This window comes from Centruroides sculpturatus, unplaced genomic scaffold, assembly GCF_000671375.1.
Source record: "Centruroides sculpturatus isolate CEXI.00-Female unplaced genomic scaffold, Cexi_2.0 scaffold398, whole genome shotgun sequence".
Classification (NCBI taxonomy): Eukaryota; Metazoa; Arthropoda; class Arachnida; order Scorpiones; family Buthidae; genus Centruroides; species Centruroides sculpturatus.
The window spans coordinates 575,953-640,546 of NW_019384660.1; the positions used below are offsets into that span (position 1 = coordinate 575,953).

At 30.3% G+C, this 64,594-nt stretch overlaps 3 protein-coding genes across 4 annotated transcripts in view; 1 reads left to right on the forward strand and 2 right to left on the reverse strand.

Annotated features, from left to right (window-relative positions):
* The window catches only part of LOC111626542 (rho guanine nucleotide exchange factor 17-like), a 122,119-nt gene extending 115,786 nt beyond the window's left edge, over positions 1 to 6,333 (reverse strand). Inside the window, exon 1 of the mRNA XM_023369951.1 lies at positions 4,093 to 6,333. Coding sequence (XP_023225719.1) covers positions 4,093 to 6,294 — 2,202 coding nt within the window. The 5' untranslated portion in view covers positions 6,295 to 6,333. The remainder of the gene's footprint in view (positions 1 to 4,092) is intronic.
* Positions 6,334 to 12,489: 6,156 nt separating this feature from the next.
* On the forward strand, positions 12,490 to 14,679 carry LOC111626543 (ankyrin repeat and SOCS box protein 3-like). The gene is made up of 2 exons (XM_023369952.1): positions 12,490 to 12,729; positions 13,245 to 14,679. Coding segments are annotated over exons 1-2 (1,398 nt in total). The 5' UTR covers positions 12,490 to 12,727; the 3' UTR covers positions 14,641 to 14,679.
* Positions 14,680 to 18,219: 3,540 nt separating this feature from the next.
* On the reverse strand, positions 18,220 to 59,595 carry LOC111626544 (uncharacterized protein DDB_G0283357-like). Of its 2 annotated transcripts, XM_023369953.1 has the most exons (7): positions 59,397 to 59,595; positions 52,193 to 52,342; positions 47,124 to 47,268; positions 40,180 to 40,286; positions 36,483 to 36,633; positions 33,689 to 34,695; positions 18,220 to 19,618 (listed from the first exon to the last, which is right to left on the reverse strand). In XM_023369953.1, the coding sequence occupies exons 1-7, from the start codon at positions 59,494 to 59,496 to the stop codon at positions 19,599 to 19,601; spliced, it is 1,680 nt and encodes a 559-aa protein (XP_023225721.1). In that variant the 5' UTR covers positions 59,497 to 59,595; the 3' UTR covers positions 18,220 to 19,598. The 2 variants fall into 2 exon arrangements, with proteins under 2 accessions (XP_023225721.1, XP_023225722.1); XM_023369954.1 differs by lacking the exons at positions 52,193 to 52,342; positions 59,397 to 59,595 and adding an exon at positions 52,104 to 52,156.
* Between the last annotated feature and the right edge of the window lie 4,999 nt (positions 59,596 to 64,594).

Here is a 64,594-nt window from a genome sequence, read left to right on the forward strand (position 1 = left end):
AGACTTCAAATAGCCAATAAAATAGACGAAAAACCTTTATCTAAAAATAATATTGTAGGAGCATTATGTATACAATATCAAATGAAATAAATTTTCCGGAGTAATTTAAATAAAATTTCATTTTAAATTTAATTATATAACAACTTTTTCTTTTGAATAATATCATTTAAAATATTAAATTAATTATTGTTTCCTTTTTTTTTTTTAACGTAGCGATGTAGTAAATTGAAGTAGAACGATTTTATGAATGCATGTACAGTGTACAGGAATTTACGAATGAAATTATTTTAGGTAAAATTATAATGTCGTAACAAATCCAATCCAAAGAGGCTACTATAATTCATCCGTTCGTTCTTCGTGCATTATCAATAATTCAAACGAGCACGAAACTAATTGGTTTGAATGCGGCTGATTTAAGAATCAGCGTGTTATTTAATGTATTTATGAAACAAAAAAAAATTAGTTTTAATATAATGTAATTTCCATTCTATGTTAGTCTCGTATTTCTTTAAGATAACGTGCAGACATCATAAAGCTAAAAGCATTCGAATTGAAAGTGTTCAAAACAGAAAAATTATTAAATTTTGATTACTGTACTTTATTACTCCAATATTACGTGATTTTTGTGAAAATTAATTTGAAAAAATTTAAATATTTAAATCGCTAATAAATCTTTTAATAAATAATTAATATTTCTATGTTAAAATATAAGTTCAATCTAAAATTTTCCATTGATTAATTTCATTTTTTCACTTCATTTCTGCTTAATATTTTTACTATTGTTATATTCTATTTACTTTTTACTCTGAAAAAAGTAGTAGTTGAAAATATTTATAATAGTTATTTAGCTTATAAAAGCTTAATATTTGAATGAAATAATAAATACGGTTTCTTAATACATTAATTTGAGATCTTGTAACAATTACAAATTATTATTATTTTAAATAAAATATTATATACGAAGCAGCTATTAGGCTATAGTTTACTCATTTTAAGATATATCAGGTAGCATTTCGTTAACTCTTACACATTATAATTTTGGATTAGTATTTTTATATTTCGAAAAAAAAAAATTTTGGCACAGTTCATTTTTTTCTATTTAAATTCCATTAATTTATTATCTTTCCAAGCTTTATAATTAAATATAATCGAAAGAAAAATGTAAAAATTTATTTCTAAAAAAAAAAATCAATATTTGTAATGAAAAAGAGAATATCAGTTAGAAAAAAAAACTATTACACGATCAGTGTTTAATCACACACCGTAACTGGATACTACAAGAAAAGATATGTGATATTCACAAGAAAGATATAGGTATAATAATTAAAGCATTAGTCGATATACGAAAAATTTAAAACCAGATCGATTATATATATATAAATGTTATGATTAATTTGAATAATAAGTAAAGATAGAAAATTAAAGGCGTTGAAGTGACCGGTTTGGTCAGAATATGAGCGGGCCAACAACCCCATCTCATTTACTAAGAAGACGGAAGTAAGAAAGCTAAGTCGATTAAGGAACGAGACTGTCAGCTTTTAGAAAAAAAAGAGGAAAATATTGTACAACCAATAAGTCAAATAAAGTTCAACAATGAACCAGTTTAAAAAATATTTAGAAAAGGAGACTGCAAACGTAAATAAACGTTATGATCTGAACTTCCTGATGTGAATTGAAGAACAAAGCAAAAGAACTTCGTCTACGGTTTTTCTTACTTATTACACTCCAACACACTTACCCTGGCACTAAACCAACTTAACAACCCACGTCTCGTTGTTCGTTTCCCAAAAATAGGTGTCAGCATGCGCAAATCATTTGCTCTGGCAGAGATGTACTTTAAATGTCACAAATGATATCAAGAACAGAAATGAAACGATGCTAAAGGACAAATATTGTTTATCAACTATACAATTAAGAACAAAGAAGAAGATTTATACAAAAGATTACCTTACCAAAATAATAGTGAAAATATTTATTTATAAACGCTTCTAATAGAATCATTCCAACGAAACCACTCATAATCATAAACAAACAAAAATACTTTCAGGAAGTAAACTTCATTGTTCTTCTAAAAGTTACCATTCCTTTCTAAGAAAATACGATTAAGCTAAATGAAACTTCGGGAAAGGACTAAATAAAGAAAATAGTTTTAAAAAAAGTTTCATATTTTAAGACTTTTGTTCGCAAACCAATACAGAATTACCCTCTTCCCTCTTATCTCTCGAATGAGGTTAATTTAACAATGAAAAAAAATCCACTTTAGTTAATTCTTTAAGCATCACAATGATATATTCATAAAAGGAAATCAATCCATACTAGAAAGTAGCTCACAATTTTAAACAGTCACGCAATGCAATATATGATGTAATACTCAGAGATAAAAAAGGAATATAAATTTAGTGTAGGCCTATATGTGTACAAGCTAAAACTTTTTATGGATCATTTATATAACATCAAATAGTGATGCAAAAGAAGAAAAAAAAAAACGTCTATTTTTGAAATGAAATAAATTTATTCCCCACGTATTTGTGCTATATTCATATTTAATTTAATAAATGAATAAATAATATTTCGCATAAAAGAAATAAATTTTTATCTACTTCCTGTTATTAAAATTAAACATTCAGGGTCTAATAAAGTACCATTTATCCATTCTAAATAATAAAAATTCGCCAGATTTATTGATATTTGTATAGAAAGATGTTTTTTCTCACAAAGCATGAAGCGTTACGTTTTTTTTTTTATTCTTTTTGTTTGCTATCACTAAAAACGATCATCGTAATTTTACTGACCTTATAGTCATTCCATCAAATTTCTGCTACGATAAAGTGTGTAAAAGCACGTTCTACGGGTAACTGGTTCTTATTGTGCACTGTCAATGTCCCTTTACACAGCAATTAGTTGAAACCGTGAAGGAATCCTACGTAACGTTTGCGGGACACATTTATATCCACGTAATGGACATATCTTTGTTTTCATTGGTCAAATTTCGGTATAAAAAAAATTTCATTTTGTTATAAAATAAAATAATCGATTATAAATCAAAACAAACCTCCCCTTAATATAGACGAATGGAATTTATTGGTTAATTTTCAATTAGGATTAAACGATTTCCGATAAATATCAATCAATGAATCCTTTGATACTTCTTGATAATTATATTAAAACAGGTTTATTAATACTGATAAATAATTTATCTTTCCTGAAGGGTTATTGGATTTTTTAATCGATCTAATATCGTGTTAATTGAGATGGCGACAATTAGAAAGTACAGTGCTATGACGTTTTTTAAAAAATGCCTACGTCACAAAGCTGATAGTGTTATAGGTAAGTAAAATTTGCATTATTGATATTTCAATTACACAAATAACATAAATATATACTTATATAATATAAATGTTAGCTTATAAATTAACTTATAGTACCTTTGGGATATACTTTACATAATCAGCAACTTAAAATATCACGTAAGAAACTTCAATACATTTACAAGTCATTATAAATGAACAGAAATATTGTTTAAACTTAAAAAAAATAATGAAATTATCGTCATTAACCCAGGAACAGAAAGTCCTGATTTTTTTGAAAATTTCGTAAATAATTTCATAGATCAGATAAATTTATTAATTTAAGAATTTACACTAAAATTTATATAGAAGGAAACAATTGTTACTTTACATGATGAGAGGAGAGATGAGGAAGAAGAGTCATTAGTATGAAAGCAAGAGTTATTAAAGAATAGTAACAGATTGTCGGGAAGATCATAATTGCCTTCGTTTTTTTTTTTTGACAATTGTTTCTTATCGGCCTGATTACGTAGTTATTTTGCAATCAAAACAATTGTTAGAGTTCCGACATTATGAAACTTATATTGAGGTCAAAGCTACTTATAACCATATGCGGGTATCAGAAGCTGAATCTCTGCTTCTTTGCAATAACAATGCGGTCATTTTTTAATTTTCATCCATTAACTTCACGATAAAGCGTGGAAATTATGCAATTATGGTTCATCTGGAGATTTAGATAGGCTTACTTAATGCATTCTTTATTCAAAAATAAGATTTCATAACTATTTTTAAATAGAAAACGTACCTGATGTCTCTTAAATGACTCGTTTCTGTTATGGTTATCTGCATTTTCTGCACAAGAATCATTCCATTTATTTGTGTTTTTGTTATTGTTGTTATCCGAATAATCTAATTCCGGACTGGACGGAGTGTCGTAATGCTGAACAGTATCACCTTCCAAAGGAAGATTAGCACTAATTTTTCTTTTAGGCACTTTGCTTTCATTTTTTAGATGAGAATCGTCAAGTGATTGACTGCTAGAAAAAAGATTTGGTTTGGTATTTGATGTCGGAGTTTGAATACAGAGTTCCTGCAAAAAACTGAGATCGTCACAAAACGACGATTTCTGTTTTTCGCCGGATTTCCTCATTTCTTCTTCCAGCATTTCTCCGTAAGGTCCTCTCAGTCGCTTTTTAGAATACCTACGCTGTTGCTGCGGGCTCTTAGTAGAGTATTTTTCTGGGTTTTCGTTGGCAGTTAAACGTTCCGGATCTATTCCAAATATCCTTGGATGAAGTGAGGGAGAAGGAGTCAAAGAACCAGTCCTTGTTTGGTAACTTGATCTATGACGTGCAATATTCTGAGGACACTGGACATCGGGTGCAGATTCGTGAATGTCGAGTCTCATGCCATCGCGCCCTTTTTCTTCTATAGAATTGGGTTGTGGTGATTCTCCGAGTTCTGGTTCGCTTTTACTGGAAGCCATCAACTCGGGAAAATCGACATTTTCACCAGTCATTTTATCACTCCCTGGGTCACTATGATGTTTCTTTTTCGATATTTTCGCATCAGTGACGGTGAGTTTATTAAGGTCAGCAGAAGTCACACTATCTATCACATCACTATATGTCTCCTCTGCTACACCTTCGCTAGGACAATAATGACTGTCGGCGAGAGATACATTGCTTCTATGCCTTGATCCCTCAGCTATTATTCCTGGCACACACAACGATTTTAATCCTTCGCTATCAACAGAACTGTATTGAATATCCTCTTCTGTACCGGATCCTTTTCTCTGTGGAGGATATGTTAAAGAACGACCATTTCCCGATTTCGGTGGATGTTCTTGGGATCTGAAACCTACCGACTGTCCCTTTTTTCTTCTCCTTTTATCAGGAGCAAGAAGAGGCAGTGGTTCCATCGTCCTACCGGGATCGGTCTCTGAATCTAATCCTTCATCCACGGCGGAATCTAACGATATGCTACTTCCATCTGATCTCAATTGCACTCCAGTTGTTGTGGGACAATTGCCCGTTCTCCTTCGTGGTAACGTCGCAGGTCCCGAATGAACTTCTAACACTTCGTTAGTTAAATCTACGTGAGACATCGAGGAACTTCTTACAACAGGATAAGGTTTATCTTTGCTATTTCTCAGTTTATCCGTTAATTCTTTCAACCTGCTTTGACCGGCACTTGGAGATCTAGGAGGACGCGGAGATTTTTCCATTCTTGTTAAATTATCCTTTTCCCACTTTTTGATCAAACAGGAGGGCAGGTCTGGCTTAACTCTCACTCGTCTCCCCGCTCCTAGGAGACGCGGTGGTGTGACCTTTGTTAGCCTTGTTAAGGATATATTGGGTAAGTGAGATTGTCCCCTTACCCCATCCTGCCTGCCCCCCTCTCTTTCGGGCGTAAAAACTCCCGAACGCTGCAATGATCCTCTTACAGTAGGGAGGGTACTTAATTTCTTTCTCTCATTTCTTGCATCTGGAGTAGTAGTCGCTAAATCCTCAGAGAGATCAAATTCGCTGCACAACCTCTCGAAAGTTAAGAGAATATCGTCGAGAGTTAAACTGTCCTCAGACGCTGAATGGGACGAGAGACGGTCGTCCCGAGAACAGCAGCACAGTTGGTTGCTATCTTTAGCACAACTATTCCTGCTGCTTGTAGTGTGTCGTTTAAATATAGCTGTTGATGGTTTGTCCTCACATCTACTTTCGACTCTCTCCCTCGGCCCAGATGTGGGATGGTCCAACTGAAGAGTACACGTCACTCTATATGTGGGGTGGGTCTTTTCCCGGATGTATGTCTGATATACAGAAACTTGTACTGGCTGATTATCTCCGTCCGAAATACTTGGACAATCGAACGAATCTGGCACTCGATATTGCGGTACACCGTGTATAATTCGGCCGACACAATCGTACGACCCAGTCTGTACGGCGTCATAAGTGTGTCTGTCCCGAATCCAATCTCGCATTCCTGGAGAAGTGGTGTGGTCAGTCATCTCTCTTCATCGCATTTCATCACAAATCCTACAGAAAAAAAGAAAATGACGAAATATAATATTTAAAAAATATAGAAACAAGCGTCTGTTAATTAATACCAATTAAATCAACAATATTTACTGCTAATAAATTTTATGCATAGTTTACAAATCTATATAAAGTCAGAAACAATAAAATTTGCCAACTTTAAATTCAATATAAAGAGTTATCTCCATTCATTAATCATAAATAATTTTATAAACACGAAGATAAATATTTTTATTAACTGTTTCAGTTCTACTTCTCTACTTCCCACCTCACGTCAATTGGAGACTAGAGACGTATCGTTTAATCGACCGGTTCCGGATAAGAAAAAAAAAGCTACGCATATGCATACAGTATGTATATATATATATAGGCCTATACATAACCAGGCAATAACATCTGATTTTTTTTTGCCTATTTACCGACTATTTCGACGACATATTGTCTACATGTTGTTACAGTTGACATGCATGCAATTGAAATGGATTGTCTCCTTCCGCAAAATGAAATTTAAAATTCAAAACAATTTTATCAAACTTTTCGAATTTTTAATAATGAAATCTTTAGTTTTTATATTTTAGTATATTTTATTTNGTGCCGGGGTTAATATATTTTAACGTCAACAGATGGAGCCACTTCTATTTCCTTCTCTTTTATTATTTCCTGTCTAATTTCATCCTTCAATTTTCATCAAAACTTTTACCGCTACTCGTAATTTTCCATTTACCGAAAACACTTACTATTTACGGGTTACCATCTAAAAATACATTTTATCAAATTTTTTTGAATATCTTTTATTAAAATCTACTAAAAAACCGTTTCTAATTTTGGCACGTGGTTTATTTATAGAATGATCCGAACTTGCAAAACTGAAAAGCATCTCTGAATATTAAAAAAGTCAATATGAGGAAAAGAACAACAACTTCCTACTTCTATTGCATAGGAAATAGCCTACTAAACATTTTGTTTGAAAATTTTTATATATTTTATTGTTAGATTTATAAATTTTTTTTTCAATTTCTCTCATAAAATACTCTTATATTCTTAAATATCTGAATAATATTGAAAATATAACGTTTTTAAATTTAAAATTTTTTTAACTTTGTGTGTTGCATATAAAAATAAACTGGATATTGTTCCGGATAAATTTTGATGATAAAGTTTTGAGTGTAATTTAAGACGTAAACAATATCAAATCAAACAATTTATTCTAATTAAAAATTATTTTAGATTAATACAATAGCAGAAACTTTTATTAAAATTCATATCGTAACAGAGAAGCAAATGCGCAAAGTATTACCCCTATGGGATACTTAATATGCAGATCTTCAGTGTCTGTATGGAAAGTAGCCTCACAGGCTAATAAATATACACCCAATTCTGTTTTCACATGATTTTGAGTTAACACGGTCTGTAAAAAATAAAGTCTGTGCAAATAATATAAATTTGTTAAATTTTGCTGTTATGTAATTTGCAATTATTCCTCCTCTTATTTATTATTAATAAATAAAACCGAATTATTTTCTTTAAACACATCATTTTGTATTAATTGTTTTATCGCATTATTTTTACTGGTTTTTAATTTCTATTCTTCCACACGGAAAGTAGAGAAAAATGGAAGATCGTATGAATTTATTTCTACATACAATATACAATTGTTTACAAGGCGTTTGAGGATGACTGGGTTAATCCAGTCATCCTCAAACGCTCTTTAATTAAGTTATTAATAAAAGAGAGTTAAATTATTAACTAATTATAGATTTAATGTCAGTCAAAGTGTGATAGTAATGTTTCGTTTCAAATTAATACCATAAACTCTAGTAAAGTTAGTTTCATTACGTTACAACTAAAACTTACCTGTGATTAATTGCTATTTTGATGCTTCATGCTGCGCTTGAAGGACATTTCGACATGCTGAGACGTTTGAAGCCGTTTTTAATAGGAAACGATTTGTGGCATACATTAAAGAATTTTTCCATCTGTTTTAAATGTCTTGGATTAAAATTCCTGTGCATACTTTTTTAGAAATTAAGCATTAGTTTTTGCTGTTTTATCTAAATTGTTGGTTGACCGAACTCGATACAAAGATGTTTTTTTCTCATGATCCATACACAGATGTTTTACTACTTTGTTTAAAAAAAATTATCTCCCTTACATTTAATTAAACATTATATTTACACAATTTTAAGAAATATTTAAATTTAACATTATTAAATTGGTAAATATAATATTTATAATAATTTTAATCCAATTAATTCAAAGAATTTTGAGAATTCCATAAATTCAGAAAAAACAATTCCTCCGAATTTTTTTGCATTTCTCTACGTTTCAAGGTCCTCTGAGTCCAAAAATATAAAAATCTTGGAGAGGGGTCATTTTTTTGCCCGATCGCCATACATTTCCTCTGTTATATATAACAGACAGAATAATAAAAATGTAAAAATAGCACTTTTTTAGTCCCGAAAATAGTCAAATCTACAAAATATTCGGTAAAAATAATAAACGAATATTTTATATGAATTTTTAAAAACTCATAAAAAATTATTGGACAATCTTAATTGATCCACTTGGACCTAAATCGTATTTACTGTGTATCGGAGTTTTAACATTATAACATTTAAGGAAAAATAACACGCACATGCATACAAATCTGGCCTTTATTTATTATCTTTAAACTGAATACAGCATTGTGTATATGATAATTCTAACATTAAAATGCATATTGTTATTATTACAGTATAAAACGTTTTAATACGTCTGTAGTCCTTTCTGACTTTTTTTTTTCTCTATATATAACTTTGCTAATCTGAATAACTCCGTGCAATAATTAGTTCGGATTAGCGAGAATGCATTGTAATTTGTTACGTTTTTAGATTTATAACTCCATACGATTACACTTTTTAACGATCAGAATTGAGTTACATGGATTACGTTAAAATTAAACCATCCAGTGGCTACTGACTGTCCTTCTTAACTGGATACGATACCTGTTGATGCATGACATCTTCCATTAGTTCTTAATCATACGTTTTCAGTTCTCCGAATTAAATTTATATCCAATAGCATAAACATTTCTTTTTCTTTACACAAGAAAACGTTTAAAAAATGAATGTTATTGATTAGAAATTCGATGAATCAATAATCTTTATTTATATATTTGTTTAAATACTTTTTAAAAGAACCTCTATTTTAACAAATGATTATTTTGAAATAAATTTCAAATATAGTATTTCTAATTAATTGAAATGTTTTTTTTATGTCTTTATAATATATTACTACTGTAAATAATGTATAGATTTCTAGAAAAAAACTGAAATTTATACAAATTATCAGTATTATTATAACGAAGGCTATGAATTATCACACTATAATTTATTTAAAAAGAATATAAATGAAGTTGCTCAAATTAACATAACTGCAATTATACGATTCTTCGAGACCTGGTTTAAGACTCCTTAGAAACAAAACGAATACAGTATTTCTTTCCTTTTTCTATTTATTTGTTATACGGTTCAGACTGAATTCTTCGAATCTTCAGACCTCAGCTCAATTGTGACACTGGGTTTAAAGTTCAAAGTTAACTCAGTTAATAATATACTTCTTATTTTTTCGTAAAATAATTTATAGATTAAGTTATTTTAACTACATTTTAACATATAAAATATGCTCTTATCGTGACTCAATGAGTTTTTATAATCATACTGGACTATAAAGGAAAATGACTACATAATCCATCTTAATAACATTTTATTTATTTTTTAACTATTTCATTCTAATTTTTTACAATGACATTGCGAATAAATCAAAAATCATATTTCAATATTTTATATTCAATGTTGCCAACTCTTCTTAATAAGAATTCTCACTTATTTTATTAAAATTTCCCATTTTTTCCCATATTATTCTATGAAATTTCTCGTATTTTTCCACTTCAAAATTTATTCACTAGCCTCTTTATTACGACCACACAAAATATACAAATGAAATTAGATATTAAAGCTGTTTTTTTGGATTTAAATTTTATTATTGTAACTTAAAAGGTGTACATAACTGTCTATTTATATTTAGTATTAAAAAAAGCTAACTAAAAATGAAAATTAAAAAATATATATATATGTTTTGCTAAGCATCTTTGCATTGATTTACAGTTTACCAATAATTCAACACCTAGCCGATTACATTTCTTTTTTTTCCATCGGTTACGATAGAAAATACCGTAAATATCATAGTGTTTCGTGTGTCATATCTCGACTCACGTCAGACTTAATGAAGATTATAATCTTTATTAGCATATACAATTTCTTTATTTTTTTAAAATAAAGTATTATTATAACAGATGGAGCTATACAAAATTTTATAGTTTGACCTGGAAAGTTATGCAATTCGTTGATGGATTTTTTTCGTGATAAATTTAAACTAAGTATCTTATGTAGAGAGAGTAGATATAGAATAAGAAGGCGGAAGTAAAGAATTATTGATTTATATTGTTTCAAATACCTGTAGATCTGAAATTCCTGTTTCAAACAGTAGAAGTTTGAGAAGTTTTGAGTGTTTTAGGAATTAAAGGTTTATATAATAATTTTTTAAAAACGAATTCAACCAGAACAGTGGTGTGTTGTGCCAACTTCTAGTCAGTGTGTTGAAAAATACATTGACTAAAAGAATTGTAGTAAAAACTATTTAAAAATTTAGTGGGAAAATTTAAATGCTTTAAGATAAAATCTAAAATTATTCTAAAAAACATAATTAAGATTTTAGTGTGCACGAAAAACATCTCCGCTCTTCCTTTCTTTTTTCCTTCCGTCAGATGATTTAGCAGCGTAAAATGTTTTCTACAGGAGGCTAACAGCTGACAAGGATTAGTTTTATGCTCACTAAATTACGCGATAGATCAGTTTTTACAGAAGAATGACAATTACTAATACAAAAATGAATATTAAGCTATGTAATTAGGGATTCACTTATACAGTACAGTATATATTAAAATTTGAATTAAAGGTTCTGCGAATCCCCTAGAACCTACTATAGCACATACATGAATCAGGAACAAATACTGAAAAATTAGAACATTCAAACCAAAGAAAGACTTTCATAGTTATATCTTATATATATATAATTTTATTTTTCTATTGAAATAATTCTTAATTTTTTTTTACAAAGATTTTAAATTAAATATTTCACTTATAAATATTTCGTTAATTCAATTTTTTAGAGTAGGAATTTTGAGAATTAGAGCTTAACACTCATCCTAATTGAAAGCAACGATACAATATTTTAATACAATACAATTATCAATCAATTAATATTATAATATTATATACTATTTATTCAATTTTATTGTGTATTAATTATCAATACAATACAATTTTTCGAAACTTTATATCTGGAAATTTTGCGAATATTTTTTGTATTGTTATCCATTTAAATTACTTTAATTAATACTTCTCTCAAAAGATGGCAGCAAATTATAGTCTGTGAATTGATATCGTTCCAATACAATTAGTAAAGTTTAATTTAATGCATTCTTAAATTGGACTCGTTGATATCATTCACGTTTTTATTATGTATAAATCTATCCAGGCTATGAATATGTTAAATTATAATACAATTAATAAATAATATTTTTTGGAATATCTTTAAAACGGTAATTTAAATTAATTTTACATTCAGAAAACATTTAAAGAGTATCTCTACAGAGGTAATCCAAAGATTCCAAATAATCTATACAATAAAACAATATATATATAAAATTAACCAAGTTAGAAAAGTTTCTAAATTTCCGAACGAATTTATTGCTTGTTTTTAGATAAAACATTTCACGTGATTATTTTTAAATACGTCCACATAAATAATTGATGCAGAAAATTTTCATTTAGAATAAATCCTGAATTAATTGCAGAATAAAATCCATATAATTATACTATTTTATTTGTTTAAATAACGCAATTCTATCTCTAACAAGCGTAGTGAGTCAGCTAATTAAAACCTTTCATCAAGAGAATAAATTAAAATTTCGTTTAATATTTAATGCGACAAATGTTTAAGCTTAATTAAATATGTTTAATATTTATCCAGAAATATAAAAGTTTTATAAATGATGTTTTAATCTAATTTCCCCGCTGAAAAATATATAAAAATTGAAACCCGTCTTAAAAATTTGAATAAAAATTTAATTTTGAAGTATAATTATCGATTACGCATTGTAAGAATTTCAAATTAAAAACTTACAATAAATTACTACTTAAAATAACAAGTGCAGATGTTTATTTTTCAGTTCACGTGACACACACTTTCAAGGCGCAGAATCTAAACTAAGGTGCAACAAACAAAGAGACGAACGCATATTCCTTCAAAACATTTTGGAATATATTGGCTGTGATCATTCAACATTCCTTTACATATATATAAATGTAAGTACAAACTATACGGCGTTAATTACGGCGGTATCGATTAAATTAAACACTTTAAACGTTTAATATAATTTAAAATAATTATCTATTCTGTTTACTGCGAAGTTTGAAGTATTTTGTTTTAACACGTATAAATGAAAAAAAAAACAATGCTTTAACTTTGAATTAAAAGTATACTCCCGATACACACACACACGCGTATATTTATGCTAAATTTCTACTTTTTTTAAGGCTAAATATTAACCTTCTGTCGATACAAACTGAATTGATTAATGATAAATATGTTATTAATTAGAAAATTATATATTTTTTAAAGTTTGTAAAGAAGTTTTAGCATTTGCAATTGAGTAATTTGGCTTTGTTCCAATTTCAAAAATAGTAATGTTTTCCTGTACTCGACAAAACTTAAACTTTGCATCATCAGTTTCATTAACAGTTAGTCAAATATTGATATGTTGCGTATCAAATATAAAAATAAGAAAAGATGGATTAAATATATAATTGCATTTATATAGGTCTACTCCTCAAAGATCTCAGAGAGAACTTGCTGACTGTATTAACCGTGCTGCGCCTTTAGATGATATCAGGATTCTAGTGGCTTGTGGAGCAAAAGTAAACGAACCCGTGACCCAAGGCCTTCGTCCGTTGCACTATGCAGCATATCAACGTTATACGGAAGCGATGAAGTTACTTTTAGTAAGAGGAGCCGATCCTAACGTAATGGATGACGCCGGTTATACACCTCTTCATCTTTGTGCAGAGAGAGGTTATTTGGATCTGATGAAACTTTTAGTAAAGCACGGTGCTAGAGTATGCTTTACCAAAGTCGAAAGTAATGATAAACCTTATGGCAATCCTCCAAGAGCCTCGCCAGCTGACGAACCTTTGAGATTAGCTATTAAAAATGGTCATTATCTAAGTGCTTATTACCTTCTACAAAATGGTTCCGATCCCAATGCTCGTTATTTTCTGGGTTCCGAGATCAATCTGATTAGTCCACTTAATCTGAGATTTCTGGAGTTACTACTCAGTCACGGATCGAATCCTGATGCCATGGATCGCACTGGATTAACTCCATTAATGAAAGCTTGCAGACACCCCGAAGGGCTCGATGCTGCTTATTTATTACTAAGTTACGGAGCGGATGTTAATGCCATGTCACCTCCTCACAACGATTCTCGAACTGTCCTTCATTACGCTGTATTGAGCGGAAATGTGAATATAGTCAAAATGGTTTTGGCACACGGTTCGGCTGTTAGATATGCACCCGATTATCACAAATCTACTCCTTTGGATTTTGCTGTTTTGACTGGAAATATAGATATTTTAAAATTGCTCATTGAAGCAGGTGCCGATGTGAATTCTGGTTCCGAAGTGATTGGATCGTCTTTACATATTGCTGTAGCCGAAAAAATAGAAAACAAACTGGAAATTATTCAATTGCTTTTGGAAAATGGCGCTAATCCTAACTCTGTGTCAGTATTCAGCGAAGGACCGCTGTTAAGACCGCCTTTAGCTGAATATTTTAATGCATCCGAACAACCCAGTATAGAGTTAGTTAGAATATTGCTCAGATATGGTGCTCGAGTCATTTTAAAGCACCAATTTCATCATCCTTTAGGAATTTTAAAAACTATTCATCGTCTCCATTTAGGATTAACACCAGAAGTACTCACATTAATACTAGAAGCTGCAGAGGAATTCAGTATTGGATCTATCCGTCGTTCTCTTATGTTATCTGACGATCACAAAGAACTGCTATTGCAACGCGCTCTTACACCTTCCAGCATGAAGCATTTAGCTCGTTTGGCAGTCAGACATCTACTTATAAGTGGAAGAAACTTGCCACAAACAGTGTTACAATTACCTATACCAGAAACCTTAAAAACGTATTTGTTGTTTGATCCTTAAATTGTAGCAAATCGCGAATGTTTTTTTCCTGTATATGAACTGCTATAAAGAATTTTCTTAAAAAATAAAATTCGTTTCATAATACAAACTATTTTTCTATCTTGCACCGAATTAAATATAAATTTAGGGTTATCATAAGTTCAAAACCAGAAATCGGGACATTGTGGTAAAATTTGATGGATATCCAGCATTAGATAGGCAGTTACTACTATGGAAAATAAGTGAATAATTCTAATTAAACTAATTTTATTGAACCTTCGTACTTATTTGACTAGCATATTTCAAGTAAGTTTTTATTAGAAAACCAGGCTGCTTCCATTGTGGACATGACTATGATTAAACAAAGATTTTTTAGTGCCCCAAGGCAGAAAGAGTAGGAAAAAAGTAGACTAGGCCAGACAAAACCATTGATTCATCGTTAATGATTACATGAAACCATCGCACAGCATTACACAAGGCCAACAGAATACGTTAGATTACCAAGTATACACCTGCAATCATGAGGACAGGTGAAATATGCATGCAACGACACCTGCCGCATACGATTAAAGGCTGAGCGCAACATTGATCTAACTGCATTTGTTTAAAACTTGATATATTATTCTGTAAAAATGTGCACTAATTTTTCAAATTTCGCTGTTATATATTTTTCTAATCTTCTGTATTAAATACACGAAAGTATGGCATTGTTAACTCAATTTCAATATAGAAGAGGAATTACATCCCTTGTGCTCAGCCTTTCAATTCTTATTTGACTTTTTTAAAATACAAATCGGAATATATTCGGATAAAAATGGACATTTCGAGACATACGGCAACCTTATATTAATTATCATATTAAAGTAATGCACGTTACTAATAAGACGGATTTAAAAGGTGTGGCTTTTATCAAACGATAATTAACGTCATCTTTCCTGTGTCGTGCACTCTAAAGCGGGTTGACTGATTCCGTAAGCAAATGACCTAGGCTAGAATTATCATTTATGGAAGTCACGTAGAAAAGAGCACATTCGGAATGGTGATTAATTCCGCTTAAATATTCGTGACTTAAATATGTTAATAACTTCTCTGTTAAAAATGTGTACAATAATTACAGCTTATCGTAACTACAAACTTTAAAATAAACGTTTATATACATATAAAACACACAAACTTGGATTTTCTATCTCAAACCAATATTATAAACATTGTTTTCTTTTTTATTAAAATGTTATGAAAGAACCTCTTTTTATGATTCAAAAATTTTTTAATTACAGGACTTGAAGAATAAACTATAATATTTTAATTATATAACACCGAAAACTATTATTACTAAGGTACAAAAAAGGTAATTAATTTCATATAACTAAAATGCCAACATTTTATTTTTATTAAAAACCAGTTGCTGTAGTGTTATCTATTAACTGTAAATGGCACATTCATTAACTTGTTGAAATGGAAAACAAAACGAGAACAATAATTGAAGAATAGTATTTTTAATGTACCACATTAACATTGATACATGTCAGATTAGCAACAATTTACAATTTGGAGAGGGAGTCTAACACTTTCAAACTTTCTGAAAATACAATCCATACCAATGGTATTTATATGGAAAAAATATATGTAAATTTAATAAAATGATATATTACATTCTAAATTTACTTCCTAAGTGGAAACAATAACAACAAATGTATATCCACGAATTATTCCATGAAAATCACACATCATAAGAAATATCACCCACACTTGCCCTATACCACTTTTGATTAACAAAATTTTTTTTTACTCAATCCACTTACTATTTGTAACCCCTTCATCCAATAAACTATACACAATTATTATGGATGAAAAATAAACTGATTATTAAAAAAATAAACATTCCTGAGTCATATGAGCTTGTTTATTTTAACTATAGGATGACACCTACATATTTTTTTTCATTTTATAATGCTTCTTTGTTTGACAATTTCAAATGCAAGTAATGTCAAACAAAATTAAAAAGTACTTCTATTAGAAGCTTAATAAATAAATTACATTTGTTGTTATTCTTCCAACAAAATATATGTTTAATCTTTTTTTAAATACATTAACATATTTTTTAAATTTTTATATTACATTTCTTTCAAAAATTACAGAATCAGAAAATTATATATATAATTTGTTTCCTTTCAGAAGAACAGATTCGGGTGAATTTACAAATTCTCATTTTTAACAGATACATTATTTACAAACATATAGTACAAAATATATCTTAAATTCTATTTCTCACATTTTATTTTTCTATCTATTCAATATCATAAATATATATTTTTAATTTTCACCAGATAATACACAAAAGGTTTTAAAGTAAAACAAATAACAATTGACTTTAAATACACTTTTGGACTTTTTCTTATAGAATAAAAATAATTTGTACAGTTTCCAATGAATTTTAATTAAACTCAGGTACAACATAATTAAAGACTAAATTACTTTATTACAATATAGAAGTGTGAGTTATAAAATTCCACAGGCATCTTTTTTTTTTGTGTAAATATGATAATTTATTAATGGCTAACTCTAACCTTTTTATGATGAATGTGTGTGTTGATTCATGCAAAATATAAAATAAATTTTCAATTTTATTCTCAAAGCAAAGCATATGGAAATTGTATGTTTTTATTCTATGGAAGTGAAGTTTAAATCTAAAACAGAATAAACATGTAACGAGTGAAAAAAATTTTCATTTTGAACAAAAAACTGAAGTTGTTGAATATAAAACAAATCAGAATAATCGTGTAAAGAAATTTTACAAGACTGGAACATTCAAAACACTATATGCAAAAAAAGGAAGGCTTTCAATGGGAATTATGGAAATTGACAATATCAAATTTCATGGCAAAGATGTGAAGTAGATGTGATGATATTATTCAAATGTAAAAAAATATCTTATATATAGAAATATATTATATAATTTTGAATGTTAACTTAAGCACCAAATCATATTTTTTAAATATTTTTAAGGCAAAAATGACGGGAATTCTACAACCCCTTTGAAGCACCATTTATTTATTTATTTTTCTTTAAAGAAAATTATTTGAGTGTATTTCATTTTATTTATTTTATAATATATTTATATTAAAATTAATTATCATCAATAAGCAAATTTGGTTATTTTCTTAGAAATGTTTATTATTATTTAAAATTTTTAAGTAAGGTAGAATATTTTTTTTTTATTTCTTTATAGCAATAGAAAATCTGTAAAAAATCTCTCTCTACAGTTAATTAGTTAAATATTGTTTAAATTTCAAATAATTGCTTTGATATATTATTATGAAAATATATTTTTATGTAGTTTTTTTGATCTAACATTAAAAAATTATTTTCTGATGGCTAAAATAAGATTAAATATTAGTGAATTAAAGCACTAATTTGATAAAGAAAATTGCAATAACAATTGTGCAACAATGTATAAAATATATAAAATCAATAAATGTAATTTTAAATTGTGCAAGAAATATAAAATCTAAACTGTACTAAACAATATTTTAATATTATTTCATATATATAAGAATTTATTTCCAAAAGTTTTAATATTTGTTTATCACAAAATTAGAATTTTTCTTTAAAAAAACTTTCCAATCTATTTTGTAAAAAATTTGGCAAAAATAACTTTTTGTAAATTTGTACCTAATATAATCATCTAATATACATAATGGATATACGTAATTGAATCTTTAAATTAACTTTATCAAAATTTATAACATTCAATAAATCCTTTCTTTAAAAACAAATTTAAAAAAAACTTAAAGAAAATTTCCAATTAAAACTACCTCCATGATTTTATCAAACAGATCAGATTTTAATTGTCAACACAAAATTTATTTCAAATACTAGAATAGATTTGTTCATGTTTAGTTTCAGAATAATATATATATATAATTTATTTTCTCCACATATCCATTAAAAATATCTTATTTTTAAAATATTTTTCATATATCTATTTTCCTTAATATTTCTAATTTCTATATTTTGTCATACTTTAAAGATGGAAAAATACTCACTTTACTCATATCTTTACAAGTTCTCATGTCTTTGGCGAGAAATTTTTTGCAATATACAGAAAAATGTGTGTTACAACAGTGAAGTTAAATATGATTTTGGATATATATACAACTTTTTCTTCAGTAAATAAAGTCATTTCAAAATATGAAACAACTTACTATTCCAGTTCATTCTTTAACCTAATATAGCAGTTTATCTATTCAACTTTTGATATGTTTAGACACACATTATATATAAAATATGAAACATGGATTTTTATATACAATATTTATTATATGCTTCCAAACAGATAAATGCTATATGATAAAATAAGCACATGGCCATAAATTTATCTATCTGGTGAGCTTGAATTGTTATAATTATTTCTAATTTAAAACATTTCCATATTGTGGATTTTAATCAGGTACAATTTTGATACCAATTTCTAATTGACTTTCTAATAATAATAATAATGAATCATTACGTATGTAATAGTGTATAAGACAATTACATAAAAGCAATCCAATACCAGAAATTCCTGTAAATGACACAGGAATTCCAGCTTCAGAGAATATGAGCACCAGATATATCTGTATTGATCCCAGCCTATAAATTAATTTATAGAACAAAAATTGCTGGTACCAACTATACAACTAAATGACCAGCTAATTCTTATCTTTTAATTCCAAAAAATTTTGCAAGTTTCCAATTTCAGATTATAGTGATTATCAATCATCACTGTGAAGGAAGATTATTATTCTTGATATATGTGCAGAAATAAATTGTCAAATTTTTTTTCTGTTTACATATCTAATGAAACATCATAACTTCTCATTTAATACATTGATACTGTTTCATTCACTTATAGCAAATTAAATTTGTTACATTTTGGGTAGATTCTTCTTTTGAAATATCATATAATGATTACAGTTCTGATGCAAGATAGTCATTTTTCAGTGAAAGTACTGTACATCTGTAAAAAAAAAATAATATAAATGGATAAATTTGTATAGCATACTAAATTTACAATATTTCACACTAATTTCAATTCACAAGAATCTTTATTTGAATTATTTTCATATATTTATGCTTATATAACATTACAGTATTTATTTAAAAATGCTAAAATAAAAAAAAAACAAAAAGGTTATTCAAATACATTACTGGTCCAAATATCCAGCAAACTTGAGAGTGAAAGTGGTCCAAATTTTCTGGTTTTCTGGATACAGGCTTAAAATATAAAATAAAAACAATTTTGATCTTTACTTTCCATTTTTTAGCACATTGCATGCCAACAGTCACACCCCAGAACTGGTGTCATGCAACATATATGTTATGGAAACCAAAACAAAGTGGTTACATGGTAAAGTATAGCTGCCAAATTCAAAACTAGCTGAATTTCTGAAAGCCAGATGTTTGGTCTGGTACTATTAATAATATATTTTTACCATATAATTTATTTCTATGGAGACAATAGTATATTAATCTTATAACTAAAGGCAAATATTTTTGTATTTATTTCATTATACATCCCATTGATAGTCTTTTCTAGTTCAAATAAGTAAAAATTATGCATTTTAAAATTGAGGAAATATGATGTATTATACTGTAACAACTAATTAAATTTGATAAGCAATTTCTAAAGTTAAAAATAGAAATCTTGTTATTTTTCATTTATTAAAAAAAAAACCATTAAGAAATCATTCTGAGATGAAAATATTTTACAAACTGACTGTCTAATCAGATCCATTTTCAAAATATACAGAATTAAAAGCACAACTTATAGTTTTTACCAGAAAACTTTTATCTAGAATTTTCCATCTTCTAAACACAACATTATTTGATTATCACCCATGTTTCTCATTAGTTATTTAGTTCAACAAAATTAAAAAAAAAAAAAGAATTAACATGATGAAATGACAACTATTATGTTTGTTTTATATTTATTTTGTTATGATAATATGTGCGAGGTTCCAGATGAAGTTCAAAATCAAATTAATATATTACACTATAGAAAAAGAAGGAAAGTTACTGTTAAATCAGAACAAAGGTTGCATAAGTTATGTAAAAAGAGAGAGAGAGAAAAACAACTATAGTTGTGAAACAAACACAACACGGTGATGTAGTATTAGTATTAGTAGTATTAGTATTAGTATTAGTATTAGTATTAGTAGTAGTAGTAGTAGTAGTAGTAGTAGAGGTATCACTCTTTGGTATGACTTGTGTTATGGAAAAGGGGGGGAAGATGGGGTGGGGGTGAGAAAGGAAAGGGGATGAAAAGAAAAGGGTTGGGATCCATGGGCGTTCTGCAACAGTGTTTTATAAGGAATAATCAGCAGAAAAAATAATAACGATAACAAGAATGTTACAGAGGAATACAGGTTGGGTGTAGTTATGTGCCGGATCGTTAAAAATGTATATCCGCGGATACGGATATGGATCTCAACTTTCGTACTCAGTCGGCGCCAGTGCTTGTGACCTTGGACCGATAGTTGACGTTTTGTGTTAGTAACGCGACATGTTTTGACTTGCACTTGCACTGCGCATTTTTTTGTTTATAGTTTAGTATGACATAGATAGCATAGATTATGTTTGTATCTTTGGAGAGTGTTGAGTTAAATTAAAATAAAAACAATGTTGACAAAAAGTTTAGTAGTGTAGTATGGAAATATTTTACGATAGTAAATGAATTTTGCATGATAAAATTTTTTCAATATGAATGTGCCAATATGTGATTTTAAGAAATAAAAAGTGATTTGAATAAGTTATTAGTATTTTATTGCTACCTATCTTTAAAATTTCATATAAGTAATGAAATTCATTAAGATAAAAGATCCATTAAAGATCCGCTAAATGTAACGGATACGGATACGGATACGAATCTTTTTTTCCCTCGGATATCCACGGATACGGATACCTGGCACATCACTAGTTGGGAGTGCCATGTTACAGATCGCAAACAGCACTGACATATGAACAGATACTAACGTAAATACAGTGTGCAGATTAACAGTGCGTAAACTAGATACAGGGTGGGTGCCAGGTGCCAGAATACAGGTAGCCCGAGCAAATTAACAGGTTACAAACGTATATATAGTTGACATTACCAGGGTTACACTAAAAGCATAGACAGTGATTTTTATTAACGTGTGGTGTTAACATTGTAGTTCAGTAGATTTGCATGACTACAAGGGAACAATTGATTATAGTGGAATGTTGACTGGAAAGATGGAACTTCGACATGAGTGCTCATAAACAATCAATCTACGTTAGAAAATCAGAAAGGGGGAAGGGTTGATGGTCAAAGAGTCATTGCATGTGATCATTAAAATTCTAAATTGACAGAAAAGGGAGACAACGGACTAAATTACGAGTGCAAGGTTTATAGTTCTATCAACATCTCCCGATCAAAGTCAACAGAAGGTATCAGATAGACTCTCCGAAACAGACCTTTCTCGCAACCTAAACTGGTCTTGGTTTTCACCTGGCGACAGGGGAGAGACCAATCGGGAAGCAAGATGAGGGGCATTGGGTCAATCCAAAAGGTAGATGGAGAGGGGGAAAACTATAAAAACTTCAGATTTCAAGGTCTGACACACAGATCCTTAACCTAATACCAGTGTATTATAATTTGTGTGCCAGTGAACAACAGTGCCTTTGGTCACTCCATCAAGTCAGAACTTCGTAATTTGGCAGAAAACCCATCTACTGTCCCAGGGCTGACATTGCCAACACCAATAATCTTTGCTGTTCCCAAGATGCCACTTCAAGACAACTTTGTACTTCAGGAACCAGTGCCCAAAGGGAAAACACCTTGTGAATTTTGTAATCATCACTTTGTTTAATAAATGGGTTAATTGTAAGACACGTGTTATCTCTGTCTTCAACACCACTGCCTATAGGCAAACAGATCCTAGACCAGTGATTCCCAACTCAGGGTATGCGTACCCCCAGGGGTATGCAACAGGTTGTTTAGGGGTACAGAAAAAAGTTACTTATTATGGCAGAAAAAATAATATGTTATATATCACAAATTAATAGTACAGTAGAACCTCCATTATCCGGATTTTCGATTATCCGGATTGTTCAAAATAAACAAAAAATTTTACGAATTTGCTGATTTGCACTTGGCGAATTATGACACTGTTTATGTACGTGATGGAATGCATAACTTTTTTGTTTCAACAACGTCTCACCCAGCACAGTGGTCGTAATCTCTTAAATATATTTTACGTAGTAATAAAAATATAACTTGACATACGTATTTATAAATAATTTATATTCAAATTACATCATTTCTATGACCAAGAGTGGCGTAAGGCATGGACGATGTGGGCCACCGCCTATGCCTTGCGGTCCGAAGGGCCTCGCCCCTCGAAAGTTTACGCATTACTTAAAAGCCGCTAACGCGACGAAAAAATTTTACTCGTCATAAAACGATAAATAGTTTGTCAAATTTTTATTCATAAAAATGCAGTTTCAACTNAAAATTATACTTCAGAAGTTAATTTAGTATCAAAAACGTAAAATATTTGAGTAGCCGAAGACATAGCCAAAGATTACAGCGCCACAGCACTGGCGAAAATTTAAATTTGTCGACTGGAATTCCTTCAGATAACCGACCTTCGGATAAACGATGCTCTACTGTATTATTATTATCTCTCAACAATATTCCCATGTGTTGTTTGGAAAAAGTATTCTTTTATTTATAAAAAGTATTTTTATTGTTAGCAAAAAAAGGACATAGCTATTTTCTCCAGATTTTCTCTACAAATGGTAATTTTTTCCATTACTTATTCAGTATTTTTATTAATTTTTTATCGACAAGACTATGTCTTGTTTATAAAATCATACTGCCTGCTTACCAGCTTAGAGGTATGAAAGAGTACCTGTCAAAAGTTGCAATTTGGAACAAAGTATTTGGTGCCCAAATCATTCATGCATAAAAAAAAAACAAACTTGTAGGTACTCAAGGGACTGAGAACTGAGTCAAAATAAAATTCAAAATGGCAATACTCTCTACAAACAGGCAGTGTGAGATTTGTGCATGCATTGCTAGTTGGAAAATTGGAAATGCCACAAGGGTACACTAATGAAAAAAGGTTGGGAAATGTTGCCTTAGACTGTTTCTGACATGGAAGTAATGTCATTTCCCCCCTTGACAGTTGGCAAACTCACACTGGTGTTGGAGAAGTGGAATTTTAGGTCCCCAATCTTTACCAGTGTCGGCAAACTCACTAATAACTAATAAAATCAAATTAAATGCTAAAATTTTGAAGATGATTTTAATCATAATCAGAAAAATTAACATTTAGTTGATTACAAATGAAACTAACTAAACTACTGTTACTAAAAATTTGTAAATGTTTCTAAACATGTAAAACTGTAATGTAGTTAACCTTTAAAAGTAACCCTTTTATAATCCTTTAAAAGTAAATGTTTTTAAGCTTGCATTACTTCTAATAGTCATTTAGATGACATTTTAATTAAATCTTTATAGATACATCTTTGAGATATCATTTAACAGAAGATGAGACAGAGAGCCATAGGTATCAGCAAAATTAACTTTGTGCTGACCAATCTCAAATTGAGATATATGGGTGGCTTAAAATTACTGATCTGTAATTCACAGACTTTGAAATGTGACCTTAGAACTGCATGTCAAACCATTTGCTTGCAAAACTGGTGACAATTTCATCTGACAGGATGATAATGTTTGTCTTCAAAGCCAGATCTGTTGAGCAATATCTAAATAACAATATCAGACATATGAATTGTCTAGCTCAACCCTATAGAGAGCATGCATGATTCAGGTTTTAATCCACCTTTGAATCCTGTAGGAAATTAGCTACTGTTCCTCTAACATACTTTTATCATTTCCAGAAGATCTTCTGAACAATCTGATTTTGAGTATCAAGCTCTAAGGTGAGAGCATTACCACAATGATGTACCACAAGCCCAAACATCAGTCTTTAAATACAGTAATACCTAGACTTACGCGAACCCAGAGTTACGCAATTTTCAAATCTCATCGATTCGTCTTTTGTTTGAGCGCCACGCAACTCTTGATTACTCACTCCCCCCATACTATTGTTCAGCTTACATGTTCAGACGTGTCATGTGGAATTGATATTATAGCCAGAATTTATTTTCTGTTACTTATTTCTGTGTTTGTTATATCTACAGAGACTTGAGAGACTCTATATGGTGATTTCTTCCAACCGTGAACAAATCAAAAGACGAGATAAGATTAACGAGAACATTTATTAGCTTACATACATCCAACTTGGGTTTTACACAAATTGCAAAATTATACCCTGACTTACGCGGTTATCGCTCGGTCCCACCTATCGCGTAAGTTCGGGGTATCACTGTACTGGCAATATTCTACAATCTATATAATATAAAGCATTAGCATTCAAAACTCTTATTAGGAGAGCTTTCACCCATTATGCTAAGAGAATATGTAGGGGAAATATCCCACTCCCTCTAGCATGACTGTGAACACAAAACCAATGTAAAGAAAGGGCTATATAAACTATTGTGCTATCAACCTATGCTTCAGACCTGGTGAATGAAGTTACATGGGAACAAGCCTGTATAATATGTCCAATATGTGGGAGTAACTTTAAAATCTTTGTAACAACTAGAAATTTAGCTATCCCAATGAAATGCCAACATCAACTTTTAAAAACAAACATCTCTATGGAGTGAAAATCCATTTTTGAGTTATAGTTATGTACTTATTTTATTTTTATTTGGTTTGAATATGTTAAAAAACACATTTCTTTTATGTATTCAAACAACTATTTTTCAAAAAAAGTTCTTTTTTTTTAATGTTACTCAATGATCACTCACTACACTTGCTAGTATGATAATATCTAAATTAAAATTAATAAATCTAGAACTGAAGGAAGTCTGGGTAGCATAACTGGCAATGCATCTGCTTAATAAGCAGGAGTTGCAGTTTGAATCTTGCTCCAGGCTGATTTTCTCTTCTGGAACAGTGTTTTTCAACTACCAGTCCATAGAAAAATCTGACAATACTGAAGCTGACCCAGTTAATTATGGGTGACATTTAAATAGTAATCTAGAAATACTCTACCGTATGTACTTTGTTATATACAGTGTTTCTACATAAGCATATTGAAATTTAATAAATAAGTATAATTCATTGTTCATATATTCATATAATTACTTGGTCCATGTAAAATTATCCATAATTTTATACTGGTCCTCGATGACAAACAGGTTGAAAAAACATTTTTCTAAAATATTCTAAATTAAGTTTGTTTATTTATAATTATTAAATTTAACAAAACATGGCAATTTAACTATCTACTTCTAATCAAAATGCTTAATAGTTTAATATCTAATTAATTAAACAGCCTTATTGTTAGTTTGATAAGAATCCAGCTATATCATCTGATTAATAACATATATTTGGCTAATTACATATGTAATTATACCCATGACAAATCACCTATGGAAAATTTCTGCGTTTTCTTGCTCAGGTTCATTCCAGGTCCCTGGAGCAACAGGCTGATGCCTATTGCTTTTTTACAATGGCAGTCATTGTAACTTATAATGGCAATCTTAGCTTTCTTTAAGAGATCAGAGTCAGCCTATTATTCATGCCATTTAGTATTGTTTGAAAACCATTGCATTTTGCTAGTAGTCAGAGAATACAACATTCATTGTTCTGTAAACAATTTCTGACATCAAATTAATTTTTATTTATAATGTCAAAGTTTTCTTCTTCAGCATTACTAAGTGACATAACCAAAACAATTTCTGCAACTTTCCTTAATCTGGAAAATCTTTGTTGCCCATTATGAATTATCATCTTAAATATTTATATATAAATGCTTTCATTCCATGTTTCAAGCAGTCTATCACCTTGGTTAAGAGTAAGTTGAACATTACAAAAATATAAGCTCATCATAGTTTATCCATGTCATGAGAAGAAAAATCCCATATACTTTGAAGCCTGCTGGCAAAAAACTATCAATAATTAACTTATCATTGAATGAAAGATTTTTTGAGATCAATATGCTAAAAGAAGTTTTAAAAAACAGTCTTGCTCCTTGTTAAAACTGTTGAACTTTTGAAGGAGACAGAAAATCTTTGATCTTGTTTAAGGTATAACTTGTGGAAAACTAAGTATAATTAGGAATCAGGCAGCTCATTCTTAGTATACTGATCTTGAAATATGGCCATTTTCTAGAAGTGATCTCATTTTCTAAAAACTTTTCAGTTATTAAATTTATGGTTATTAAACTGCCAAGTAATTTTAACACAATGTCCTTAAATAATTTATGCAAGAAATAAATTATATGTTCTTCTCTCTAATATTGCTTCATAAAACAACAGATACACTTCAATCATGAGATTGTTGAACCAACAACATAGTCTGAAAAATCAAACTGATAAATATTCTTTTGATTAAAGAAAAAAAAAGACTTCATATAATTTTGAGCATCTAGTTGCAATCTCCAGACTAAATCACCTGACATTAATATGCTTCAAACATTTAAGAAAATCTTGATCATATACAGTAAGTCAAAATTGTTGCAACTTATTTTCCTTGTCTGACTGTATCTAAATTAGGAGTGCAAGAGTTAGGATTGAGAAATGATCATATAAAATTCAATCAGAAGTAAATTTAACATTTAAAAAAAGGAAAAGAAAAAAGTTTTGAAAACTGGATGGAGAATGAGGGAATGCAAGTGCAAAAGCACATTCAAAAGTTTGATTAAGAAATTGTTTAGAACAGTGGTTTCCAATTAGATAAGAGCTGTGGACCCCATAATTTTTGGACATTTGGTATCTGCGCAGTAGATGTAGTTGATAAATTAGCAGTAATATTCAAAACAAACACATTAAATTATACTATCTTTTATTTATAACAAGTTAAAAATATATAACATGTCTAATAGCTATTCAATATAAGGCTGAGACTCCACTAGTATAAAAACCCTAGCCATAATTATTTTTAATCATGTGACCACAATATTTTATGATGGGGTGGGGAAAAGGGCAAAATCATAGAATATAATCATTGTCTTTACATTGTATATGTGATATATCACTACAAACTTATACATAAACAAGATGTGACAATACATATTGTCACTGTAAAAACTTTGCTGATGGAGCCAAATCCAAGCACAAACAGGTCACTTGATTAAAAGTAATTACAGTGAGGGTTTTTAACATTCATTTTTATGCTAGTGACTTCTCAGTCAGTGCCGGCCCGAGGCTAGTTTTAGGATGGAGTGAGATCCTATTATGGCGCCCCCCTTGGTTGCCCCTAATTTATACCCTTTAATTTACTTTACCACCGAGGCACCCCCTAGGACTTAGCGCCTGGAGCGGCTGCTCCGTTTGCCCTATGATAGGGCCGACTGTGCTCTCAGTCTAAATATTACGGGAGAAATCATGTCTCTTTTTATTTCTAAAAAATACTGTACCAGATATGGAAGGAATTATTACTTTTAACCTTAAACCAGGATCAATATTGACACGATTTCTACACTTGCTCTTCTGACAACAAAATATTGAAAACATTTGTTCACAAAAATATGTGGAATAAAATGGAACTAGATACTTCAAAGCTTTTCCACCTAATTAATGAGATTATGTCTTGTCTCTAAAATCACACTGCTGTCAACAGCTGCACACCTTAGAGGTATGAGAAGGAGTACATGTCAGGAGTTGCAGTTTGGCACAGAGTATATGGTGCCAAAATCATGCACACATAAAATAAACCAGACTTGTAGGTAGTCAGGGGATTGAGAACTGGGTCAAAATAAAATACAAAATGCTGAGACTGTTTCTACAAACAGGTGTGAGTGCGAGATTTGCACATGCGTTGCTCACATTCTCTGGGACATAGTCTCATCCCAAGAATGGCTTCACCGTTTTACTTGTTTTTAATAATCAGAAAATACAATTCACTCAGAATTAGTCAAGTGTACATTCTTTGGAAAATATTATCAATGAGGCATCACAAGTCAGGTCAACAAACTATTGCAAAAATGAGTGAATTTTAAAAAGTTGGGGTTTTACATAAGTGATGCCATGGACACTAAATTTGTTCCTTAGATCCCAGAAGTCCATAGACCATCAAATGAGAAAGACTGGCTTAGAACATAAGAGTGGAATGATTTGAAGTTGCAATGTCAGTATCACAAAAAACAATAAATAACAGTTTTCTTCTTGAGAAGGTTTATGGAGACATAGTGGTGTTCATTTAATGATTTAGTTGGTCATGCACAATGGAGTCTATTATGCATGCTCATGAATTAAAAAATCAACTGTCATACCTGCTAGTCCAACAATGCTTGCATGCTGCTGCTGCCGCCAAAACAGACTAACCCCAGATGAGCTGATACTGATAGATTTGGTATTGGCAATGTGCTTAGATGTGTAAGACTGATTTAAACAATGCATAAACAGCCAATATCTGTTGTACAAAACTTGCACAAGACTAAAATGCTCCATTCCACTTTGTTTAAATGATTGCCTTCCATATAGTAACACACATTGTGTACACAACCATATCAGAGAATTAAAAGTATTTAATATTTATGATTGTAAATACAAGGCAAAATAAGTGGCTAAAGTATTATTTGACATGTAGAATATATGTCACAATGACTAGTAATGACATTTTGAAACGTGACTATTGCATGATTGACACACTGTTTGATTTATATCAAACAGTGTGTCAATTCTTTATCAACATATCAATTGAAAAGTTTACAGGAGTTTTCCACAAATGATGTCACACCTCATGGGGAGAGAGAGCAGTTCAGAATACGACACAATGTGACAAGGGAAAGAGAGGGAAATGATCCTTGTGATGTCATATTTCACATTTACCATTAATCAGTATCATACAGGCTTTTTGAATGCAATATGACATATTGCATTCAAAAAGCCTGTATGATACTGATTAATGATAAATGTATGATACTTAAAGTTCATTCTTTGAAAATTTAAACTTTTCACTTAAACTTTTATATAATAACATTAAAAGATAGAACAAAGTAAGTGTACATCAAACATTTACTTTATTGTGGCTGGTAACACATTACAGGTATACCTTGCCTTACTTCGGTAATTTGTTCCAGGAGAGACAACGTAAGTCAAATTTACTTGTCTCCAAATCTACTTGTCACTAGGCTAAACCATAAATTACCATTCCTGGTTCTGTATTTTATTTATTAATGCATTTCTAATAATATATGGTTAATAAGGATCTATTTTAAGCTTACAAACATATAAATTTTAGTTTTTAATATAGTACAGAAAAAAATAATCTAAATGTACGAATGCATGCACTTTAAATACAGTAAATATTTGTAAATTTATATATTTTAATATGATTTTATGTGCTTTAAATGCTTTTCTACTGATATTACGACTTCAATATTTGTGGCGGACAGACGTAAAGTCAAATAAAATGACTTAAACTTGATTTTTATTTTTCCATATACTTTTTTGACAAACGACGTATTATCGGGAACGACGTAACTCGAAACGACGTAAGTTGCGGTATACCTGTATAGTCTTTTTTGTTAATTTGAAAGAGTGTTGTTATGTGCTTTAAATGCTTTTCTACTGATATTACGACTTCAATATTTGTGGCGGACAGACATAAAGTCAAATAAAATGACTTATACTTTTTTGACAAACGACGTATTATCGGGAACGACGTAACTCAAAACAACGTAAGTTGCGGTATACCTGTATAGTCTTTTTTGTTAATTTGAAAGAGTGTTGTTATACATTTTTGTTGTTTAAGCACTATAAAGTGCAATTAATTGAACACTAGGCATCCTTTCATCCTTTTATTTGTTTATTTAATAATTTAAATAAACAAATAAAAAGATGAAAGGATGCCTAGTATTCGATTAATTGCATTTTATAGTGCTTAAGCAACAAAACATTATAGTCTGTTATAGCTACATTAAAATGAAGTGATTGGTAAAGTACAATAGACTTTGAAAAATTCAAAGTTTATTTTCAAAATATTACAAAAAAAAGGGAGGAAAACGGAAATATAGAGACGTGACAGACTATAACATTTTCTAAATTTGGAGATTGCATTGTCTGTCATGGATTGGAGAGAAAACTTTTGAATCTATTTGGAGTGCTTTATTTGGGAATATAATTCAGAAGGTGCTGAGTGGATGGATTTTGATGACAGACATGATAGGATAAGGCATTCCCTTGGATACACATACCTCCAACATCCCATTGTGTCAATTGAAGAACACATTACATGGGAGTTAGCAAAGTATATGAAAATAAAATTTTGATTAATGTAATGCCATTGTTGTATAATATTTTATTTTAATAAAAGCATAAATAAGTCATTTTATACTAATATCTGTAATTACATAATCCCATTACATAGTTGATGCAGTGCACAGTATTTGTCATAATGTAAATATGAATGATATAGGAGAGAGGAGGTTAAAAACGTGGAATTTTAGCATATTATATTATTATTTATGGATGGCTCCAAATCAAAAATATGAAAATATAGAATTGTAAATATTAAAATTATTTAAAAAAGCATTTTCTTCATTTTTGACACTCTCTTCACACTATGTACACTAAGAATGTCTTTTTTCATTTCCATCATGGGTTTGCCCAGGTCCAAATTGGGATGGCAGAGTGGTGAGGAATATACCTGACATATCCAGGACAGATCACTCTAAAAATTCCTGAGACTGCTCGCCCAAATTCAATCTTGAGTCACTACAGTAGTATCTGGGTCATCTCTCCATCAATAAAAAAAAAAAGATTAAGAGAGGAATGTTTACAAATACTCTTGACTCAATTAGGTAAACTGTTTTGTAGAAATAATGAAAATTTATTTAAAATAGGGTTAAATAATTACTTTTCTTCAATTACTGTATATTAAATATTCTTTTTTATACAGTACAGAAAATAAAATAAAAGTTTGGAGATCAATTTTTCAGAAATTTGTTTATTTTTAAAAGACTTCTTACAGGATATATATAAGATCTTTTCAAATGCTCATGTTCACAAACTTTCAGTCACTTTCAGACTGCATGAAAATAATTTCAAATCAGTCCAGTTCCAGTATACTTAATGTAAATGTTTAAACAGCCAATAATCTGGGTTCACATGCAAAACAATGTTGACTGCTTACATTTCATCTAAATCAGGCTTTAAAATGATTCCAATTTTTTTTCATGTGTTGGTGGAGGTTGAAAAAAAAAATTAACCCTCATATAACTTGCTTGCTCATGGTCTTAATTAATGTGATTGCTGAAAATATCTGGTAATGCTGATATATTCATCTTTAACATAAAAAGTGTTTACAAACTATGCAAGAAGAATTGTTATTTAAGGAATTAAATCTAAATTTAGCTTTACCTCCAGAGCCAGTAATTATGCATTGGTGAACTGTTAGGGTATTAGGGTGTAAAGATCTCTAATCACAAAATTCCCATTTAATCTCTCACAAAGAACTACAAGTTGGTTGATTATAATGGTTTGGACTGGGCTCTCTGGTCACGTCCTGCTGGTTCAACTGACCAACTGACCTGAACGTAAGACATCCCTGAATCTCGCGCCCTCACATAGGTGTAACCTGATCAGACCTCTGGTAATTAGGTCATGCAAAAACAATCAACCCAACATGTACCTGGCTTAAAAGTGTAGCTTATTGTTTAGATAATTACAAAGCACTAGTATGATATCTAGATTATGATGAAAAGCAACTATCGTGTTCATAATTTGGAAGAGCTTACTTCAAAACCTTAAGTACAGAATGAAATGTTGGTTATAATTCTACATAAACCAAGGATTGTCTAAACATTTTAACTAAAAAAGACTTTAGAAACAAGTTACTCTTTTTTTCTTTTTAATGTAAATTTTTCTCTAGTCACCAGATTTCCACTAGAGGACTCTAGTATCAAATTAATCATCATTTATAAGTACACTTGATTTCTACTGTCAAGACATTTAGCACTATTTTAAGCTGTTTGGTGGCATTGGATCCTACAATAAAGGTTGGCATCTGTGTACAGTTTTATTATATATATATATTGTTTTTAATGGTATCATTGATCTTTTTTTAATGAATTTAAAATTTTTAATTTAAAGATTTTAGTATTCATCTTCAAGTGATCTGCTATCAGTCCTTGACTGAAATTAAAAAGGATTTAAAAATGACTGCAACTTCTCTGTATGCTCTTTATTACTTGTAGTGTTAATTATTTCAACTCATTTTGCATTTCTTATTAATGCAATAACTAAATTTGAGTGAGAAGCTATCACTATCAGAGGCAATGAAAATAATTAGAGACATTAACCAAAAGCTCTCAGCAGTTCTTCAAAACCGTAGAAAGGTTAATTAGAAATTTAAATCAATTATGGAAAGCAATCATGGTTTAAAAGAGCTTAAAGACATGGTTGAAATTTTGAGTGAAAAATCAAATTCATTTGATTTTTCACTCAACAGCATATTTCACTGAAATATGCTGTAGTTATGAGTGTCAGCACTGAGCAGTCATTTAGTCAGTCTATTGCAATAACAGGGAAAGCTTTTCAACTGCAAACTTGTCTTGTTATGCTGTAATTTGTTCTAATTTACAAAGAAATTTGTAACACAACTATTGTTTGCCTGAAAAGAACTGTAATAAATAATTTTTAAATGCATAGGTTTTGGTCTTTTTAAAGCAAATAAGTTATTATTTTAATATTTTAGCTGAATTTCACATCATAATTTCCAATCCATATTTATTACAGATAACATAACATACACGTATTATAAAGTGCAGTGTATAATTCAATCAAAAAATTTTTAACTCAAAATTCTGGTTTAGGCTATATTTTTATTTTTTGTAAATCAACCTCTAAACATACAGTAGGCTAGAAATAAAATGTGAATATGGTATTTCTATCACATTTTGGAGACTTTTTTAGGTTTAAAAAAAGCAACTTACTACACTGCAATTTACAGTAAATAAAATTTAAACACAATAAAAAAAATTACCTGAATGTTCTGATATACAAGATCCATTGTTAGTAGAAATACCAGTGGAAAGAATGTCTGCAAAACTTTTTGAAGCATTACTATCCGGCCTGCAATTGGATTCTAATTTTTGATGGACAATGTGATTGTTACTTTGTATTAAACTTCCATCATAACTACAGTTGTTGTTTTTTATCATTGAAGACTCATTATCAGAAAACCATGACTTTACAGGTACCTTCAAATCTGAATTTACTTTGTTGCTGGATTCTGTAAATGTTTTGAAGACTTTACAAGGTGGAGGATTTTCAGAAGAATTATTAGAATCATTAGTATATTGATTTTCAGATAAACCATTTATAGATGGACTAGAATTTGATTGTGGTGAAGTTCTAACATCGAACTGATTTATAGAGTATAACTGATAACAGTCAATAGGTGATAACGATGATTTTATTTTAGTATGTTGTTTTGAACACTGATTTTCATATTCATCACTTAAAGAACTGTCATTATCATCATTGCTGCTACATTCTGAATGTGCATAATTTTTCTTTTCTGAATGAAAGAACTGTGTTTTGTGAGAAGCAGTACTTTTTGTATTATCTGTTCTGTTTGTGATTCTATAACCATTTATAGTTCTACTACTTAAATCATATGCACAATTTGAAACTATATTAGACTGTTTCTTACAATCATTATTACATATACTTGAAAGATGTCCTGATTTTATTCCATTTGTAGTCATTCCAAGATAACAATAGGATCTATTATTATTAACTGAAAGACTTTTCTTTTGAGTTAAATTTAACTGGCTTTCCTGTCTTTTATCTTCTGTAACAACTGGCATTTTTTCTAAAGTTACCATGTGATTATTCTGTTCCTTTTCACTTTTTCCATTTGATTCAATCATGCCTGATGTTTGAACAGAACAGATTGATTCATACATAGAGTGCACTGTAGTATTGTGAATATGTGGAGTGAAGCGTTCAATAAATTTCTTTAATTCTTCTTCACCTTCTTCATCACTAAAAAAAGAAGGTTTTGTAAAATAATTTTAGCTATGAAGAAATTAATTTTATTTTTGATTACTGTAATTAAACTATTTATTTTATTCTGTACACATAAACTAAAAAGATGAGAATAATATATAGATTAATTAAATAAAATTAGCATATAAATAAAGCATTGTCAATATCAAATTTCTGAATATAAATAAAATAGTTATTCCAATCATTAAATTTAATTCTTTCTTTTTCATAAGCATTATATTAGTAATAACTTCTCCAATAACATTAATTTTTCAAAATTCAATTTTTTTTCAATATTTGAGAAAATCATTTGTATTGTTATAATGAAAATTAAAATATCATGATAAATGAATTAATCAATATCTGAAAAAACTCTCAAAAATTTTTCAAATATTAAACACTATATTCATTACAAGACCTACTTATTGTTCTTTGTCAAACACACTTTTATTATCTTTCAGTAAATTCCATGATGCTGACTGCTGAAACCTTGCTTTGAATTTCTTATTCAAAAACAATAAATATTTTAAATACTATTACTATTGTAACTTGAGAAACACTAAATTTATGTAAAACATCACACTCCAGCAGTAAAGCTCAATATTTACACTGTAGAAGAAATGTTTTGATGGTCTTAATTTCATTTTTAATATGGTGATAACATATTTTTATAAAGTGGATGCATCATAATATAGTTATTATCTATATTTATTTTCTCACTAGAAAATTTAGTTCCAAGAATATGAGTTTGCTTTGATACCTGTGTACAAAAAGTACAACAGCTGTAAAATGTGGAAAAATTGTAAGTTAATTTTTAAAAAATTATAAGTTTTCTCTTATAATTTTTCAGCATATTCTTTGATTCATGCATAAAAAGAGCTAAATTAGTAAATATGTCTACTATAAATTATATTAATTTAATAATAATAACAAGTTATAGTACAGTGAACAGGTTAAATCTAATTATTATATGTTATAAGGTTTAATTATATTTTAATCAATTCAGTTTTTTTAATAATGATCTGATAAAATTAATTAATTAATTAATTATCTGATGAAATACTACATAAATATATAATGTAATTTTTATTACAAATAATTTTGCCATGTAAGCAAACTCATAAATATTTAATAATTAAATTTCAGTCAAGCTATTAAATTTATATTAAAATTAATTACATTCTAATTTTTTTTTATAACTTTTTAATAATTTTTAATTACTTTTCATTCAGAGTACTTCTGATAATACAGTAGAGCGTCGTTTATCCGAATCAATTGGGGACTGGGGTTGTTCAGATAACTTATTTTTCGGATAACCGATTATGTACGAAAAAATATATTAACCTATCCCATGTTGAAATTTTTCTCCGTTGCGTGTCACTTTGCATTGAATTTTCGTCGATGTTAAGCCTAACGTAAACTTTTTAAAATAATAATCGTGGCTATTGTATCGTGGCTATTGTATCGTTAAAAATTATTTCTTTATGTTTTACAAACAAAATAAATACATAGAAAAATATAAAACAAACAAAAATTATACTTTAGGCCGACTGGAATTCTTTCGGATAACCGGCGTTTCAGATAACCGACTTTCGGATAAACGACGCTCTACTGTAATTTATTAGGATAACTCTGACTATTTGGCATTCTAATAATTAGAGAATTATCTATAACATTTGTTTTAATTGATTAATGCACCATAATTAAATATTTCATCAATAATTTATAACTGACTTAAAACTGAAATTTTTATAAATAATTTTGCTAAATATTTTAATTAATACCTGAGAAGTTTGTTAACACAGACAAAATGATCAATTTTTGATGATGATTTATCATATTGCAGATATCCTGAACTCTTCAAATAAACTCTTCCTTGGTTAGAAGTTCTTAATCGGTATACTATTAAGCCTCTTCCAACATTATTGGCAAACACTAAAAATAAAATAAAAAAGCTAATTTAATGTACAGTTTAAACTTATTTCATATTCCTTTATTGTTATTAATTATTTCTATATTTTTCAAACAACAAAAATTAATAAACCATAACTTTACTCAAATTATTGATAAAATTTTATACCATATATTTCAACAAAATAAATACTTATGCAGTTCCAATTATTATTATTAATTGAAAGTAATAGAGAGAGCATTTTATGTTCCAATTTTTCATTGAACTGGTAAATTACGGTAGTTCCTCAATTAAATCCCAGGATTCAAACATGTCCCAGGGAATGAAGATGATGTTAAAAATAAACCACAGTTTGAAAAGCATAGAAAACATGTTGAGGAATTGCCTTGTATAAGATAATGTAATTTAGAGTGACAGGTATTTTTTTGTTTTACTCTTTCTAGCTTATGAGCAATAAGACCTCTTTTCAAATCCATTGCAGGTTTGGCCAAACCCATGATGAGGCAATTGGGTAATGAGAAATATAGCCCCAACATATCCAGGACAGACCACTCCCAAAAAATTCCTGGGGATTTTTTTTTTATTTTCTATGATTGTCTGAAGAGTATTTGTAGTAAGGTTCCTGAATGTGTAGAAGTTTTGACTGTGTTCAAGCTTTTGATGTATTACATTTGCTATTTGATTATGCCAACGTAAATAGTCAGTTTATGTTAAAAGCTTGCAACCTGAAGTGATGTACAGTATTGTACAGTCTTATATATGATGTAACATTTTTTACAGGTGTCACCTTTGAGTGTTGTGTCTTTTAAGATGTATTTTCTATAATTTCTTGTATTTAGGACCTGGTCTTGTATGGCAATCATAAACCTTTCTGTCTCTCCAAAGAGTTTTTATTAATATTATGTTGGGTTTAGTGGGTTCTACTCAGTTTACACCGGTGGCTGTGTACTATGCCGGACAAGAGTCAAGGCATAGTAACCATAACAAAAAAAAAAAAAAATTAAATAACTGTGTCAGTGTGTGTGTGTCTGTATTCAAGAATTTCCTAACAATAGGACATGTATTCAATATAGTTGCCTTCTGTAGTATGATGTATTTGTTTCTATTCTATTGTAATGTTTCCAGGCTTTTGTGTAGTGTGTATGGTATGATACCTGTAAAGAGAGAACAGTAGGTACTAGGGTTTCTCATTTCCCAGTCTTTTGTTTGTCCCGGGATAAAAGTGAATGGTTTTCCAGGATCCTGGAATAGAATTAATTATTTTTAAGTTATACAAAATATCTTGAAATCAAATGATATAATTATTTTTCATTTTTTAAAGGAATTTAATACATTCTGCAACTTCCAAAATCAAATTAATAATGCTGTGTAAGAAATACATTAAAAATTATGTTTAAGATATACAAAATATCTTGAAATCAAATGATATAATTATTTTTCATTTTTTAAAGTAATTTAATACATTCTGCAACTTCCAAAATCATATTAAAACTCAGATCAAAATTCTAACTTAAAGAGTAATTTTTGTTTTTTTTTAAATAAAACATAATACAAAATATTATTGTAATTTTTATAATAAGATTTTAAAAAGCAAAGATGGTCAATACTCCAATCACTCGATCCAGTTCTTATTTAACTAATGAAAAGTCCTGCTATTGAGAATGCCCTTTCTGATTCAATTCATGTGGGTGGAATCGTCTTTAATGCATTTAAGAGAGACAGATGTTATGTGTTTTTTCACCTGTAGTCTGGAAAATTTCTAGTTTGTTTTTGAGATTGTAGTACTTCTTTTGCTCTCTAGTATTCTTGATTTGTCTACCTTGGCTGCTTTAATAGAAACATCAAGCTTATAGCCTGATAATTTGGTAGTTCGTTTATCTTTCATAATCAGGTTTATGAAGAAAAACTTCATACTTGCAGACTTCGTACTCATTTGTATCCTTGCCCAATTTGCACAGCCTGGCGTTACACAGTTATTGAAGCTACTGGACATGGTTAAAAATCAAGCATAAATACAATTATTCCAGATATTACAGGTTCTGACAAGTAAAGAATTTTCAGTCCTGCCACAAATAAGCTACATATTGATTATTGACCATTTGTGACATGCTATAATGAGCTAAAATTTAAAAACCTAATAAGTAGATTTAAAATTAATAAATACAAATGACAGTTTATGAGTTAATTATACTTTCTATTTACAAAATTTTCTCAATCTTAATACAAAATAAGAAAAAAGTGAAGTTTTAAGAAATTTGTGGGATTTCTCGGGTTAAAAAAAACAAACAGGATTCCTGGGATTCCATTTGAGAAACCCTAGTAGGTACAATAAACACTCTATCCATCCTCCACTGATGCCTTATTTCCTGGGTGAGTTCTGTGTACTTTCTGATTTTTTCAGTGCATGTGTTTTTTTTACATTATGAGTGTTTGGAATGGATATGTCTATAATGTATGTAATTTTATTGTGCTGTCAATGAGTGTGATGTCTGGTCTGTTGTGTTAAATTGTTTTATCTGTGAATATTAGCTGCTATAAGCTAAGCAGCTTTTGCATGTATTCATGTAGAATATTTAACAGTAAATTTTAATTGTTAATGATTTCTTTTAAACTCCTCTTTTTCCCTGATAAATAAAAGTATACATTCTAATTTTAAACCAAAATACAGTAAGAAATATTTAGGATCAAGTACCAAAGGTGTCAGATGGCTTAAATACACACTAAACACATTTTTCCTAAATATTCTGTGCTGAAATAGAAGTGCATCATATATTCCACAAAATACAGCAAGTAGAAAAATTATAGTTTAACCTGTCATTTAACTGTTTACATTACAATAAAATACATATTTCAATTAAATTAACTTTTAAATAATATAATTTAGTCATAAATGATACAATACAAATTGAATTCAAATATAAAAAGAACACCATCAACACTCATCTTCAAGTTCAAACATATGAAATAGACTTAACATGCAAATGTTCTATTTTCACACACTATCAGATGGAATGTCTTCACACAAACACATGAAATAGATTTCTGACAAATAAATGTTTATTTGTCAGAAATTTTATTGCTGGATAAAGTAATGATGATTTTTGTTGTTGTTCTTTTTATATAATTTTATCATCTACATAGTTTCTATACACTTTACCTAATGTATTTATCTATCTATCTATTGTATAGTTTTTCATTAATAATTCCTTTTTCCTGAAACAATACATCATACATTTAAAGTTTTATATTTATATATAATACGAAACACTCTTTGCCTTTAGTATGAATAAATTCTAATATCAATAAAATCAAATTATTAGTTAAATATATTCTTCCAGAACAAAAAAATTTCTTAAATATTAACACAATACTATTACATATTGAATACATATTAGACTTAAGTTTATAAAATAAGCTTAAATAAATATTAATTTAATAAGTATCCAAGAACAAAATATGAGTGAGTATAGTATATCAATAGACATATATTATTTAATTATATATTGTACACAGTTATACACATAAGTACTCAATAGTTGGATATTATAAAAAGTAAAATAATTATTTACTTAGTTTATGAGCAAAAAGTGCAACAGGAATGTCATCAGCAATAATATAATGATAAGCTGATCTACCGAATACTTCATGGGGAAGATGACCAGTAATTGTCGAGAGCCTAAAAAAGAATATGACAAAAAATTACATCTAAGTCAAAAACATTTCAAAAATTTTAAAATTATTTACATTCATAATTGAATAACCAAATAGAAATGAATAATAATTTTTTCTTTACAAGATAAACGAGAAAGTTTCTTTATATCTTATACAGATTTTATTTTTTATATATACATAATATTATATTTCAGAATGTAAATACAGTAGAGCATCAATTATCCGACTCAATTGGGGACTTGGGTTGGTCGGATAACTGAAAAAATCGAATAACCGAAAAGAATGAAAAAAATACATTATTAGTATAGTATATTAGTATATCCCATGTAATTAGTATATTAGTATATCGCTATTAAGCTACTTTGCGTTGAATTTTCATCCATGTTAAGTCTAACAAAAATTTTTAAAAATAATCATCTCTATTGTATCGTTAAAAATTATTTTATTGCTCACAAAACAAACAATCACTCATAATTAGAAAATTAAGTCTCGTTTAAATACTGGCCTCCCTTTCATGGTTGAGCCAGTGTTGCCAGCTAAAACACACAAAAATTAACAAAAATAATATTAAAGTAGCCAAGACATAGCCAAATATTGTAGCGCCACATCACTAGCGGACATTTGAAATTTGCCGATTAGAACAATAGGTTAACCGATGTGACGGTTAATCGGGGGTCGGATAATCGATGCTCTACTGTATGTAAATCTATTAAAAATAAATATCATACACCAAACTTTTGAAAAATCTTATTACATACCATATATAATTACAATAATTATTATGAAAAATGACTTTTCTTACATATATTATATGTTCAACTGTAAAAATGATTGGAATTATGTAAATATTATGACTAACTAATTTTGATGAGATTCCAAACATGTACTTTTCTAATTAAAGCACTGAAGGCTGATAATTTACAAGAAAGGAATCATTTGACAGAGATGGTGCACATAAGAATGTAACAGTTAGTTTTCTGGGAACATTAGTCTGTATTTTTTTTTTTCATTAATTCAAATTCTACATCTAAGTTCTGTGCTCTCCTATTATCTTCTTTCTCTAATTCTAAAAAATGTCAAAAGGGGGTTAGGGTTGACAAAACATGGGAACTGGTTCACATCTAGTTTTATTTTCCACATTATTAAAGTATTATCAACATATTTAAGAAAATCTAATGTATCTAAGTACTAAAAATGACTTCACTAAAATTTTTATAATTAAAATAAAACTGTTTTTCTATAATTTGTCAATTCAAAGACCAGAGAGGTTATCCTTTTTTCTTCTTTTTTTTGGAATTATAGCAATAAGATAATAGGAAAGCATACTGTGAGAATCTGGAGACATAGAACAAGAGTCTTTCCTTAGATTTGAAAGATTTCTTTAGACTTTATTTAATTATTTGTGGAATTAAATAATTATTTTTTTGGGTAAAATGAAACATACAAATTTTACACTTTTGTGGAAAATTGATAGAAAAAGGGAAATAAAACTTTCCTTCCAGTTTATCAACTTCCTGTGGTGAGATCTTATTGCACATGTTGATGAACATGTGCTGGTTTGAGTCATCCCTAACATCTCATCACATGTATAACAAATTAACACTCGAAATTTTTAGATAAAAAGGCTAAACAACCCATTTTCAGGGCACTCTCACCTCGAAGTTCCCTTCATCTAGTCCACCCTCATCAGCTCTCCTCGTCTCCAGTTTTTCCTCTCTCTCCACTGAACAAGAAATCAGTGAAGCTTCTCAATCTTTGTATCGACGATATAAATTAGCCTGTGCCTGAAGACACCATCATATTATCACGAGGTATTATGCACAAAATAATGTAAACTCTCTCTCTCTTGATCTACTAGAGGTATAAGTAGCTAGATATTCAATAGAATTTGATTGATATCTGAGTCAGAGAATCTGACAGTATGTTACATTTATCTATATGTAATCCTTGATTCCTTTATACTATTAAACTATTTGTTTTTATTTAATGGGTTTTGAGCTAGCTTCTTCTGATGGCTGATCACCCTTATCAACAAGTTTACGACCCTTCCCATTCAAACATATAGTTATACTTATTCCCAAACCACAACTTACAACACAAAATTTATTTTAACTGGTGTCATAAGAAAATAGCCAGTAAGATCCTATGATCTTGAGGCAGATTATAATAGACCCATCCACCAACAAAGTGAGCAGGCCTAACGGTCCTGACTTCACAATAACTTATTGGCTCTAATGACTCTTCACTTATTGGCTCTAATCACCTATTGGTGATTAGAGCCAATAAAACTCTAACCTGCAGATTCTCACAATACTATTTAGATACAGAATTTAAATTAAAAAAAGGAGAAATACAGATTAATTATATAGAAAATGATCCTTTCACTTAATATCAACATTCAGGTCTTTGATTGAAAGAGAATACCAGTGTTCATTGTTTGAACATAAACAAACACTAAAAATCTTGAAACAAAAATAACATTATACAGCTCAAGAAGTTAAAATGCACTTTATTCCTATTAAATATTTTTTGACATACAAAATATCTCAATCAGATTGAATATTCACAATAAATAGATTTGAAAATAAAACATAATAAATTTGAACAATTTGTAAATGGTAAAGTTTTAAAAAGTTTCTTTTATTTTGTTTTTATTTTATTTAAAAATTTTTGTTAAAAATCAAAATGTTCCAATTATAATAAATTAACAAAACAATACTTTGGCTGAATTGAATCTCATCAGAAAATGGCAGATAATGGATACAAGAATAAAACCAACTATTAGAAATAAAATTGCTTTGACTCAGTTGACAATTCAGGATTTACAGAATTTAAAAATAAAAACAACACATCTGTGCTAGTCTTTGTATCGCAACTCAACAATAAAGTATAGAAGGTGTCTGAGAGACTTGACCATATAGATAGAGCACTGGCCATGTTTGGGCACTATCATGGATTTATAAGCTACTTAAAACAAAATGTACCCGGGGTGTTTGCAATACACTGTGTCATCCATCAAAACATTTAGTCGCTAAAAATCTGAGTGGAGATTGTAGCTTCAATTTATCATTAATATAGTAAACAAAATTCGAAGTAACGTGTTGAATACTAAGTTATTTCTGCACTGTGTGAAGAAAATGATGAGAACTTTCATTGATTGCTCCTTCACACTGAAGTATGCTGGCTGTCAAAAGGCTTATGTTTGACAAGATTTTTTTCACTGTTTGAGAAAGTTTTAGAGTTTTTGGATGATAAAGATCCAATTTTAAAAGAAAATTTAATTAAGTGAAAACCAGACATTGCTTATTTAACAGATTTTTTCACTAAATTTAATGAGGTTAACTTGCAGTTACAAGGTGACAGTCTAAATTTGATAAAAACAAAGTCCATCATTTCAACTTTTCTTGTTAGAATTAAACTAATGAAGCAAAATATTGGACAGTGAGAATTTTCCCAGGTTCCAAATTTGTCACAGACAAACTACCAGGATGATGATGTTTCAACCTATGTTCAACATTTAAATATGCTTCACACAGACTTTGAAACTAGGTTTGAGAATGTTTTGACTATGGAAATACCACAGTGGATTATTGATCCATACAGTGACATTGAAGAAACGGATGTCATATTACAAGAAGAATTAATCGGAATAAGCACAATAACAAAGAACTTAAAGTACAGTTCAGAAAGGGATATCAGCAATTTTGGCTTCAGAGAGACATACCTGAGATGGTGCCCACCATATATAATATATATATATATATATATTTTTTTTTTACCTCCCTTTGTGAAAGCTTAAATGTGGTGTTTCTTTCATACTAAAATATTATTATTTATGTGTATTATTAGTAATGTTATGTCAATGTAATTATTCACGTGTTATAATATTTGTCTGTATTTTCTTTTTCTAATTTGTATTTTGGAATGTAACATAAGGGGGTGCTAGGGGCAAATTGTATATAAGGAATGTAAAAGGAGCATGGGATACCTTTTTCTGTTCAAAGACTTGGCGGAATGAGGGAGAAAACGACGGACCAAGTGAAAAAAGGAAGAGAAAGTTGAGACCTTGGACTAAAGACAACCAGTCTTATTGTATGTATAGTTCCCCTACGACCCCATTCTGGCTGTATTCCTAGTTTTAATATATGATTATCTTTGTTCTTAGTGTCGTCTGTTTTCTCTTTGTTTGTCCAAAACACGACCCCCCACATACCTATTACTTATCCTGCATTATGGACTATTGCAAGAAAGTTTGATAGCTTTTCCATCTTCATACCTTATGGAAAGGGGTTTCAGTGCAATTGCCAATCTTCTTACAAAGAAAAAAAAAATTAGATTGAGGAAATTTAAGATTACAACTCACTAAATTGAAGCCAAATATTGAAAATTTGCTATTAAAGCATCAGGCTCATCCCTCCCACTAAAAACATTTACTTTTTTGTGTAGTTATTTTATGACAAATGTCTTTTAACTGTAACACTGTGTTTAGTAATAACTGTCCACAAAAAACCTTTATTAGTATTGTGTTCATTACAATATCCACTAACGTTTTCGACCTCCACCGAGGTCTTCTTCAGGTGCTGACTAAGTGTTGTCTTCCCTTGACCGTTAAAACGATGTCATCCAAGATGTAAATATTGCACGTATCATGTTTCACCCCTCTGCTTGTCCCCATTTGAATTCCTTGAATAGGTATCTCCATGCCTGTGCGATTGTTTCTCCATCTTTAAAGTTGATACAGGTGCCCCCAACATTGGCTTTGTAGATCTTCCAGGCTTCCAGGTGATGGATGTGATCAATTAAAAATTCCTGTCTGATTAATTTAGTGTTTGGGAAGTCTGCCCGAATTTCTGGGCCACTAACGTACGCTATTAAGGCGGTGGTGTGCCACCTCCTTAACGGCGTACATTAGCAACCTGGAGGCCTAAGAGATCTACAAAACCAATGTTGGGGGCACCTGTATCAACTTTAAAGACTGAGAAATGATCACGCAGGCATGGAGATACTTATTTGAGGAATTTGAATGGGAACAAGCGGAGGGGTGAAACGTGATATGCTCAATATTTACATCTCAGATGACATCATTCTAACGGTCAAGAGGAGACAATGCTTAGTCAGCATCTGAAGAAGACCTCGGTGGAGGTCAAAAACGTTAGTGGATATTGTAATGAACACAACACTGATAATGGTTTTTTATGGCCAGTTATTAGTTATTTTATGTTATAATTTTACTAGATTTGCATTTTGTGTTGTTTTAAATAATAAATGTATAAAACTTAACATATTTTTTTTTTTTAACTTTTTCACTCTACAGTTAAACCTTATCAAAGTGAGTAGCACTGTGTCAGCTGTCAAAAACACATTTGAAATATTAGAAATGCGGAACTCTACCCAAAACAGAAAAAATTGGCATGTGGTCTATGAGACAAAAAAGTTTGGGAACCTCTGGTCTAGAGCTACCAGCTTTAATTTAAAAAAAAAAAAAAATGGCGAGTTTTGAGATTTATGCGCATGATAGTAATGATAGTCCATGGGAAGAGAAATAAGTCCGACATTAAAGCTGGTAGGGTTTTATGTGCAATACGGATAAAATTATGGATATGCAATTTTGTTTCTCCTACCATAGATATGTTTATGAATTTGCATTGGCTTAATGAGAAAGGATAGTGAGAATTTTCCTGAATTTACAGACTAGTGGATATTTACTGAAAATTTTAGTTTTTGTTAATTTTGTTCAAAAATCTCAATTAAAATATATACGGTAATTATTGTAATATAAACTGTAGTCAGATAGCAAGGCATTACTATGACATAGATGTAAAATCAATGCATCTCATATACTACATTTTATGAATAATCAAAATGTAGTTTAGTAGTAAAATGTAGTTAACTCTCCTAGACTCCTCCTATTTGAAATAAACCAAAACCATGAAAAAATTAGACAGTTTATGCTAACAGAAAATTCTAAACTTTATCATAACCTGTCAAAATCAACACATTGACATTCTGAGATTTTGAATTGAAATACGCTACTAAAAGTGGCTAAAAATGTCTGCTTATTTTAAAATTATCTTCTGGCCCATTAAAAGGTTTGATAAATATATAAGAATAAGTATGCTTTTGCATTTTCTGTAAACAAAAAATTCTACCATTCTATGCTAATGCTAATTAGAAACAAAGAAATAATGAAAAGCTGTAATATGATGGTGTTTTACAATATTACTTCTCTGTTTTCCTTTAACTTTACACAGAAATGTCTGGGAATAACATAGATGACTAAAAATAAATGAAAGTGAATGGAGACTTTCTTTTTTCAATAACTAAACAAGCAATTCCATTGCAAATAACTGCACTGCATACTTCCAAAGATTAAAAATTAAAAGCAAAATGCTTTTACATTGTTTCTAAAGAAAAATTGAAAAAACAGCAGAATAAAATTTCAACTATTGATTAAATATTCATAAAAAAAAACCAATGTGCAAGTTTAGAATTTCATATAGAATAATTTGTTAAGTTAGAAACTAAAGTAAAAAGTGTATAAATAGCAAAAGAGAATTTTTATTTATTAGTTATATTTAGAGTAAAATTTCGAATCTGAATAAACTGTTGGACCTTAAGAGCTGTAAACCGTATCCATAGGAGCAAAAAAGTCAAAGAAACCTTACCCTATATGTGATCCTTTGTGAGATGTAGCCCCCTGAAATCAGCCTACTTTCAGAGTGCAATTGGGAGCCATGCTGTGTGCTCCACTAAGATATTGCATTTAATTATTTATCCCAAATAACTTTTGAATTTAATGGTTATATCAACTAATTTTTCTATAAATTTATTAATAATTTACCTGTGATCTGCAAATATGATTGTTCCATCTAAGCTATGACGTGTGACGTATTCATCTTCAATAGCATCATTGAGTAATAATTCATTGCAAGGTCTTGTATGAACTACTCTAACAAATGCTTTGAATAAACAGTTCATTTGATTCACTGAAATTTAAAATAACAATAAAAAATATTTATGTAGCACTACTTAAAATTAACATAACAAATATATAAAACATTTTATAGATGTAATTATTATATGGTGTTGGAGTGCCACCTGTTTAGCTTATATAACAGTGCCTATACCAAACCAAGGTTGAGACATGATAGCTTGTTTAGTAATTATTATGTTTATGCACTATGTAGGATCAATGTTTAAGAATTTCTTGACTGTATGATGTGTTTAATATGGCAGCTTTTTGTAATGTCATATACTGTACAGATATACCTCGCCTTACATCGGTAATTGGTTCCAGGAGAGGCGACTTAAGTCAAAAAATGATGTAAGTCGAATTTACATGTCACTAGGCTAAACCACAAAAAACCATTCCCAGTTTCGTATTTTATTTATAAATAAATTTTTAATAATATATGGTTAATAAGAATCTATTTTAAGCTTACAAACAAATAAATTTTAGTTTTTAATATAGTACAGAAAAAAGTAATCTAAATTTACAAATTCACGTACGTACAGTACATTCTTGTAAATGTACATGTTTACAATTTGGCAATGTTTACAATACATCACAGACTCTTTATTTGTGAATGTGGTTTGCTCTAAGACATTATAAAATAAGATGATTTTGTAAGGTTAAATAACAAATACAGTAATACCCCGAACTTACACGATAGGTGGGACTGAACGATAACCGCGTAAGTCGGGGTATAATTTCGCAATTTGTGTAAAATCCAAGTCGGATGTATGTAAGCTAATAAATGTTCTTGTTAATCTTATCTCATCTTTTGATTCGTTCATGGTTACAAGAAATCACCACAGAGTCTCTCAAGTCTCCGTAGATATAACAAACACAGAAATAAATAACACAAAATAAATTGTAGCTATGCGTCAATTCTGCTTGACATGTCCAAACATGTAAGCTGAACAATAGTGTGGAGGAGCAAGTAATCAAGAGTTGCATGGCACTCAAACAAAAGACGAATCGACGAGATTTGAAAATCACGTAACTCCGGGTTTGTGTAAGTCGAGGTATTACTGTACAGTTATTAAAATTATCTTGCAGCAGTAGATAATAAACTAATTTATATTAAATTTACCAATATCGAGTGGCGCTGACATTGGCGCCAAACAGTAGACATTGGAGCTATTGTGGAAAACACCAATATTGAGCACTTAAAGACCGCTAAATAAGACGACAATACCGAAACACAAATGTTTTCATGTTTCATTCTCTAGGATTTATGATGATTATATTAACATTTACTGTAAATGTACATATTTTAATATGATTTTATGCACTTTAATGCTTTTATAGTGATATTACAACTTCAATATTTGTGGAGGATGGATGTAAAGTTGAATAAAATGACTTAAACTTGATTTTTATTTTTCCATATATTTTTTGACAAACGGCGTATAATTGAGAATGACGTAACTTGAGGTATACCTGTATATGCACATTACATGATATTACAAAAAGTAGCCATACTAATGTTAGAAAGTTAATATTCCTAGACTTTTGTGTAGTGTACGTAGTATAATCCCCATGCAAGAAAGAATTATTGAAATAATAAGGTACTTATTAATTTTATTATTAATGTAATAATAATAATAATAATAACTCTCCTGTGGTCACCACCTGGTCATGGTGGGAGAGCCCAGTAATTTTACTGATCCATAGGGCAATGCAGACTGGAGCACAAGCTCCTGGTAGGAACACCCATGCCAGTAAGGTCTGTGGGAAGAAATGAAGCTATGAGTGACCACACCCACATTCTGTGGAGATATTTATCATTGAAGTAACCAGATCAAAGTGTGATACCAGCTCGGACGTCTCCTGGGTTAACAAGGTCCACATTCGTGGGTTAGGCAGAGGCTCACATTCGAAAAATAGGCCACAGTCTCATTTGGTTACCTGTGGCAAAAGCAGCACCGGCCCAAGCATGGCTACTGCAATGCCCTCAACAGAAGTGAGGAATCAACTTAGCCTTGGTGTTTCTGTGGCAATGCATCCACAGACCACAAAGGCTGGAAAACCATGCCAACAGATGAAATGGACAACAGAAATTAACGAGTTTATCATCCGTACTTACTACACCATCACAAAACTCGAAACAAACATGACAGCATACAGACAACAACTACACCATAGATTCACACAACAATATCCTCACCTCACTGTCACCGAACAAAGGATTGTTAATCAAAAAAGAACAATTATACACAACAACGTTATCCCACATCACTTATCAAACAACAGGTTGCTGATCAAATACATCAACAGACAGAAACATTTAACATTATTAATGAAGCTCACGTAACCTGTCAGGGTAATCCAGCAACAAGCATTGATAATAGCACACATACAACAACTACCAGTAGTGATACTACAGGCACTTCCTCGTCCATCACTGATAACATAGACATAGAATTAGTTAATACACTCTCATTTATATTTCAGGAAACACTCACTAAATATACTGGTGCAGATCCCACACAAAGACCAAGAATACCAAAAATCAACATGTCAAAGGTAGTAGGAAAAACACTAAATTATGTAAACACTACATCCATTTAATTTCTACACTCTCAGACATTCATACGTTAGTTTATGCTGGGGCAGTCACAGTAGTGACACACCATGGACTGAAAATACAATTGCGGACAGACACACAAAAAACACAATTCTATCACAAGCCTGCTTGGCAGAGAATAATAGAAACACAAATAAATGACATTAGACAGCAATTAGGCAGGCTGACACAATACACTAAAAACAACAAACACCCAAATTAAAGAAACAACTCAAAAACATTTTCAGGAAAATCAAAACACACACAAAACATGAACATCAGTTTTGTACCACTGTGTACCATCAGTACCACTGTGCTGTGTATCAGTATCAAAACAAACATTGATACACAGCACAGTGGTACACCAACAGAAAAATAACTCACAATTTATTGGTCTTTTCTTTGGTCCAATGCTGTTACACACAATGCTGATGCAGGCTGGATTGAGGAGGAGAACAGAAACTTGCATAACATACCAACTGTGCCCTGTGCTGAAATAAATGTATACGACATTCGCTACTCTGTTAACAGAACATACAACTGGAAGACATCTGGTGTAGACAACATTCACAATTTCTGGTACAAAAAGTTTACATCACTGCACCAGAAACTAGCTAAACATCTAACACACATCATCATCAACCCACAAGACATGCAAAAATTTCTTACTCAGGGCATCACCTACATGAAACCTAAAAACAACAAAACCACAGACCCCACACAATACAGACCAATTACATGTCTTCCAACACTCTACAAATTATTGACATCGTGTATCACAAACAAAATATACAAACATGTTGAAGAACACGACATTCTTACAGAACAACAAAAAGGTTGCCGTAGAAATCACAGAAGATGCAAAGAACAATTACTCATAGATTCAGTCATTCTATGGCAAGCACACAAACAACACAGAAACATACACATGGCATATATAGACTACAGAAAAGCATTCGACAGTGTCCCACACAGTTGGCTGCTGCATATTCTACACATGTACAAAATACATCCATCACTCATTGCATTCTTCCAAAACACTATGCAGCACTGGAAAACAACACTACGTCTCAGGGTTAGTAACACTTCCATACAAACAAACAAAATATTCATTAGGCGAGGAATTTTTCAAGGAGATTCCTTAAGTCCTCTCTGGTTCTGCCTAGCCCTGAACCCATTATCCAACATGTTAAACAACACGCATTATGGCTACAATATCAGACATGTAAAAACAACACAGTTTACACTCTCACATCTCATGTACATGGACGACATAAAACTTTATGCATCCACACAGAAACAACTTCATCAACTCCTACAAATCACACATTCATACACCAAGGACATACAAATGGAGTTTGGCTTAGACAAATGCAAAAAACTACACATAGAAAAAGGAATCCTGAAGAAAGAAGATTTTGCACTTGGAAATGGAGGCGTTATTGAATCCATGGAAGAGGGCGAGTTCTACAATCAGGCCAAACTAACAGAACATACACAAATAAAGCAAAGATTAATTAAAGAATACCAAAGTAGGTTAAATGCTATTCTCAAAACACAGCTAAATGCAAAACACACAGTTAAAGCAATAAAGACATATGTCATCCCAGTACTCACATACTCTTTTAGAGTTATACATTGGACACTCACAGATCTCGAGCAACTCCAAAGGAAAACAAGAACAACACTTACTAAGCATAAACAACATCATCCTAAATCTGCTACAGAAAGGTTAACCCTTCCACGTAAAGATGGCAGACGTGGCCTGATTGACATAGTTAACCTTCACTACAAAGAAATACAGTCACTGCGAGAGTTTTTCTACAAGAAACAAGAAACATTACAATTACATAAAGCAGTAACACTAGCAGACTCAGATAACACACCCTAACATTTACACCCACAACACATGGATACAACACAACATATAAAAAGCACACACACCATTAAGCAATCATGGGTTGAAAAGGCACTCCATGGCAGGCATCCCTATGACTTGGCCCAGGATTTTGTTGACAAAACTGCATCAATCAGCTGGTTAGCTCGGGGNAGACAATATGCAAAGCTTTTTTTTCAGTTTATAGCAGTATTTATTACACAAAATTTAAGTAAAGCTTAACATGCCGATCTTGCCCCGATCTCCCCTAACTCCTCTGCGAAAACTGATTATACTAGGATTTCTTATATCAAGGGAAAAAAGTCACACACATTAAAAATTAAAATATAATTTAGAAAAAGTAATTGCTTACAAACAGAATTATTCTCATTTTCACTTTTATCTATTGTTAAAGTCATATGGCCAACTATAAAATATAATTTAGAAAAAATATTTGCTTACAAACAGAATTATTCTCATTTTCACTTTTATCTATTGTTAAAGTCATATGGCCAACAATATGAATTAATTGGTAAGTTACTACTTCTGAACGAGGTTGACATCTTTCTCTAATCCTACAGTAAAATGAACACCTATCTGAATTTATTTTACCTGTAAAATATAAAAAAAATTATTAGAGAAAAATCATACTTTATAAAAAATTTAATAAAGTAATAATTGCTATTTTTTAAAATAAATAATTGTTAATCATTAATAATTATTAGTCTTTCAAATAATAATAAAAGTTTAAAAAATATAGTAATCTAATATAAACACATATGCACAAATCAGAACCTTTCATATTAATGGATCAGGACCTGTAATGAAAATGGTATTGGAGAATTAATAGCCTTTGCTATTAATTTATTGATAAATTTGTTTAGTTTTAGGATAAAACTTATTAAATTACTGGGAGATGATTATAGACAATTGATATATACAGGATGTTTCACAATGCTTTGATGATTTCAAAGTTGAATAACTCACATTAAAACAGAGATACAGCAACGGTAGCACCCTCTATTAGTAGTGCGGACTGTCAACTTTTATCTCATATAGGTTACTATGTAGTATCATGGCGTACTGGTTGAAACAACATTGTGCATTCTTGGTAGAGTGCTATTTTCGCATCAGCGAATCTGTTGTGNAACAGAGATACAGCAACGGTAGCACCCTCTATTAGTAGTGCGGACTGTCAACTTTTATCTCATATAGGTTACTATGTAGTATCATGGCGTACTGGTTGAAGCAACATTGTGCAGAGATACAGCAACGGTAGCACCCTCTATTAGTAGTGCGGACTGTCAACTTTTATCTCATATAGGTTACTATGTAGTATCATGGCGTACTGGTTGAAACAACATTGTGCATTCTTGGTAGAGTGCTATTTTCGCATCAGCGAATCTGTTGTGCGCATGCAACATGAATTTCGTAAATTTTTTTAAAATTCAGCAGCTATATCCAATTCCTGCTTGTGGAACAATATTGAATTGGGTAAGAAATTTCCGTGAAACTGCCAGTGCATCAAATTGAAAGTCAATTGGCCATAGAAAGACCGTAAGAACTCCTTGAGAACATCCGTAATTTCCAAATGTGCTCATTTTGAATGGCTACCTCACTCATCTTATTTAACCCTGCCATACTTTTACTTATGTGGTAATTTAAAGGTGAGAGTGTACTCTGACTGGCCAAGAAGCTTGGAACAATTAAGAGATCAAATTTGAGATGAAATTTCCAGAATTCCTCCAGCAGGTACGAAAAACGTGTTCAAAAAATGGGTGAAACGCATCGAGTCTTGTGTAGCCGCGAATGATCATCATTTGTCTGGTGAGGATCCAAATCCAGATGTTCAGTATGTTTATATCATAATCTCCTAACATCACATCGTAGCTATACTTTCGTTAAATAACTGTCAACTTTTACACCTGGGAGCAAAACATCTGTTAAGTTCTCATGCCTGGTAACAATGCTTTCTCATCATCTCTCGACCTAATATCTCAATTTCATCGGTTCAACAATGAAAAAATCAAGTAACTAAGACAGTCATCGCCCATCCTTCGAAAGGAGTCAGTGTCATCTGTACCTTGTCCTAAGTGCCTCAATATTAGGATATCTGTGAATATATCATTTTATTTTACATTCTTATATCCTACTAAAATATCATCAGAAACCATCGTCTAACACCTTTGCGGATACTGTATGTTCCATCAGGCTCACGGATATTTCATCTACAGGATACCCAAACTGACATCCCGAACTTCCTCTCTGTCACAAAAAACGTTCGAGATCAAGACCAGATTCTCAATAAGGTATTTATCGTCACGTGTTTTTGCTGTAAACTCTCTCTCTCGGAAAACACAGGTCTTGAGTTACCTCAGTCTAATATCTACAAAATGGCTATCATTTCTCATATACCTAAATCTATCATATTCCACTTGGTCTATGATATGTCCTGTATTATCTATGTTACCAATTAAACAGTTATTACGTTAACTCGTCTCTGCGTAAGTCACTTCCGGTGCGTTGTCTCTCCCTCCATCCCGAATCCATTCACTCACACACGCGATTGTGTGTGTGAGAACATAATGGTTTCCGTGTCTGTCCATAAAGACACAGTAGTGTCAGTCCTGACGAACCTTGTCATTGCGATCTTCACCAACACAATGTCGACCTTTCAGTCCCGTGGTGCCGAAGTATAGGGGGACCCTTCAGCATTGTCACAAGTAAAATTGAATAAATTTTATACCTTGTGTAAAATTTTCAACTTTTTTTAGTGATTAGTTTGTGAGTTATTCAACTTTGAAATAGTCAAAACATTGTGAAACACCCTGTACAAAACTTTTACAAATTAATAATACTTCAGTTTTTGGAGCAATAGCCTGTTATAATTAAAAGACTATTAAATAACACTGGACTGTCCTCCTATAGCTATATGTATTTTTAAATTGGGAGTTTGTTCCTTCTGGATTGTGATCAACAACTAAGAGACTTATATTAATCACAAGATGTTCATTATTTGAGTGGATAGGGTTGTGACTCTGAACCTTTCCTTAATGGAATATTTATTATCTAATTTGAGTTATAAAATAAAGTCATCGGCTGTATACAATTTAGATTAAACAGGTTTTAATAAACTTAAATGGTAAAATGATTAATATCTCATGTGATGCTGAGTGTTCTTTATGTGAAATGACAGTGATGAATATAAGGAAACATCTTGATTCTTGTAAATTACTTTCAAATATTCAAACTTCTATACTGGCACCTGATTTATATCGTCAAATTTTATTTGGTGACAGTTTCTTCATGTTCACATCATATAAACTGTATAAATTTTTTGTTCATATATCAAATAATAAAGTTAATTGATTGATTGATTAATAAAAGTTAAATTATCACATATTATTAGATAAATAAAACAAGAGAAATTCTTTCATCCAGTACCACTTTGCATTTTCTTCACTTAATATAATTTTATCTCAAATATTCTATTTTTTTCAATGAGTGTATTAATTTTTCTATATAAAAACTGGAACATTTATGCACAAGGTTGAAAATACCAGTTTCCCAAAAGTCCATTTTTTGGGCCAAATAGGTGGTAGTTGCTAGGCACTAGATCACAGCTGTAAGGAAGATGTGGCAAAAATGGCCATAGGCAAAAATGTTTTCTGCAATATTCTATGTGTGTGGCCAGATTTTTGCTCATTGCATAGGCTCCAAATTAAAACAAATGTAATATCAATAAAAAGAAATGGCATTACCATTTGAAACACCTTTATACATTTACAAGGAATCACTAAGGGAATAAAACAAGAAAGATAGAGGAAAAAAATGAAATGTCTGAAATTTTCTAAACTGTATACAGGTTACATGACATGTTTTCAATGGCAACTTCAAAGTGGTGGAGTATTTGGCAATGCAAGTTATGCAATGCAACATTTTTGTTTGTTCTAATAATATGCTCTGCATAGATGACACTAGTGCAGGGGTGGCCAACAGTTTTTGCCCCTGGGCCGAATTGGAAAGAAAACTTTTTCCATGGGCCGAACCAGAGGCTGCTCTAGGAAGATTTTGAGGTGGTGCGAGATCTCATTGTGGTGTCATCCCATAGAGACTAAATTGTACATAGAGATTACAGATACATTTTTCACATTATCATGCTTTATCAACATTCTACGCTGTACTTAAGAGATTTGTAATGGAGGGTTAATTCTAAATGCACAGTGAGTTTCTTTCTTAAATGACTTTCTTTTTTAGGCGTCAGAATTTTTCATCGAGCTATTCGTACTTGAGTAACTAATATTGAAACATTAATCGTGGGCCAGATAAATTCATTAGACAGGCTGTATGTTGGCCATGCCTGCACTAGCGTTATATATAGGAAATTATAGTAATTTAGCTGTTTCTGAATTGAAAATTTAAAACCACTGTAATTTAAAATGTTTTTAATGATTTTTCAAGATTTATTTATTTATTTTTGCTAATATAGAAAAATGTTATCTATGCAATATCAGAATTTATGTAAAGAACTAATACCTTACTCAATTTTTGTTTTTCAAATACAATGGGGTCTTGCTAGAATGAACATAATCAGTTCCAGAACCTTGTTTGTTATAGCATCTGTTCATTCTAGCATTCATTGAAATATGTGTATTTATGTGTAATCCATTCCAAGCCTTGAGTAAACTTACCATGTCACATAAACATTTAAACAGAAAAAATAAAATACAAAAATCAAAAATATAACTGTAAAAATAATATAAAATTAATTAATTTAAAACCCCTTAAGCCCCAAGCCCGTGATATCTCGGGCAAGTTACATAGCGTTACGAAAAACTCGGTCGTTAAGGCCACTTTTGAAATTTGTTTTTTTGGAATGTTTTTTAGGTCTCCAAATTTTTTCAAAAATTTTTACCCGCGCGAAAAAATTTTATCGCGATTTAATCAACCTTTAATGATGTACGATTAACGCTTAATTGTTTTATAATGGGATTTTGATATCAAATTTCATTCATTGTTCTAAAATTGTATTGCACGGATTTTACTTCAGTAAAGTTATTTAAAGCTACTTTCTGATATCAAAAACAACCTCCAATAGTTTTTTAATTTTTTTAATTAATAGATTTTATTATATATAAGTTTAATTAAGTCGGGGGGTTGGAAATCGCAATAAAAATTTTAATTTTTTTAAAATATTTAAAAATATACGGCCAACTAGTATTCACCCTACTATAAACCCATTGCCTCCCGAGACTTCTGAGAATGTCCCGGGAAATCCAACTCCAGCTGTTCTCAAGGTCATCCAGCTGTGTAAACAATGACTCATCAGTGTCAAATTTCACAGAAAGGCGAGACAAAGGAAAATAAAATTTGAAGCTTTTTCTTCAAAATTAACCATTTCTTTTGTTTTTTACAGTTTTAAGTATTTTTTATGTTTAATTACATTAATATCAAAAATTGCTCGAGGCTTAAGGAGTTAACTTGTTTAGATGGACTGCGTGGAATATTTTAAATAAAGTTGTTAATTCTTTCTTACAAGTTAGTGTTAAATTAAAATGAAAAATGATCTCTTGGCCAGCACACAGCAGGATGATGTAAGAATAATGGACTTTTTTATACCCAATATAGTTTTCCTGGAATTAGCGGCACTATTGATGAAAAGCATGTGGCTATTAAGACAATTGAAGAAGCAGTAGCCTATTTCAATAGAAATAAGTATTACTCTGTCATCATATAAGTTTAGTTTGTAATGAAAAAAATGGTATTCAAATGATACAATTTCTCGAGAAGTCATTTCCCATATGTAAGTGAAAATTCATTCAAGTATACAAACTTATGTAATTTTGGATTATTATTAATGCTGTTCATTTCTTTACGATTTATTTAATGCTCTGAACATAACATTTCTGAAGATTCCAAATGCGTATTAGGTAAACCTCACTTTTAATCATAAACAATGAATCGAACTTAATTTTTTTCACATTAATTAACTCTGTTTATGAAAAAAATCATCTAAAGCTATTGAACCTTACAATGAAAAAAAAAAATTGTAAACATTTTACACTACAAATAATTGAAATTTACCAATAAAAATATTTTCTGCCGTTTATTTTTCGAAAATGAATTCCATTTTTAGTACTTTGTACAGAAAGTAATTTTTTCATGAGAGCAGCCATATTGAATTAGCGCAAAGCTCGACAACGAACTAGCTAGCACTCCGAGCTTACCAATTTCGCTAAACATGACGTCACATAGCTCTAAAGTAAACGCCAATGAGCGTGGCACTAGGACGAAAGTATACAGGCTGAAAGTGCTGATAGTAAAATTAGCTCAGAAGTAAATGCACCCTATAGTAATCATTATAAACTTCAAAATAATTTCTGGTATATGCAAATTTTATAAGATCAATTAGTGTTTTATCTATTTGTAGTTGTATTAGGCTGTTTTCTATTAATTTCCACTTTATATTTGGGTACATATTTTTTACATCTAAACTAATTAATGTATCTGATTTTTCTTTTTTTATTTTTTGGATGTTATTAATGACTTCATCAGCATTTTTAATGCTATTGATGGAACCTTTAATGTTTTTTAATTGCTGTTTAATATAGTTTTCTAGATTGTAAAGTATAGAGTATCTAAAATCAACTATTGGTCTGTATTTCTCTTCCTCTTTATGTGTTTATAGTCTTATTTGTAATTTTGGAGTCCTATTATTTTTAAAATTAAGAATGTAATTTTTATCAGTTTCATTAATTTTGTTCTTTAAATATGCGTCTTTAATTATTTTAGTTAATTCTTTTTTGATTTTCTCATATGGATTTATATCAAGTTTTATATATTGATCATTTAATATTGAATTTAATAGATGTTGATATTATCTGTCTGTAATGTCTGGTGACATAAAATATTAAAGTAAAATATATTGTAAAAGTGTGAATGTATCCTCTTAAGTGTGTTAATAGTAATTAACCTGAAAAAAACGTTCATTATTGCTGCAACATTTCAATAAAGTGCATACGAATTTTTCTTGAAAAAAGTTGTAATTGTAAAGGTTTTTATGAACATTTGTAAAGTGTGCAACGTATTAATGTGAATATGTAGTTGAAGTGTTTTTTAAATGGCTGTATTTTTATTCTTTTACAACGTTACCAATTATACACCGAGGTTTTTAGAAAACAGAATCTGAGGTAACGTATATTGTTTAATAGTTTTATGTCAGTAAATATTATCTACACGCAAAGAATTTTCTGTAATCTCACTAATTGTACATAATTTTTAAGTAATTGTATATAAAATTTTTAAACAGTTTGTACTGAAGAGGGACTTAAATCACAATTGAGTCCGAAATGCATATGACAAATCAATAAAGGAAGTTCATAACCTAAATGCTGTATATGATAGTCTACCGAACTGAAAATCGGATTAAAGAGACAAATTCACAACTTTCTAAACAGTCTCTAGAAATAAATTAACTCCTAGAGATTGAAAAAGTCTATATATTTTAATTGAATAAAAAGTTACTTCCTCTAGAAAAATCAAGATTTTTAGGTTATAAATAGAAATACACTATTTGAAACATATGCTTACATAAAATATTACATAAAATAGTAATCCTAAAGTGCATTAATGCTTTCAAATATTAAAATTTTATATAATGAATTACCCTTTTGTTCATTTGTTACCATCACAAGTTTTTCTAATTGATTTTGAACTGTTTCTATGTCAGCTGGATGAACAAAGGAAAGTAAGGAATGCCCTATCATCTCAATCTGTGGGAGAAAAAATATATTGTTAATTTTGTTATATTAAGCATTAATTTCATAATTATATTACTGAAATAAATTATTGGGTTAATAAAGTTTTAATACATATCACTGTAATCATTAAACAATATAAATTATAAGTTCTTTTAAAGTTTTTATTGTCAGTTTTAGAATCAAAATTTTTATGTAATAATTTCAATTTTACAGAATTCATTCTCATTTAATTAGTTTTTCTAACAAACAGAATCTTAAATAAACCTACACTTAAGAAAAAATTTTCATTTTACAAATTTTTCAAATAAATTCAATAACATTGATCTTATTTGTGCATTTATCTTAGTACTGAATGGAAGTACTAAGATACACACACAAATCACCAAAAAACTGGCAATGAAAAAGAAATTTAATGTAAAAACCTTTGAATAGCCTTCTTCAGGTTTGTAAAATCAAACAGAATATCAAATACATTTTAAAATTAGAAAAAAATCAAAAAATTATTATTGCTTTTATGTTTGTTTAGTTCATTTCATTTGTTTCTACCATTCACATCACTCGCATGCCAGGTTCCATGTGCTCGACATTTTTTGTTTGTTCTGGTTTTTTCAATAGCATTTTCATGAAAATAGAAAAAATTATAATTCCAAAAAATTTATTATTAAAGAAATGATAAAATTAACATTACTAATAAGAAAACAATATTATACTTATTTTANAGATACAGCAACGGTAGCACCCTCTATTAGTAGTGCGGACTGTCAACTTTTATCTCATATAGGTTACTATGTAGTATCATGGCGTACTGGTTGAAACAACATTGTGCATTCTTGGTAGAGTGCTATTTTCGCATCAGCGAATCTGTTGTGCGCATGCAACATGAATTTCGTAAATTTTTTTAAAATTCAGCAGCTATATCCAATTCCTGCTTGTGGAACAATATTGAATTGGGTAAGAAATTTCCGTGAAACTGCCAGTGCATCAAATTGAAAGTCAATTGGCCATAGAAAGACCGTAAGAACTCCTTGAGAACATCCGTAATTTCCAAATGTGCTCATTTTGAATGGCTACCTCACTCATCTTATTTAACCCTGCCATACTTTTACTTATGTGGTAATTTAAAGGTGAGAGTGTACTCTGACTGGCCAAGAAGCTTGGAACAATTAAGAGATCAAATTTGAGATGAAATTTCCAGAATTCCTCCAGCAGGTACGAAAAACGTGTTCAAAAAATGGGTGAAACGCATCGAGTCTTGTGTAGCCGCGAATGATCATCATTTGTCTGGTGAGGATCCAAATCCAGATGTTCAGTATGTTTATATCATAATCTCCTAACATCACATCGTAGCTATACTTTCGTTAAATAACTGTCAACTTTTACACCTGGGAGCAAAACATCTGTTAAGTTCTCATGCCTGGTAACAATGCTTTCTCATCATCTCTCGACCTAATATCTCAATTTCATCGGTTCAACAATGAAAAAATCAAGTAACTAAGACAGTCATCGCCCATCCTTCGAAAGGAGTCAGTGTCATCTGTACCTTGTCCTAAGTGCCTCAATATTAGGATATCTGTGAATATATCATTTTATTTTACATTCTTATATCCTACTAAAATATCATCAGAAACCATCGTCTAACACCTTTGCGGATACTGTATGTTCCATCAGGCTCACGGATATTTCATCTACAGGATACCCAAACTGACATCCCGAACTTCCTCTCTGTCACAAAAAACGTTCGAGATCAAGACCAGATTCTCAATAAGGTATTTATCGTCACGTGTTTTTGCTGTAAACTCTCTCTCTCGGAAAACACAGGTCTTGAGTTACCTCAGTCTAATATCTACAAAATGGCTATCATTTCTCATATACCTAAATCTATCATATTCCACTTGGTCTATGATATGTCCTGTATTATCTATGTTACCAATTAAACAGTTATTACGTTAACTCGTCTCTGCGTAAGTCACTTCCGGTGCGTTGTCTCTCCCTCCATCCCGAATCCATTCACTCACACACGCGATTGTGTGTGTGAGAACATAATGGTTTCCGTGTCTGTCCATAAAGACACAGTAGTGTCAGTCCTGACGAACCTTGTCATTGCGATCTTCACCAACACAATGTCGACCTTTCAGTCCCGTGGTGCCGAAGTATAGGGGGACCCTTCAGCATTGTCACAAGTAAAATTGAATAAATTTTATACCTTGTGTAAAATTTTCAACTTTTTTTAGTGATTAGTTTGTGAGTTATTCAACTTTGAAATAGTCAAAACATTGTGAAACACCCTGTACAAAACTTTTACAAATTAATAATACTTCAGTTTTTGGAGCAATAGCCTGTTATAATTAAAAGACTATTAAATAACACTGGACTGTCCTCCTATAGCTATATGTATTTTTAAATTGGGAGTTTGTTCCTTCTGGATTGTGATCAACAACTAAGAGACTTATATTAATCACAAGATGTTCATTATTTGAGTGGATAGGGTTGTGACTCTGAACCTTTCCTTAATGGAATATTTATTATCTAATTTGAGTTATAAAATAAAGTCATCGGCTGTATACAATTTAGATTAAACAGGTTTTAATAAACTTAAATGGTAAAATGATTAATATCTCATGTGATGCTGAGTGTTCTTTATGTGAAATGACAGTGATGAATATAAGGAAACATCTTGATTCTTGTAAATTACTTTCAAATATTCAAACTTCTATACTGGCACCTGATTTATATCGTCAAATTTTATTTGGTGACAGTTTCTTCATGTTCACATCATATAAACTGTATAAATTTTTTGTTCATATATCAAATAATAAAGTTAATTGATTGATTGATTAATAAAAGTTAAATTATCACATATTATTAGATAAATAAAACAAGAGAAATTCTTTCATCCAGTACCACTTTGCATTTTCTTCACTTAATATAATTTTATCTCAAATATTCTATTTTTTTCAATGAGTGTATTAATTTTTCTATATAAAAACTGGAACATTTATGCACAAGGTTGAAAATACCAGTTTCCCAAAAGTCCATTTTTTGGGCCAAATAGGTGGTAGTTGCTAGGCACTAGATCACAGCTGTAAGGAAGATGTGGCAAAAATGGCCATAGGCAAAAATGTTTTCTGCAATATTCTATGTGTGTGGCCAGATTTTTGCTCATTGCATAGGCTCCAAATTAAAACAAATGTAATATCAATAAAAAGAAATGGCATTACCATTTGAAACACCTTTATACATTTACAAGGAATCACTAAGGGAATAAAACAAGAAAGATAGAGGAAAAAAATGAAATGTCTGAAATTTTCTAAACTGTATACAGGTTACATGACATGTTTTCAATGGCAACTTCAAAGTGGTGGAGTATTTGGCAATGCAAGTTATGCAATGCAACATTTTTGTTTGTTCTAATAATATGCTCTGCATAGATGACACTAGTGCAGGGGTGGCCAACAGTTTTTGCCCCTGGGCCGAATTGGAAAGAAAACTTTTTCCATGGGCCGAACCAGAGGCTGCTCTAGGAAGATTTTGAGGTGGTGCGAGATCTCATTGTGGTGTCATCCCATAGAGACTAAATTGTACATAGAGATTACAGATACATTTTTCACATTATCATGCTTTATCAACATTCTACGCTGTACTTAAGAGATTTGTAATGGAGGGTTAATTCTAAATGCACAGTGAGTTTCTTTCTTAAATGACTTTCTTTTTTAGGCGTCAGAATTTTTCATCGAGCTATTCGTACTTGAGTAACTAATATTGAAACATTAATCGTGGGCCAGATAAATTCATTAGACAGGCTGTATGTTGGCCATGCCTGCACTAGCGTTATATATAGGAAATTATAGTAATTTAGCTGTTTCTGAATTGAAAATTTAAAACCACTGTAATTTAAAATGTTTTTAATGATTTTTCAAGATTTATTTATTTATTTTTGCTAATATAGAAAAATGTTATCTATGCAATATCAGAATTTATGTAAAGAACTAATACCTTACTCAATTTTTGTTTTTCAAATACAATGGGGTCTTGCTAGAATGAACATAATCAGTTCCAGAACCTTGTTTGTTATAGCATCTGTTCATTCTAGCATTCATTGAAATATGTGTATTTATGTGTAATCCATTCCAAGCCTTGAGTAAACTTACCATGTCACATAAACATTTAAACAGAAAAAATAAAATACAAAAATCAAAAATATAACTGTAAAAATAATATAAAATTAATTAATTTAAAACCCCTTAAGCCCCAAGCCCGTGATATCTCGGGCAAGTTACATAGCGTTACGAAAAACTCGGTCGTTAAGGCCACTTTTGAAATTTGTTTTTTTGGAATGTTTTTTAGGTCTCCAAATTTTTTCAAAAATTTTTACCCGCGCGAAAAAATTTTATCGCGATTTAATCAACCTTTAATGATGTACGATTAACGCTTAATTGTTTTATAATGGGATTTTGATATCAAATTTCATTCATTGTTCTAAAATTGTATTGCACGGATTTTACTTCAGTAAAGTTATTTAAAGCTACTTTCTGATATCAAAAACAACCTCCAATAGTTTTTTAATTTTTTTAATTAATAGATTTTATTATATATAAGTTTAATTAAGTCGGGGGGTTGGAAATCGCAATAAAAATTTTAATTTTTTTAAAATATTTAAAAATATACGGCCAACTAGTATTCACCCTACTATAAACCCATTGCCTCCCGAGACTTCTGAGAATGTCCCGGGAAATCCAACTCCAGCTGTTCTCAAGGTCATCCAGCTGTGTAAACAATGACTCATCAGTGTCAAATTTCACAGAAAGGCCAGACAAAGGAAAATAAAATTTGAAGCTTTTTCTTCAAAATTAACCATTTCTTTTGTTTTTTACAGTTTTAAGTATTTTTTATGTTTAATTACATTAATATCAAAAATTGCTCGAGGCTTAAGGAGTTAACTTGTTTAGATGGACTGCGTGGAATATTTTAAATAAAGTTGTTAATTCTTTCTTACAAGTTAGTGTTAAATTAAAATGAAAAATGATCTCTTGGCCAGCACACAGCAGGATGATGTAAGAATAATGGACTTTTTTATACCCAATATAGTTTTCCTGGAATTAGCGGC

Bases quoted from the DNA above. Each gene is read 5' to 3' on its own strand.
- LOC111626544 (XM_023369953.1), bottom strand. From the start codon at position 59,496: ATGATAGGGCATTCCTTACTTTCCTTTGTTCATCCAGCTGACATAGAA. The intron at 52,343-59,396 runs GTAATTCATTAT...TATATTTTACAG, and splicing joins GGTAACAAATGAACAAAAGG to GTAAAATAAATTCAGATAGG. The intron at 40,287-47,123 runs GTAAATTATTAA...ATTCTTTTTTAG, and splicing joins ATCATATTTGCAGATCACAG to GCTCTCGACAATTACTGGTC.